General features: G+C 45.1%; 1 protein-coding gene across 1 annotated transcript; it reads left to right on the top strand.

Annotated features, from left to right (window-relative positions):
• The first annotated feature begins 31904 nt into the window (after positions 1 to 31904).
• Positions 31905 to 64226, top strand: Upb1 (beta-ureidopropionase 1). Its single transcript, XM_028773961.1, has 10 exons — positions 31905 to 32103; positions 37810 to 37981; positions 40017 to 40104; positions 48536 to 48630; positions 53012 to 53173; positions 54850 to 55019; positions 60366 to 60447; positions 61072 to 61114; positions 62250 to 62404; positions 63856 to 64226. Exons 1-10 carry the CDS (start codon positions 32000 to 32002, stop codon positions 63964 to 63966), a joined length of 1182 nt encoding a protein of 393 aa, XP_028629794.1. The 5' UTR covers positions 31905 to 31999; the 3' UTR covers positions 63967 to 64226.
• Positions 64227 to 72089: the final 7863 nt, after the last annotated feature.

The raw sequence follows: 72089 nt of genomic DNA, 5'->3' as shown, positions 1-72089 counted from the left end.
TAGCCTGTGGGATTATCTGTGGAAGAGGGTCTTGATTGCATTAATCAAAATGGGAAGACTTACCCACTGTGGGCGATACCATTCCCTATGCAAAGGATTTGGAACTATGAGAGTGGAGAAAGCCAGCTGAGTCTTAGCATGCAACTTTCAGCTCTCTACTCTTTGACTATAGATACAATGTAACCAGATGTCTTGAGCTTCTATGATTGCCTGCAAGGATGGATGATAACTTGGGACTATAACCCAGAATAAACTTTCCCCCCTGTACTGGCTGGTTTCATGTGTCAACTTGACACAAGCTGGAGTTATCAGTGAGAACAGAGCCTCCCTTGAGGAAATGCCTCCATGAGATCCAGCAGTAAGGCATTTTCTCAATTAGTGATCAAGGGTGGAGGGGCCCATTGTAGGTGGTGCCATCCATCCCTGGGCTGGTAGCTTTATAACAATATTAAGTAGACTGGAGGAAGCTCACAGGTCACACCTTGGGAACAATCACATTGATTTCCCACATCGAGTTCACTGGGGAAAAGGTATTACCTGACGTTGGAAGTTGAGTAAGCGAAGTGCTTTCAGTTCCACGGTTGCTTTGGTTTGTAAATCTGGTGGCAAGGATCCAGGCAGACTTTCCAGTTCTTGTATAAGAACACAAGCTGAGCAAGTCAGGGGAAGCAAGCTGGTAAGCAACATCCCTCCATGGCCTCTGTATCAGCTCCTGCTTCCTGACCTGCTTGAGTTCCAGTCCTGACTTCCTTTGGTGATGAACAGCAATGTGGAAGTATAAGCTGAATAAACCCTTTCCTCCCCAACTTGCTTCTTGGTCATGATGTTTTGTGCATGAATAGAAACCCTGACCAAGACACTCCCCTAAGTTTTTAAGGGTATTTTATCACAGCAACAAGAAAAGAAACTAAGACTGACTTTTGAAAGGATGTCTATTCTCCTAAAGACAGGGTCCAACTGAGATGCTCAGGTTACCTTGGACGGACTGCATCCCAGGTTGATCTTGAAATTATGATCATCCCACCTCAGTTTCTTGATTCTCCCAGAAATAGAAAGATGTTTTGAGCTCAAATTTGTAAAAAGTGATCTAAAAAGATTCAAAAGATGCTAGAATTATAAACAAATAACAAGTTTTTTTTTCACTTTAGTTTCAGTAGTTGGAAGTTACCTTAGCAGATGAAACTTAGGGTATGGTAACATTAAGAAAACTTTAAAACTTTTAGTGATGTCATTAAATATATGCTGTCTTTCAAGAAGGGTGTGTGTGTGTTTGCATGTGTGTACATGCTTATTTCAGGAGATTGAACCCACAGCTTGGAGCATGCCAGACAAGCACTCTGCCACTAAAGTACACTTCTAGGTTGGCATTCTTTCCTCCCTCTTCCCCAAAACAGAGTCTTCCCATGTAGCCCAGGCTGTACTATTCCTACTCCAGTTGACCAAATTCTGGGCTGCCACACCTGTAGTCATCCATATTTCTTGTCAATACCCATCAAAAGGAAGGCAGAGAGCGGTCTAAGGACAGATGGACGGGATTCTGAATTCCAAAATAACCTGTGATTGGTACTACAGCACCGTCCCTGTCAATGACTCAAAAACTATATGTGTCTTTGATCCTTGCAATTGACAACAAACTTTCACAGGCTTGAATCTTGCTGTATCATCGGTTTAGCAGAAGCCCTCTGTAGACATTTAGCATTTGGGTTGGGAAAATCTCTCAAGCCTGTTTAAAGTCCTGTCTCTAGCAGGATAACAATATGTCAGACCTCTGGAGTCAGCAGTGTAGCATGGAAGATAAACACCAATGAAGGAGCGGTACCGTCTTCAGTGACTTTCCACTGAACTACGGGAATATTTTTCAGTTGACTCTGACCTGATTGTAACCCAGAGGTCCTGACCACACCATCTCCTAAGATTCCATTCATTCCTGTCCCAAAAGGAGAACCTAGCAAAGTCTGCTCTGCGAATCTCAGTTACCTTCAGCATCTTGCAGCTCCATGGTGGCACAGGGTTTTATGCTGTCTGTGGTGCCAGATCGGTATTTGAGAAACGGGATCTACAACTCGCATTTATAATGGTCTCTCTTTCTCTGGTATTCATTGCATTAGGCATTTTAAAAATAGATCCTTTTTATTGATTTCTTAACCACCTCCACCCCAAGCAGGACATATTCACTGTCTTCATCCCTAGTATACAGATGGGAAACCCAAGTTCCAGAGTGACAGAACAGCTCGTCCTTGGCCAGGTATGAGGTGCAGGAACTGAACGCAAGTGTTTGAGTCTGTTTCCAAGCGCTAGGTTATACTAAATGCAAATACAGAGGCGGATATTCCAAACTCAAAGGCACCTTAGATATCACAGATTGCCCTCAGATTTTGCAGCTCAGCAAACATAGCCAATGTGATGATAGGAATTGTCCCTGTTGACTGAGCCAGGATCCCAAGGAATTCTTCAGACCAGGGCTCAATATCTTCTCTCCAGTGTTAGAATGCTTTTACTTTCTACACTGCCTTGAGAATGTTGAATTTTAGTGTCTGGTTTTTGTTGTTGTTGGTTGGTTGGTTGGTTAGTTGGTTGGTTTGGGGGGTTTTGTTCTGTTTTGTTTTTGTGTGTCTTACACTCTACTCTTTAAAGACTTTCTATCTGAGTAAACATAAAATTGTTTCTATTCATTTCCTACCATCTATTGACTCTCCAATCCTCTCCCCCATTTAAAATGCAGAATTTATGTCAAGAGTGTGCTCGTGGCTGGCGATATTTAAGGGCTCAGTTTGCAGAGTGCTTGCCCACCATGCACAACACAAATGGAGTGTAGTAGAGCCTACAATTCTAGCATTCAAGGGATAGACAGAAGGGTCAGAAGTTCAAAGTCATCGTTTGCTACATAGTGAGTTTGAGGCTAGCCTGGGATTTCGTGAGACCCTGCATTGAAATATCTAATTTACTTGTTTAGTTTTGGGGGTTTTTTTTGAGATGGTTTTGTGTGTGTGTGTGTGTGTAGCCCTGGCTGTCTTAGAACTAGCTCTGTAGACCAGGTTAGACTCAAACTCAGAGATCTGCCTGCTTCTGTCTTCCAGTGCTGGGATCATAGGCATACGCCACTGCACCCAGTGCTGTGAGCGTTTTAAGTTTACCATCAGAATGAGTATGGAGATATCTCATACAAGTCCTGCCTACACACACACACACACACACACGACTTCCTCCCATTAAACCATGCAGCACCAGAGAGGGATGTTTGTTACGAGTGATGAACTTTCGGGGACATATCTTTATCTTTCCAAGTCCAGAGTTTACATTAGAGTTCTCTCTTGGCTTTATATAGTTGATGTGTGTGGGCATGCATGCCTGCACCTGTGTGTGTGTCTGTGTCTGTGTGTGTCTGTGTGCATGCATGAGTGCATATTTGTGTGAGCATATATGTGCGTGTGTGTGTGTGTGTGTGTGTGCGCACAGGTGTGTTTCTTGTTCTTGTATCATGGGGGACAGTTTGACCACTCTAGGAATCTTGTCTCTTCTGTTTACCCTTTCCTTTCCCCTAAAATCCCCACTACCCACCAATTCATCTGAGCATTTTCCTGACTGTCTATAGTGGGGTGCGCAGTGTGTCACCTTTTTTGGTTGGCTTCATCACACTGTACTGTGCATTTAAGGTTCCTTCTTATCTTTTCATGGACGGATAGCTCATTTCTCCCCAAGACTGAATATTCTATCCAATGCCAGTTCATTTACTCATTTGCCTCCTAAAGGGCATCTTGATCTCTCTCAAGCTTTGGCATTTGTAAATGATGTTGCCGTACGCACACCCACATACAAGTGTCTATGTAAACATGAGATTTCTCCTCCTCCTCCCGGTCAACACTAAGGATCACAACTCCTGGAGCGCAAGTCAAGAGCGGATGAATCTCACAAAAGGATTGCCAAATGGTCTTCCAAGTGCCCGTACACAGTTTCTCTAACTCAGGAGGAGCAGGAATTCCTACAGTTCACCTCCTATTCAGCATCTCGGCTTGTCAGTGTTTTGGCTTTTAGCTGGTCTGCAAGGTACGAAAGGATACATAGTTACATAGTTACATAGTTACAAGGTACGGAGAGATACATAGTTACAGAGAGATACATAGTTACATAGTTACAAGGTACAGAGCGATACATAGTTACTGCTTCATTTCCCATTCCCTGCTGACAGGTGCCTGCCTGCCGTCTACCTGCGTGCTGTTTGGGGAAATCTACTTCAGTAATGTGCGGATGCTTCTGGTGTTTACTTCCAAGCTTACTTATTTGTTCATGGGTTTTAAATGTTCCCTCCGCTTCGCCTCTTGACTATGGCTGCTTATGGCCATGCCTGCTTTACTTCGTCAACTTTCTGACATAATGTTTTTATTAATCTTTAAGAATTTCACACGAGGTATTTTGATTATATTCACTCCTACTCTCCCAGAGACCTTCCTTTCTTTCTCCCTCCCAACTTTAAGTCCTCTTAAAAAAAAAAAAAAAGACAGTTCTCAACTCCTTTTTAGGAGCTTTAAAATATGGCGCAGGAATGAGGAGATGGCTCAGCAGTTAAGAGTCCATTTAGGACTGAGTTCAGTTGACAGAATCTGCCTCAAGTGGCCCACGATTACATGTAACTCCATCTCTAGAGGATCTGATACCCTCTTCTAGACTGGATGCACACTCCTGTATGTGTGTGTGTGTGTGTGTGTGTGTGTGTGTGTACTCCAGTTCCAGAGGATTCCTCTTCTGGCCTCCTTTGGGGACTGAGCATGCACATGGTACACAGACATACATATAGGCAAAACACACACATGAGATAAAAATAAATGAATCTTTTTTAAAAACTGTTTAAAGGCTTACTCTGATGACAAACTTGGTGGGTTTTTTTGTCTTGTTTTTGTTTATTAATTCTCTGGAAGATTAAGAAATTTCAAGTAGCTGGGCAGTGGTGGCGCACGCCTTTAATCCCAGCACTTGGGAGGCAGAGGCAGACGGATTTCTGAGTTCGAGGCCAGCCTGGTCTACAGAGTGAGTTCCAGGACAGCCAGGACTACACAGAGAAACCTTGTCTCGAAAAACCAAAAAGAAAAGAAGAAGAAGAAGAAGAAGAAGAAGAAGAAGAAGAAGAAGAAGAAGAAGTTGTTTCAAGTAGCATAAAAAGTTTTTTTTTTACCAACTCCCTGCCACCAGCCCATTGAACAAACACCAACCTCCAGCTGTGCTTTCTAATCATTAACCCTCAAGTAAGTGTTTCCTGATGTCTTCATGACACCCACTCCTACTTTCCCTAGGAGAAGATGAGCAGCCAAGGCTAGATATGCCCACTTAGCGCCGGCGTTTTGTTTCTTGGCCTTACTGTGAGTGAGCAGGTTCACTTTTATATCCCACCTGTGGTCAAGGACTAGGTCCCTATTCTTTCCTGGTAGTTCCCCCATGGTGACAGGGACCTACTAGCATTCCTTCTCCTTTGCACACCTAGATCAGCAAATTATTCTTTCTTTCTCTCTCCCTGACTCCCTCCCCTTCCTTTCCTTCTTTCCTCCTTCTCTCCCTCCCTTTCTTTCCTCTCTCCTTTCCTCTCTCCTTCTCCTCCCACCCCCTCTCCTCCTCCTCCCTTCCCTTCCCTCCTTCCCTCCCCTCCTCTCTCTCATCCCTTCCCTCTCTTCCCTCCCTCCCTCCTCCTTTTTCCCTCCCCTGCCTCCCCTTCCTTCCCTCCCTCCCCTCCTTCTCTCTCTCCCCTTCTTCCCTTCTCCCTTCCCTCCGCTCTCTCTCCTTCTCTTCCCATCTCTTCCCTCCCTTCCCTCCCTCCTCTCTTCCTCCTCCTCTCTTCCCTCTCCCTCTCTTTCCTCCTCTCCCCTTCTCCTCCCTCCCCTTTTCTTTCTTTCTCCCTCCCTCCCTCCTTTGGTTATTTTTCAGACAGTCTCACACCATTACCCTGGCTTGGTACTTATGGGACAGCCCAGGATGGCCTACCTCTGCCTCGCTCTCCTGAGTTCTGGGATTACAGATGCCAGTCACTGGTCCAGGCTTTCTCTTTCTTTGGTGCTGCATTATAGACGGGTAGTAGGCTGGGAACAGCTACATGGGGTGGAAAGTGTCTGGCCACTGCAGTCAAGTAAATCTTAGTTATCCATCCTGAGCCTCAAGTGAAGTCCCATTGGTGACTGTAAGATAAAGTATAGAAGGTAGAAAAGGGTAACTATAGCCTAGAACATAATACATACAATACACACCGTGTTCCCCCTTCTACATTTCCTTATAGCCGCAGTTCACAAATATGGCCCAGAGGCCTTCATTTTAAGAAGCTAATTCTCACCTTCCGTAATGACCCAGTCTGTGTCCCTCCTGCGATTACCAGCTTATTGAGAAATTATTCCCACTGTAGATCCTTTCAAAGAATGCTGCCTATCAGCCATTGAACTCCAGCTAGGAACTACTTTGGCCAGTTCCAGCATGCTCTCAAGTGCTAAATTTAGCACATAACTGGAAATCACCCTCACCTCGGCCATTAACTAGCTCCTTCCGAATATTTGTCTTCTTGTCTTCGAAGTGGAGTCATTAAATAACTGGCTCTGAGTCACACAGCTACTTACTGCATTAAGCATCACCGGCATAGATAAAATTCTTCCTGCTTGCAGAATGCTAAAATTTTAATCAAAGAAACAGGCCCACGAGCATTTGTGGCCAGGGTAGGATGGTATAGGAATTTCATGTCCTTTGTCCTTATTTCTATTTTCCAAGTTTCTCGAGTTGAGTGTGAATTCACTCTGTAGCCCAGGCTGGCCTTGAATTTTTGATCTATCTCAGCCTCTCAAGCAGTTGGAATTATAAGCGTATTCCATCATGCCAGACTTGATATGATTATCTCACTGATAGTCATTCCAAAAAAAAAGAATCAATATGTCAAATATCATGACAAGGTTGTTGTAGGAAAATCAGTTTGAAAAGGCTCTGCTAGTCTGTGGCCGTATCTCTCTGAACACCTCTGATCTTGTCTGAAAAGACTCTGCTGGAGGTAAAGAGAAATAGGAGGAAGCTCCTAGCTAATGTAGACAGGATGCAGTGTGGGAGGGCAGCCATGATGGACAGGGAGACCGAAGAAGGGACAGAACACAAGATGTTTCACAATCCAGAAGATGTCCGCAGAAAGAAAAAAATATTTCAGTTTTTCAATCTGGAAACTCAAAAAAGGGTATTGATAGGAAAAAACACGAATTCATTTTAAGATATCATTGTATAACAATTTCCTCTGAGTTAGCATTTTCCATCCTGAAGGAAAGCTGATTAAAACTCAGAAAGTAAACAACTCAGAAGCTTTAGGAAATCCCTGAAACTAATCAGATGTACTAGACCTCTCTCTCCCCTAGTTTATATAAGAAAAAAGGATTACTGAGAGAAATTCCCAGACCCACAGAGCTGCCTAGAAACCAGAGACTCCCTGAGCTGCCTGGAGGAGACACTCTCCAACATGTGGAGCTGCCTGCAAGATGGCAGTGTAATCCAAGTTTTAAACTTTCGTGGACTGTGAACCCATGCCAGAGTAAGCACTCAGTACCACAGCTGTCTTTAAGTCTTTTCTTCTCCTGTAAGTACACTGTACTCCTACAAATAGTCCCAATAAACTCATGGCTTCACCAAATGGGATTTTGATGGTATGCTTACTGCAGTCTTTGGTTCTCTCTCTGAGGTGAGTCGATACTTGTTCTCATCTTCCCAGAAATAGTGCCACACAGCACATGCATTGCTATCAAGACAAATGACTCTATTCCAGGAGACTATAATAGGTCTCAATATAATAAGATCCAAAATAAGGCTTTAAAATTTCTTATCAGCCAAGATTGAGTTATATATAGAGAAAGCACATGGGCTCTGAAGATGGCTGGATCAGTAAGATATCTGCTTCACCAGGATGAGAGCCTGAGTTCGAATCCTAAACATCCATGTAAAGGCCAGGCAAGGGTCTTGTGCACACGTGTAACCTCAGCATTGTGGGAGGAAAGGAGTGGAGATAGGCAGATGCCTGGAACTCACCACCCAGCCAGCTAAGAGAAATTGATGGACTCTAGGTGCTGTGTTTATAAAAAGATAAAGAGAAGAGGAATATGTTTTATGGATGTGTAGTCAGGTATGGGGGAAGGTGGTACCTCTGTGGGCCCATGCTGAGGCATCCCTTTTCCCTGAGGGACCAGCCACAGATTGTATAGTAGAGAATAGAGTTTATTCAGGGCATGGGGAGGGGAGTTGAGAGGGTAGTAGAGGCAGAGAAAGGAAGAGAGAGAGAGAGAAGGAGAGAGAGAGAGAGAGAGAGAGAGAGGAGAAGAAGAAGAAGAGAAGAAGAAGAAGAAGAAGAAGAAGAAGAAGAAGAAGAAGAAGAAGAAGAAGAGGCTGGCCATGAGCATGTGGATAGAGAGGGGGAAAAGGAATAGGGAGAGAGGGTTAGCAGGAGCAAGAAAGGAGCAAGAGAGCAAGAGAGAGAGGAGGGGTAAGAAGCCCCTTTTATAGTGAGTTAGGCATACCTGGCTGTTGCCACGTAACTGCAGCGTGGAGCTTAGACAGAGTGCTAACACTAGATTTAGTGGAAGACCTTGTCTGAAAACATGTGAAGAGTTATCAGAGAAGACAACTGATGTGTGCTTTTAACATTCACATCTACACACACACACACACACACACACACATATACACACGTACACACACACTTGTATTACACCCCCCATGGACATAGACCATATACAAAGAAGGAACTTAAAAAATTATCATACAAAAATCAATAGTTTTCTATATTCTAGTAGCAAACACACCAAGAGAGAAATCAGGAGAACATTCCATTTACAATAGCAAAACAAACAACCCTCTGGGATAAGTCTAACCAAGGAAATAAAGTGCCTTAGATCTTTTAAATGGGAAGTCTAAGATACTCTCTTAGTTGGGGTTTCATTGTTGTAAAGAGACACCGTGACCTAGGCAACTCTTATAAAGGACAACATTTCATTGGGGCTGGCTTACAAGTTCAGAGGTTCAGTCCATTATCATCATAGCGGTGGAAACACAGCGGCATCCAGACACACATGGTATTGAAGGAGCTCAGAGTTCTACGCCTTGATCTGAAGACAGGCATAAGAGAGAGAAGGCACTCTCTTCTGCACTGGGGAGAGCTTGAGCATTAGGTGCCTTCAGAGCCTGCCTACATGTTCAGTGATATGCTTCCTCCAACAAGGCCATGCCTGCTAATAGGGTCACTCCCCATGGGCCAAGCATTTTCAAACCACCACAAATATCAAAGAAAGAGACTGAAGACACTTGATGGTAGTAAAAACTCCCATAATCACAGACTAGAAAAGTCAATATTTTGAAAGTGCCTACATCACCAAGCAATCTACATATTCAGTGCAATCCCCATCAAAATTCCAATGGCTTTCTTAATAGAAAAGTAGCGGGGGGGGGGGGGACCTTAAAGTATACTTAGAAGCATAAAACACCCAAATATCCAAAGCAGGTCCTGAGCAAAGAGAATAATGTTGGAAGGTCTACCAGAACTATAGTAACAAAATCAGCATGGCACTCACAGAAAAGCATCCAGAATGGCCAGTGACGTAGAATAGGGCACCTAGATATAATCCTACATAGCGACAGTTGCTTGGTTACTACAAAGATGCCAAGGATGGACGTTGGAGAAAAGACATCTTCAGTCATAAAGGATATCCACATGCAGAAGAATAAAAGTAGGTCATCATCTGTGGTGGTTTGAATATGCTTGGCCTAGGGAGTGGCACTATTAGGAGGTGTGGCCTTGTTGGAGTGGGTGTGGCCTTGTTGGAGGAGGTGCAGCCTTCTTAGAGTGGGTGTGGCCTTGTTAGAGTAGGTGTGGCCTTATAAGAGTGGGTGTGGCCTTGTTGGAGGAGGTGTGGCCTTGGTGGTGGAAGTGTGTCACTGTGGGGCCACAGCTTTGGGAACGTCCTAGCCATGTGGGAGACAGTCTTCTGTTTGCCTTCGCAACAAGAGGTTGTACTCTCAGCTCCTCCAGCACTATGCCTGCCTGAACACTACCATGCTTCCCGCCTTGATGATAATGGACTGAACTTCTAGAACTGTAAGCCAGCCCCAATTAAACGTTGTTCTTTTTAAGAGTTACCTTGGTCATGGTGTCTCTTCACAACAGTAAAACCCAAGCTAAGACACCATCCTGCACCTTGTAGAAAAAAAAATCAGCTCCAAATGGATCAAAGGGCTTAATGGTAAAACCTGAAACCTTGAAAATAGAGGGGAAATTGGGAGAAATGTTTCAAGACATAGGCATCATGGAGAATGTCTTCCGAAGGACTCTAGTCACTCAGGAAAGAAGACAAATGGGACCCCAGGAAAGTAAAAAGCTTCTGCACAGCAAAGGAAAAGAGTTATGCAAGAGACAGCCTACAGAATGGAAGGGAATCTTTGCTAGCTGTGCCTCTGATAGGGCTAATATCTGCAATATATAAAGAGCTAAAATCCTAAAGAAGAATCCAGACAACCCGGATGAAGTACAAATGACCATCAGAGACACACAAACTCAAACTTTGAGGTTTTATCTCACTCGTTAGAAGCAAGTCACAGTAAATGCTGTTGAGAAAAGACACAAAGGGGAAGCCTCCTATGCTGTTGGAGGGCTATTAATTAGCCCAACCACTAGGAACATCAGTATGGAGGGGCCTGGGGGGAATACCCCAGTCAGAAAAGCTTTGCCACGTAAGCACTACAGCACTCACACAGAAGTCATCATGGCGGCATACACTTATAATCTCAACAGAGGGAGGCAGACAGGAGGCTCCCTAGGGTTCCCTGGTCAGCTACCCTAACTTATTCTGCATGCCCCCGGTCCCAGTGAGCCCCTACCTAGAAAAAAATTAAGAAAGAGGATTCCTGAGAAATGATACCGGAGGTTGATATCCAGCCTCTGCACACACATGGAAACATACATGTACAACTGACACAAATCTTTCTGTACATGGATGAACACACACACACACACACACACAATTCCCCCCCCCCCAGAAAAATTCCTAAGAATAAATCTGCTCTATGGTCCAGTTATACCATGCTCTGATATTTACCCCAGGAATCCCAAGTCAATGTATCACAGAGATGTATGCAAGGGGGTGACTTAAAGGTACTGCCAATATGACCATTCTATTATTAGGGAAGGTTTTTATTGGACAGACAGACAGACAGACAGTATAACTAGAAGCATCTGGAAGAAACCAGAGTATAGAAACCAGAGCATAGAGAAAGGAAAGCAGAGTGGACATAGCAGATTCAACATGGTCAGGGATGTTTGAGAGAGAGAGAGAAAGAGAGAGAGACAGAGAGAGAGACAGACAGACAGACAGACAGACAGACAGAGAGAAGAGAGCACGAATAGGAGTAACTGTGGGGCAGCACTGGGTCCAAAGAGAGGGCAGGACCTGAGAAGAGCCAGGGTAGAGGCTTTGGAATGTGTAACCAGTACTTGAGGATAGGGAACTGAGGGAACTTGGAAGCCACATGGGCTGTGATATAAAACCTCAAGTGTATGTCAACAGTGTCATATGTCCCTTCTACCAGGTGGGAAATGGCTTTACGGGCTCTGGAGGAATGCTGGCTTTTATCTAAGTGCCAGAAATTATTCTAGGGACAGAGTCAGTGGGCCTGCCCTCGTGTGTGTGTGTGTGTGTGTGTGTGTGTGTGTGTGTGTGTGTAGTGGGCTACCCCTTAGACCTTACAAGAGATTCTTGCCCATAGATGTTTCCTGCAGCACTATTTACGATAGGTGACTTATGGGACCAATCTAGGTGTCCACTAAAGAATGGATTTTTTTAAAAAAAAATGTGTTATAATGACACAATGGAAAATTTTCATCCGAAAGAAGAACGACATTATGTCATTTGCAGGAAAATGGATATGACTAGAGATAATCACATTAAGCAAATTAAGTCAGTCTCAGAAAGACAAATATTACACGTTTTCTCTCTTTTGTGGGGCCTGGATTTTTTTTTTTCTCTACACTTTGACCAACTGTGAGTCTCAGTATTCATTGCTATCTCTTGTAAAGACAAGCAGCTCTGATGAGGGCTGAGAGCTACATTAATTTATGGGCATAAAGATAAGTATTTAGAGGACAGTTTAATACTATGCCCCCTTAGGGAAATAACAGTAGAGGAGCTAATGACCTACCCAGCTTTGAGTTCTTGGCCCAGTTACCAATACTTAAAAGACATGTCTTAAATACTATCAGAAAGTGGTTGATAACTGTGATAGTTTGTATATGCTCAGCCCAGGGAGTGGCACTATTAGAAGGTGTGGCCTTGTTGGAGTGGGTGTGTCACTGTGGGCCTAGGTTTTAAGATCCTCATCCTAGCTGCCTGGAAGTCAGTATTCTGCTAGCAGCCTTCAGATGAAGATGTAGAACTCTCAGCTCCTCCTGCACCATGCCTGCCTGGATGCTGCCATGCTCCCACCTTGATGATAATGGACTGAACCTCTGAACCTATAAGCCAGCTCCGACTAAATGTCATTCTTTATAAGAGTTGCCTTGGTCATGGTGCCTCTTCACAGCAATGGAAACCCTAGCTGAGACAAGTATGTTATAGGTTAGGTCAAAAATCAATATTATTTCCTTCCCCTCATACAAAGTCTAGGGAATGAAGGCTTTTGTGTATTTGCCGCCAGGGCCTTTGTTCACTCACTGATACTTGAACGCAGTAGCTTTTACCTTTTCTTCCCTTGAATTCTACTCACCCACCACCTGAATACTGCACAGGTTTACATATATCTGACTCTTACACTGAATCCACAGAGTTGGAAGACCGCAGACTTGAGTTACCAAAAAGAGAGTGCTGCTGGTCCTGCCAAGTACATCAATCAATGTACACTTACATGAAAGAATCATCTTTCGTTCTGTAAGCTCTTTTCTCTCCCTCCCTCCCCTCTCTCTCCCTCCTTCCCTGGACTAAGTACCATAATATTCCTTCCTTTGATTGGATAATTCAGACGTGGGCCTTACTTATTCTTTTGATGTTTACAAGTTGATGCAATCATTTTTTTCTGAGGACTATAGTAGCGGAGTCTCTAGAACAGTGTGGGTCTGCTTCTTGTACATTATTCCCTGAGACCCTCTGTCTGCTTGTGATCTGGATGGAGTGGGTGCTTTACAGTGGTTGCCTTCTGCTTCATCCTGGCCTTTCCTTCTCGCACCAGCCTTCCTGTGTTTACTAAACATCCTCCTGGCTCACAACTGTTCTCCTACATCTGGACATTTATGGCATTTTTGGTAATACTATCTCATAACACCATGAACACTGGTACCATTAATAAACATAAACCATGTGTTGTGTCTATCATTCTCATCCCCTGCGAGGGCTGTCAATTCCAGACCTGGGTGACACACTCTAGTCCTTTCTAAGCCTGACACTATAGGTCTTTCACTGCAGCTGGCGCATAGGAGGAGCTGAAGAAGTAGAAGCGATTATTATCGTAATTATGGGAACAAGCGTCATACATGGTGGTGATATTTGGCCTCGGTTGCCCGATTCACGAAGTACGCGTTTATATACATAACAACCAAGGAATTGAACAAGTTATGAATGGTTATAAGACCCTTGTGAGACAAACAGAACTGCTTGCTACAGGCTGATGAAACTAATGTCACTGGATCTATGCAGCTACAGGACATAATTAACTGAGATAGAACTGTGTTTCCCAGAGGCCCAGTAGATGCATGTATGGTACCATCTACAGCTGGATGAATTCTTGTTGGCTAATGAGTGTGGAGGCTGATTTTGGAAGAGAACATGGCTTTGGACACAGGCCAAAAATCTACAACCCCCGCCCTTAAATCAGAGGAACTTGGAATTATGAATATACTATTATGCTGGGAGGCAGTAGCTTCTCTAGAATACATAAAGCCCTGGGATCAATCTTGAATATTGCATTGCTACCATAACCACAGTTCACTAGAAGAGGCACTGGTGATGACTAATTTTTAATTCGTAGGGAGCCTTGAAGCTTGGAGCTGTAGTACTCACACAGACCTGAAGGTGAAGCTCAAGGGCCCTGGGCTTTAACTGTGGCTCCTAGGAAGTAATCTGAGCTATAAACTCTAGCAAGAGATAACAGGGCCAATGACCAGAGTGACACCCAACATCTGGACTCCAGTCTTTGCCAATTGGAAGTCTTTGCCAAAGGAGGCTGTTTACTAGCGGAAGGAGACTTGGGTCTCTAGAACTGAGACCAGTTAAAGTGAGTGAACGTAGAGAGAGGTTGGATGTTTCAAACGGAGATGTCTCCTATTTGAGACAGGCTTTAGGGTGCTGGTTTCTGTGGACGGTGAAGTACAGAGCGTAAGTTTGTTTGGCTCTTAATATCTTCTCGGCACTTGGTCATCCGCGTCTCTTGACTTCTGGGTCTTAGATATCAGCTGTCTATCTTTTATTGTTTTGTGAGTTATTTGTAGTTATTTGAAATAGATTCTCCATCAGGCATTTTTTGTTTGTTTGTTTGTTTTGTGGTTTGCGTTGCAGTACTACACATAAATCATGGCTTTTCTAGGTCAAGGAAGTATCTCATAGTTGGCTTTCTTCTACAATACTCCCACCAAGTGGCCACTGGGACGGTGCCTGCACGTAATGAAGGATTGAGAAAGAAAACATTCCTGCTAGCATCCTAACTCATCTTCTCCCCAATGCCCCAAGATAGAGTTTCCCTGTAGCCTTGACTGTCCTGGTACTCACTATGTAGACCAAATTCACATAGATCTGCCTGCCTCTGCCTCCCAACTGCTGGGGTTAAGGGCATACGCTCCCACTGCCCAGCCCTAAAACTCATCTGTTGACACAGTCTGTTGGAAATAATTGTCGTAGTTTCTATCCATTTGTGTATGGCCCCTTCTCTAGAAATCAAGGTCAAGCGGTATGACCCTTTCCTAGTTCCTTTGCTTTGTTTTGCTATATGAATGCTCCCTTAGTTCTCAACCCTTGTTATTAGATATCCCCACCAACTGCTTCTCGTTTTCCTTTCCATCTACATAAGACAATATATATGCGATATATCTCACCTAGAGATAGATGCATGTTCCATCAGCATAGAACAGAATAAGACAATCTCCTCTTTTTGTGTTCTAGACACTATAAGACAATCTAAGACTATATTGGCTTTTTTAACAGTCATAGTCTTCACTGCTGTTAAGCTTATGTCTACGTGAATCTCCCTGTCATATAGTATTAATCTTTTTAAAGATTTATTTATTTTATGTATGTGAGCACACTGTCACTGTCTTGAGAAGACACACCAGAAGAGGGTATCAGATCCCTATTACAGATGGCTGTGAGCTACCATGTGGTTGCTGGGAATTGAACTCAGGACCTCTGGAAGAGCAGTCAGTGCTCTTAACCGCCAAGCCATCGCTCTAGCCCATATATAGTAGTATTTAACCAGTTACATACTTATGCAATGGTTTGGGGGAGGGGAGTGAATGGACTGGCTAGTTACCATATTGATATTCTTGAATTTGAGATCCGAATGATCAGCATAGGGGTTTGGATCCCTGATGATACACAAGCCTTAGTTTTCGAGGCCATATTGTAGACAACTGAATGGTGTCTCAACCACAGGCTGGCTTTCAGCTTGGGCTGTTCAAGCTTTATGCTATTTCATGGTCTCAGACTGCAGCCTTCTTCCAAATGCTCCATCTTTCAAGTAACTTGTTTTGCCACTGGAAGACTTGGCATAAAGATTATAGATGATTTGGCGTAAAGCCATTACCGGCCCTAGGGGAAAAAATAAGCACGAATATCTGTATGTCAAAGACAGTATGCTTATAAGTACCCGTGGGCAAATTCCATCCAGATACCTTTTTGTTAATTAAAATAGCAGATCATTACACTGTGTGGATTATACAATACCGTTAAACACAATGTGTTTGGTTCTTTTAAATCAAAGAAAGTACTCCTATTTTTTTTTTCCAAGAAGAAATAAAGATAGAGAAACATAGTGACTTGTCCACAGTTACAGAGTGAGAAGGGGTTCCAAGGGGCCCAACCCCTCGGATACAGTACAGTCTTTCTATCCCTGTTTTCCCAATAAAATAAGAATCAGTTCTTGACCTAAGATATTAGTATCCAACGTTCTCCTCTTAGTTGTTGGTAAAATGTTGCTCTTGCTAATCACACACTCCCTTAATCATAGCATCATAGATGTTATGATTATGCTAATGTTTTAAATGTAGAATTCATGAGATATCAAATAATTCACACACACACACACACACACCCCGCCGCAATGTAGAAGTTAGATGTAATAGCAAATCCCTGGTTAAAACCTGTTCATGGACCCAGTCCAGTGTTCTTTCTCTTCAACTGCTTCTCAAAATGCAAACAGCTTTTTAAGATGATCAGTTCTCAAACTACAAGTGGATAGCTGTGCTACCTGTAGCAAGATGGGCTTTAATAATAATAATAATAATAATAATAATAATAATCTCAGTTGTAAATTCTCTATAACTGAGAAGCATTGTGGTTAAGAAGCTTCCCAAACTCATAATCTAAGGAAATGTGACCCAGGAGGCCAGTCAGAGAGAGATGATCCATGTTTACTTCTGAGGAAAGAGTTGGTCATGTGTAACAGCACAAGGGTGTGGCTCCTTGTTGAGGCTACCCAAGGACCCAGACCCATTCTGTACTAGGTATCAAGTGTACAAAGATGGTGAGGAGCCTTGTCGAAGCCAAACAATTATAAGACTTCTGGAGCTAAGGGTAGTCTTTTGATAAAGCAGACGTCTAAGCTATTGAGTTAATATAATGCAACAAAGGAATCAGAAGGTGATGAGGATATACTGATACGGTGTTCAACTCCACAGTAATTTCCGGAGCATCAGTTATATGCAAAGCTCTGTAGATTCAAAGACATGCTATATCTCTAGCTGGAAGAAACACAGCACACTTGCTGTTAACTGAGCACAGGGCTGAGGTACCACAGAACTTGAAGAAAAAAAAAAACCCTGAAAGATTCGGGGAGGCTTTACTGTAGAGAAGACACTGGACTCTAGGTTGGAATATGGATTAATTGGGTGAACAAGGGCAGCCATTTGGAGAGCTCATGCCACCAGACGTAATTTGACAATAGCGGGGTCCCCAGGAAGCCCACATAAGGACAATACTAACAATAGTGAAATAAGTCCTATCAAGGAAACAACTTTCATTCTAATGCAAGGAATATGGGTTTGAAACAAGCCAGGAACAGGGGCACGCATAGTTGGGCAGAAATTGAATCCGTCTAAATCTTTTTCAGCATGACTGTAATATGAAATAGTGACTCCTATAGTTTCAGTTCCAGTCGGTGTCTGTGTTAAACTTGGGAGTCTGATAAATACGCCAGCATGAGATGAGCCAAATGAGAGACGCCATCTCCTGTTTAACGGGTCAGTCTGGAACCGAGGTCAGAAGCAAGTTAAAGCAAGGAAACTGTGAGAGATAGTCCAAATACTACAGGAGATAATGAGAATCTGGGCAAAGACAGGAGGCGTCGGGATACGTAAGGGACACACGATGGTTGGTATGTTAATTTGATACTCTCTAGGACTGTCAGGGAAAAGAGTCTTAGTGAAGAATTTTCTCCATTGGGTTGGTCCATTGGCATCGCCTGGGAGGGGTCTTTTTAAATCCGGTTGAGGTGCTAAGGCCAATGGGTGGCAGCGTTTCATGGGCGGGAACCCAGACTGGATAAAAATGTAAGAGTGAGATTCTCAAGAGCATGGAGCCTTCACGGATGCATTGTTTGAGTAGTCTGATAGCCAAAGATAGGGAAATGAGGCAGGCTTGTTACCGTCACAGCCCGCTGTTGTAGTAGCATGAGGCAGAGCTGACCCACATTGCTCCCACAGAAAGAGAGGGGATGTTCACGCTCAGCTGCCTTCCTCCCTTGTATGCAGCCCAAACCCCAGGCCTGGAAATCATACTGCCTTCCTTTTAGGGTGAGCCTCCCTCCACCCCAAATTAACCTAATCTAGATAATCTCTTACGGGAGTGCCCGCAGGCTTGTCTCCTAGGTGATCCTAGATCCTGTTAAATTGATCATCATTATTACAGTCTGTGGTGGTCTGAATGAAAATGGTCCCCCTAGGCCGATGGGGAGTGACACTTTAGAAGGTGTGGCCTTGTTGGTGTGGGTGTGGCCTTGTTGAAGTGGGTGTGGCCTTCTGGGTGGGCGTGGCCTTGTTGGAGGAAGTGTATCGTTAGGGTTGGGCTTTGAGGTTTCAGATGCTCAAGTCAGGCCTAGTGTCACTCTCCCTGCTGCCTGAATTAAATGCCGAGCTCTCCGCTACCTCTGCAGCACCCTGTTTGCCTGCACACCACCATGCCTCCCACCATGTCGATAATGGACTAAATCTCCGAACTATAAGCCCGCCCCAATTTAAATGTTTTCCTTTGTAAGAGTGGTCATGGTATCTCTTCACAGGAATAGAAACCTAAACTACGACATCATCATAGCAGGCCAGAGAATAATTCATCTGAGTTCTGATGAATTATTCTGATGAGTATCTGAGAATAGTTCATCTGAGACATTATGGCTTGGCAATGAAGCCTCTTCTAGTAGGCCTTCAGAGTTTGTTTTTTTTTTTTTTTCCATGCTGAAAATGACTGGCTGCTTTTGCCAATCAATGTGGCATTATTTTCTTCGGTTCAAAGGAGGTTTCAGTGGGGTTTATGCTCACGTATCCAGGAAATAGAACACCGGGCAGAGTTCTTGGTCCAGTTAACTCCCTGAAGAGAAAAACTTTGAGGCATCCATAATTGTCATTTCAGGAGTGGTCAAAGCAGATGTTCTGGGATACACGTTTCAGAGGGAACAGCTATTATCAATCAGGGATATCCAAGGATGTATATCCTACAAAAACCTGCTTCTCCTCAAAGACAGAAAAACCAGCCCTTTCCCATTCTGTTTTATTACCTCTTTGAGAATTTTTTTCCCCTCCTTAATCTTTAAAGATGATGGGCAAAGTTTAGTCCGTTGCGTAGCTGCTTGGTACAATCTGGAAACTGTCCAGATGATTCCTAGGGAGACATAAAAATCTCACTAAGGGCTACATTTGGGCCCAATTCCTCCCTCAAAGTACCAGAGAAAAACAAGAGCAGTTTAGGTAGGCTAAACCTGACTGCTTCTCCAATGGAAGTGGTCGTGGGGTGATTTGTCTGAAATTGTAAATGGCTTTGCTTGCTTGCCGAGACCAAGCCACACCCTACTTTAACTTGCACCATATTGTACAAAATAGAGTTAATCTTTATAAGGTAGCTGATTCATTGTTTTAGATCTTGATTCTCAGCCTTTGGGGGTTGTATATCAGATATCCTGATATCAGATACTTATCAGATCAGGATTCTTAACAGTAGCAAACATTACAATTAATAAAGTAACAACAAAATAATTTTATGGCTGGCCGGTCACCACAACGTGAGGAACTCTGTTAGAAGGCATTCGGAAGGTTGGGAACCATTGGTCTAGGAAATTCTATTTTACAAGCAGTTTATACTCCATTTTGAGGAAGAAGGGTGGCTACAGACTGTGTATGGACCAAGGAACTATACCATTTGTCAGGCAGCCCCGTCCAGCAGACCGATAAATTACTTGTTTTGGGAACTAGAAAGGTAGCCACCCAGTAAGTTTATTGGGGCATTAAAACTAAATAAATAAAAAGTGTATTGGGGAATTAAATATTGGCGTGGGGGCACATGAAAGGCTTCCCAGGGAAACCACACCCAAGAATTTATTGGATACACCAGATCAAGGACAAAATATGTTTATTGTCTGCCCCCCTTAAAGAGATGACGGCTTAACCAACTTATCACCTGATACCCGAAAGTCTGAGACAAGGGCCCAAGACTCACTGACTCAATTTGTTCCCCTGCTGTTGCTACAGCTTACTTGACAGCTTGCCCATCCACCTGTTGGCCCATCTGGACCCGGACCTGCCCCACTGTTTCCTGTTCTTGACTCATTTCCTGCTCTGGACCCAGTTTGACCTTTCACCCCACAGTTGAGTTATGCAGCTTTGTTCTCTGGCTTTGATTCCCCCCTACCCCCCAGCAGCTCCCTCCTGGGAGCTGGGTCATTATTTTATCTATACAGACTCTTTCTCAGCCCACTTCTGAAACCACTGAGAGCTGTTACAGCCTCTTGAACGTGAATTTATTCAGTAACACACACACACACATACACACACACACGTAGAGAGATGTATTTATTGTGTGCTGTTGCTCTGGGAGTTAGTACTTAATGATAAAGATCAGAATAAAGAACCGGCATTTGTTTCTGCGGAGAGGCAAAAAAGCAGACAGATTATTATGACAAATTGCTGTCATGGAAACTGCTAAACTTTGTGGATTGATTGTTACACACTAAATCCTGACATTGTGGAAATAGATGAACGTGTTGGTCTGCGTCTGGCAGACACTGGTCATATTCAGCCTTCAGTGGGTATCCTGATAAGTGAAAGCCTTTTCCTTAGAATTTTCCAGTATCTCTGAGTAATACCTCACTAAAGGAGGCTGAGGCAGGAAAAGATGGGGTAACGGAATAGATGTCATGAAAACAGGGGGGACTAGTATTTGGAGAAGGAGGAGCCAGGAGCAAGAATGGGGAGAGAAAGTAGCACAGGCTGGCTCAACTGTCTCTCCATCTGCCACCTGCTGCAATGGCCGTCCTGGAGGCTTACACAGATAGATGAGCCCAATTTCTTCCCCTTTATTCATGGGGTTCCTGCTTAGCTCTTCCTTCCAAGAGACTCTAATTCACACCCTCTGACTGTCAGCTACCTATGGCCTCTTTCCTTTCTCCTCCTCTGCAGCCTGATTTTTCAAGTGTCTCCTTGCGGCCGCTTCCTGGACTAGATCTTAAATAGACGCTCTCTGAATGTTACATAGTTACCCAGGATCTGACCATAGCTGTTTTTAATCCCTGTTCGAGTTAGTTAGCTTCCTGTTCCTCTGACAAATACCTAGGGGGGAAAACCACCAAAACAAAGCAAACAACAACAAAAAACAACTCAAGGAGGGCAGAGGTTTGTTGCATCTCAGTTTTAGAGATTTCTAATCGTCATGTCTGGGCCGGTTGCTTTAGGTCTCAGACAAGCCTGACTGTCTAGTTCCCTCTGGGCTAAATGTAGGTTCTATACACGTGATGGCTATTCTTGGCTGTCAACTTGACAACATCTGGAATTAACTAAGACCGAATGGCTAGACATGCCTGTGAGTATTGGCTTTAATTCTTTGAAGGTCTAGTAGAATTTGGGGATGACTCCATCTGGCCCTTGGTTTTATTGTTTGTTTGGTGGGTTGTTTGGTCGATGGTTGGTTGGTTGGTTTGGAGACTTAATTACTGTTTCTGTTTCACGGGGTGTTATGAGTCTGTCTAAATAGCGAATTTGATCTCCATTTAAATGTGGTAGGTCGTATATATCAAGAAATTCATCTATTTCTTTGGTGTTTTTCCACTTAGCCAGAGTACTGATTTTTAAAGTATGTCCTTGTTGTTAGATGTGGGTGGCATATTCCTGGACAGATCATGCCAAGCCAACACAGTGCTCACGGGAGAGGTCTTTAGTGACAGAGGCACCCTGAAAGAGGGTGAGGGGAAGAATTGAGAAAGAGAGAGAGAGCTATGGGTCTGGGTCCAAGTCTTTTATCAGGGCCGTGACATAGGTAAGGCAGGTAACACAGGTAACACATGTGCAAGGGGTGTGTGACGGGTGCCATGGCAACAGACGGGGGTCATCACCTAGAGATGACATCATCGCTGGGTTCAGAAGCTGGGTGTAAACAGCTTCTGGCTGTCCAGGAACGGTTCTGATGCTAACACTTACGATTCTCTGAATGTCCTCGGTGTCACTTGTAATGTCCCCCTTTTGATTTCTAATCTTATTTCAGTCCTTTCTCTTTTTAGTTACTATGACTAAGGGATATATCACTTTTATTGAGTTTCTTAGGGAAACACTCCTTCCCTTCATTTATTCTTTGTATCTGTTGTTTCTGTTTCATTGATCTCAGGCTCTATTTTTTGATTATTTCTTGGTGTCCACTGGTTTAGGGTGTCATTTCTTCTTGTTGTGGTAGAGCTTTCGGGTGTATCAGGAAGCCATTAGTATGAGATCACTCCAGCTTTTGAATGTATGCATTTGTACTCTGAACTTGCCTCTTAGGCCTGTCTCCCTTGCTTCCCACAGATTTGTGGTGTCTTCCTTTTCATCCAATTCTACAAGGACTTTAATGTCCTTTCGGGTTTCCCTCTTGACACATTTTTTTCAATGTGAGTCGTTCTGTTTCCGTAACTTTGTATAGTGTCTGCTGTTGTTGGTCTCGGCTTTAATCTGTGGTGATCGCAGAGGGTGCAGGTGGCTATTTCAAATCTCTTGTGTATGTTGAGAGTTGCTTTGTGTCTTAGTGCGTGGTTACTTTTGGAGAACGTTCTGTGAGCTGCTGAGAAGAACACTTGGTGTTTGAGTGAAAAGGTCTTTAGATATCTACAAGATCCATTTGATTTATGATGTCGTTTAACTCCAGCATTTTTCTGCTTAGATTTTTTTTGGAGGAAGCGATCTGGATGACCTGCCTATTGGCGAGGGTTCCACTGTCTGTGTGTAAGTGTCAACATGTGAATTTAGCCATATCAGTGTTTCTTTTATGAACTTGGGTGCCTTTGAGTTTGGTGCATTGTTGTTAAATATTGGAGTGTCCTCTTAATGGATTTTCCCTTTCATGAGTATGTAGTGTCCATCTCTATCAATTCTGATTAGTTTTGGTTTATACTCTGTCTTGTCAGATGTTAAAACGGCTATACCTGCTTGCTTGTTAGGTCCATTTGCTGGAATACCTTTTTCTGTCCTTTTACCCTGAACTGATATCTATCCTTAATGGTAAGCTGTGTATTTTGGATGCAGCAGAAAGGTGGGTCCTGTTTTCTAATCCAGTCTGTTAGTCTGTGTCTTTTTATTAGGGAATAGAGACCATTAATATTGAGAGCATTTATTGATTCCCATTATGGTCTTGTTATGATGTGGGGTTTTGTACCTCTTTTTGATTAACTACGTTCGGATTATTAATTCCTTGTGTCTTCTTGGGGATGGTTAACCTCTTCAGACTAAAATTTTCCTTCGAATGCCTTCTGTAGAGCTGGATTGGCAGACAGATATTGCTTAAATTTGGTTTTACTGTGGGTTGTTTTTCTTTCTCCGTAATTGGGATTGATAGTTTTGCTGGTTATAGTAGCTGGGATTGATAGTTTTGCTGGTTATAGTAGCCTAGGCTAGCATCTGTGGTCTCTTAGAGTTTGTAGAACACCAGTCAAAGACTTTCTTGCTTTTAGAGTCTCCATTGAGAAGTCAGGTGTGAATTGTTTTGTATTGTTTTTCTCTTGATGCTTTGAATATTCCTTCATCTATGCATTTAGTATTTTGATTATTATGTGTCATGGAGAATTTCCTTTCTAGTCCTACTTGGTGTTCTGTATTCTTCCTGTGTATCAATAAGCATCTCCTTCTATAGGCTGATGTCTTTTTTTTCCTATGGTTTTGCTAAAAATATTTCCTGTGCCTTTAGCCTGGGTTTCTTTCCCTTCTTCTATCCCCACTATACATGTGTGGTCCCAGATTTCCTGGATGTTTTTTGCATGGAGGTTTTTAGATTTGACATTTTCTTTGGCCAAGATATCCATTTCTTCTACCCTGTGATTCTCTCTCCAACATCTTGTACTCTTTGGTGAAGCTTACCTCTGAGGTTTTGTTAGACATCCTACATTTTCCTTTCCTTTTATTTCTGATTCCGCCCCCCCCCCCTTTGGTGATTCTACTTGTTAAATTCTGCTTTCATGTTCTGAATTGTTTTCATTATTTTACTCAACTGTGTTTTCACAGACTTCATTAAAGGATTTATTCCTCTCCTCCCTCAGGTCCTTAGACATATTCATAATTGCTATTTTGAAGTCCTTGTCTTGTGCTTCAGTTACATTTGCATTTCTTGGGCCCTTCTGCAATAGGCCTACTGACATCTGGTGGAGGAGTATATATTGACTTGACTGGTCATTGTGTTTTTGCCTTGGGATCTAGGCGTCTGTAGTTACAATGTTTGAGATATTTCTTGGCATCATTAGGTCTCATCTTTGCTTGAGTGAGTGTTCTACTCTCTGGTTGCTGTTGCCATCTCTGGATCATAGGCAAGTGTGGTGGCTGAGGTGGCCCTGGTGGAGAGTGCTTCTGTGGGTATGTGGGTGGCAATAGAAATGGAGACAGTCAAGGAGTAATGCCTGAGAGGGTCTGTGGGAAAGAGGCAGGGGGACTGAGTTTGTACCTAGAGAGAGACCTCAGGAAGTGGAGGTGTGGTGAGGGGAGAGACTCCTGAAAGCAATAGGAGAAAGAATAATTCTGAAGAGACAAGGATGCAAGGGCCAACGGGACCCTGGGTCACACTGAGAAGTGAAGTCCCCAGTGAATGGAGTTGGAGTAGAGGAGGGGCTCCCAGAACTTGATTTCTTGATGACGGCCATTCTGTCTGGGGTGAGCAGAAATCTCAGAACAGTTTTAATTCCCATGTTCCCTATCAGTAAGGATGTACAACACTTTTTCAATGTTTATTCCCCATTTGTATTCCTTCTTTTTTTCTTTCTTTCTTTCTTTCTTTCTTTCTTTCTTTCTTTCTTTTTTTTTTTTTTGATACAGGGTTTCTCTGTATAGCCCTGGCTGTCCTGGAACTCACTCTGTAGACCAGGCTGGCCTCGAACTCAGAAATCTGCCTGCCTCTGCCTCCCAAGTGCTGGGATTAAAGGCATGTGTCACCACCGCCCGGCTGTATTCCTTCTTTTGAAAACCATCCGTTCATTTTAATTTGCCCATTTATGGAATTGATGATTTTGTTTTGATGTTTAATCTCTGTGCTTCTTAGGTATGCTAGATGGCAGATCCCTGTGTGATATACAACTGATATAATTTTTCTTCCCCTCTGCAGGTTGTCTCCATTCTCCAGCGGTTATTTTCGTTGTCGTGCAGAAGCTTTTAAGTTTCATCTGATGCCACTTGTCAGTTCTGGGGATTGTTTCTTGAAATAGCAGAGGGTTTTTTTTTTTTTGGGTTTTGTTTTGTTTTGATTTCATTAAGTTCTTGGTTAAACTTGTATCTTGACGGTTTCACGTGCGTTTCCTTCTAGAACTGTCAAGATTTCGGGTATTTCTATAAAGCTTGGTACTTTTGGAATTGATGTTTGTGCAGGGTTAGAGATAGGGATTTTTTTTCAGTCCTGTACAAATGAACATTCAGTTTTCCCAGTACCGTTACTGGAAGAGGCCGTCTACCACCAACGTATATTTTTGACACCCTTGTAAAAATTTAAATATCTATAGTTGTGTGGATTTCTGTTAATACCACCCAGTTTTTGGTCACTATGGCTCTGTAGTCTAATTTGAGGTCAGATATTAATACGAGCAGTAATGCTTTTTCTGCTTGGGATTGCGCTGTGCTTCTACATGAATTTTCAACTGTTTCTTTTTTTCTAGTTCTGTGAAAAATGGCACTGGAATGTGTGTGCGACTGTATAGTGTATGTGTACACACATGTGACATCTATGAAGGGACAGAGGCCAGAGAAGGATGTCAGGTGTTCAACACTGCTGTTCTCCACTGACTTCCACACGTATCATGTGGCATGCATGTACGTACTCAAACATATAAGCACACACAAATAAATAAGAACAAATAATAAGCATATTAATAACAAGCATATTAATTAAGAATTAATTAATTAATTAATTAATTGGAAGTTGGTTCTCACCTTCCACAGGATAGGTGTGGGGGATAGAACCCCCAGGTGTCAGTTGGGTTGTCGAGCTTGGTGGCAGATGCCCTTACCACTACGCCATCTCACCGGCTCTGTCATGAGAATTTGATAGAGACGGTGATGAATCTGTAAATTACTTTCAGCAACATAGCCATTTCAGAATCTTAATTCTGCCAGTCTATACGCAAGGGATGCCTTTCTTTTAGCATCTTCTCTGATTTCTTTCTTTAAAGCTTTGAAGGTTTCAATGAAGAAGTATTTCTCCTCCTTGGTTAAGTTTATTGTAGGTATTTTCTTGTTTATTTTGGGGGATAGCTTTTAGGTTTTACAATCATGTGGAATCTAAACAATGTTTAAGCAAGAAATATATAAAGGGAATGCGTATTTTGTTGACCAAGAAACCCAGCTACTTTTTGTGGACTATATATTCGACTGCCAGGACCCTCAGATTAAAAAAAAAAAACCTATGTGAGATAAAGCAGGTTCTATAGATTGAGTACACGTGACATCTTCCTTAAAGATAGGTTCTTTAAGCTGAGAAAAATAAACCTCATGATAGGGATTAGGGGAGGATCTGGTAGCACAAGGGTCACCAGGCTATTAACCACCTCCACTCCCAGGCTTCTGAGCAGAAAACAAGTTAAACAATTCGCTATTGAAGACACAACCCTGCATGTTTACTCCTGGTTTCCTTAGTGTTTATCTGTGAGCACAGGGTCCTCTGTGCCTCCCACAGCTTTTTATTAAACTAATATAATCCAGGCAGCCTGGAGTAGACTTAACAATAACAGCACCAATGAGGCTGAGGCAGGAGGATTGCCAATTTGAATTCAACCTGACCTACATAGCAAGTTCTAAACCAATTCCAGTGAGCTTGCCTCTAAAAGCAAACAAACAAAACAATGTAAACAAGTCATTTCTACTTAATATTTTTACTGAGTCATGTAAACCTTGTAAAATATTTAGGTTCGTGTCTTTTAAAATTCAAGATCTCTCACTCATTTCTCAGACGGCTTTGATAGCCACGTTAATGACTTAGAAGCATGAGCATATATGTTGACTTGATATATAACATGTGTACATAAAATGATTTTCTGATTTTATCATTTACTGGTTTTTCAAAAGAGTCCTTCTGTCTTTCACTTATCAACCTAATCATTTTCTTCATAACATAAGCAATCCTTAGTCCTTCATTTCTAAATCCTGGTTGAAAGGAGGAAAATCTAAATCTAAGCCAAGACTATCAAGAAGGGTGCAAAGGCCTAATGACAACAAACAGGTGAAGGTGAACCATCTTGTTAGAAGCTTAACTTCCTGATGTTAAGAAGTAATCCACAGGGACAGGAGAGATGGCTCAGCAGTTAAGAGCACTAGTTGTTCTTACAGAGGACCAGAGTTTAATTCCCAGCACCCACATGGGCCCCTGACGACTGCCTGTAACTCCAGTTCCAGAGGATCCGACTCCCTCTTCTGGCTTCTAAAGGTACTGCATGCATTTGATACATTGTTGCAAGATATTCAATCATACTGTGAACTCCGAGATTGTGTTATTTGCTGAAAAAAACAAAACCCTCTCTTTAGGTATGGTGTGGCTCAGCCCTTAGCACACACCTTTAATCCCTCTGGATGGAATATAGACATGCCCTTTAACGCCAAAGGTAAAGTTAGTTTGTAGAAGGAAGCATCACGTTTCAAAGTTTTGTCTAATTGAGTGGCAGACAGTATAATGAATCAGAGAAAGATTTGACAGACTAAGGAATGCCCAACTTTGATGAGAAGAGAGAGGGAAGGGAAGCTATTTGAGGAGCAATGCAGAGAGAGGAAGGAGGGAGGCAGTTTTACTGGGACAGATGTACAGAGACAGGCTGCAGAGAGAGAACAAGCTAGACACGGGTGAAGAGAGAATGAGCCAAAGAAGGGGAAGGAGCCAGAAGATTAGAACAAATTGCCAAAGTTAGTTTGAGGCCAAGCAGAGACATTCAGGAGAAGCAGAGAGAAGCCAGATTACATTAGTCAGCTTGGAGAGGAGTTTGAGCCAGAACAGCTGAGTTGAACCAGCCAGCCAGAGTTCAGAAAGAACAAGAAAGGGTGAGTGAGCTTATTCAGCAGTAAGTCTCAGAGGCTGAAAACATTCAAAGCCTAGATTGTACGGAGTCTAGAAGCTTCCAGGACTAGGCCTAGGTTAGCCTAGGTTGGCAGACTAAGACAGTAAGCCTCAGAGAGGACAATTAGAACAGGAGAGTAAAATCTACTTTTATAATGCATGGCCATACATGCAGGCAAAGTACTCATATGCATAAAATAAAAAACCAATGAAAATAAAAAAGCAATAAAGAGACAGAATAGGGAAGAGCTATCTACTGAATTACTCTTGCTAACTTGTGTTTGTTTGTTTATATTTTTGAGAATGTATCTCTATGCAGCCCAGGCTAGCCTCCAAGTATTAAGCATCTCACCCCAGCCTCCTCCTACTTGCAAGGTTTACAAGGCTGGACCACTACGGCTCCATCTGGTTTTAATCTGTTTTCTAATCAGATGTAACCCTTCAAGTAGGGTAAAGAGTATTTTCCATGCCTATCCAAATCCAGGAAAGCTTCCTTTGACCTTTCTAAAGTTTTCCTTTCATGTTTTAATTCATGGCAGGTTTCATTCCTTTTAGAAAGAGTGTTTGCTTAAAGCCACCCCCAGTTAGCAATCAGGTTCCCTAGGGGTGAGTCTGTGGACTACTAGGGGGTTTCCCATGCCTCTAGGCAGTGGTTCTCAACCTATGGGTCCTGACCCCTTTGAGGGGGGGTTGTCCAAATGACCCTCTCACAAAGGTTGCATATCAGATATCCTGCCTGCCAGATATTTGCAGCGAGATTCCTAACAGTGGCAACGTTACATTTATGAAGTAGCAACAGGAATCATTTTATGGTTGAGGGTCACCACAATGTAAGGAACTATTTATTAAAGGGTTCGGAAGCATCCGTAAGGTTGTCATCTATGGGACTAGGTGACGTTTCTACGCCATCTGGAACACAAAGATTTCTTAGCCATTCACTAACAAAGTCACAGTCTTGGGTGAGTCGGGAAATGTCAGGCAACTCCAAAACAAAGTCAGCGGATCAGATGGAGGCCTCGGGTGTTCAGTCAGTGTCGTTGCTGCGGACAGGTATTTCTCTTTAACAAGGCAGATTTTAGCTTTGCAGGTGAGGCTGGAAGAAAAGCCATTAAAAACTGGTCGGGAATAAACAGAGAAGCTACTGTTGAGGGACGCTGAGCCGCCTTCTTTGATGTGAGCGACTTTGTACTTTTGAGAGGGTTGGTTTTTTTTTCAGCCTTCTTGTCCCCAACTTCAAATCCTATTTTGTCTTGTTAAGTAGTTGCCAATAACAGATATGTACATTTGTTTCTTAGTAAGCGGTCACGGTCATCTGCAGGAGAGGGGTATTGGCTGTGATAGACCATGGGGTCCTTACCGGAGACCGCTATTAAGATAAAGCAGGAAGCCGAGCGGTGGTGGTGCACGCCTTTAATCCCAGCACTTGGGAGGCAGAGGCAGGCAGATTTCTGAGTTCGAGGCCAGCCTGGTCTACAGAGTGAGTTCCAGGACAGCCAGGACTACACAGAGAAACCTTGTCTCGAAAAACAAAAAAAAAAAAAAAAAAGAAAGAAAGAAAGAAAAGAAAAAAAAAGATAAAGCAGGAATCTTGACTTCACGGGTGAAGCCGAAGTTTCTCAATGAGGCAAAGGCTGAGTTTAAGACAGACAAGGCTTTAACATTTGCCGCTCTGCAAGAGGACCAGAGTCTGGGTCTCAGCATCCGTATTCAGTAGCTCAGAAAGGCCTGTGACTCCAGATCCATGAGTTCTGGTACCCTTTTCTAGACTCTGAGGCCACCTTCACATGTGACATCATGAACACATAAACACACATACATATACATTTTTTAAAAAAATAAAAATGAATTTCTTCGACAAAAAGAAAAGGTTTTAGTACAGATTTTAAGCCCCATGGTGGAGCAGGCAGGCTCTCACATGACACATTCATATGCATTAACACACGCACGCGTGTGCACACACACACTGGCACAGGGCACCTGAAACATGCACATTTCGTCTCAAGAAGAGTATGCTCTCTGAGTGTGGTAGGGAATATCTTTAATCCCAACACTTGGAGAGAAAAGCAGGTGGGTCTGTGAGTTTAGGGTCAATCTGATATATGTAGAAAGTTCCAGGCCAATCAGAAATGCATAGGGAGATCCAGTTTTTTTTTAAAAAAAAAAAAAAAAGGAAAGGGAAGGGAAGGAAAGGAAGGAAGGAAGGAAAGATACAGTTAGGTGTCTTTACAATAGCCCTGTGTTCAGTTTTCCTGGTCTCTAAAGTTACATTGTTTAAAAGGAAGATAGATATCCGTGTAAGGTTGGTTCTAGGACCCCGGGGAGATCCCGAATCCTGGAACATGAGTCCCTTCTTTAACATAGTGTAGCATTTGCAGATAGCCTACGCCATCTACTTTAAGCAGTCTCTAGATTATTTATGATACCTATGTCAAATGTGGCACAAGCTAACGCCATCTGAGAGGAGGAAACCCCAATGAAGAAAATGCCTCCATAAGAAGGGGCTATCGAGAAGCCTGTAGGATATTTTCTTAATGAATGGTTGATGGGGGAGGGCCAAGCCCACCATGGGTGGAGCCACCACTAGGCTGATGAATTGTTGATGGGGGAGGGCCAAGCCCACCATGGGTGGAGCCACCCCTAGGCTGGTAGTCATAGGTTCTATAAGAAAGCAGGCTGAGCAAGCCATAGGGAGCAAACCAGTAAGCAGCACCCCTCCATGGCCTCTGCATCAGCTCCTGCCTCCAGGTTCCTGCCCTCAATGATGAATTGTTCTATGGAACTGTGAGTGAAATAAACCCTTTCCTCCCCAGGTCGCTTTTGGTAATGGTGCTTCACCACAGCAATAGTACTCTCAGAAAGAGTGAGATTAATCCAATGTAAATGCTATATAAGCAACCGACACATTGGATTATTTAGGGAATAATGTGGAGAGGAAAGATATGTTTTCAAAATGGGCACACCTTGGAGGAAACTTTTTGATCAAGGTTGGTTGAACATGCAGCATCGAGACCTACACACAGAGAATGCCAACTGTCTCTCTGTCTTTATCTCTACTGTCTTTGTGTTGTGCTTTATGAAGCCTCCCACACAAATCGCTCAGCTTCTAGAAAAAGAAGACACTAGAAACTGTCAGAGAACATCAAAGCGGTGATATAAATATCTTTAGCCACACCTTCTAGCTCTGGGGCCTGAAGCAAGGAGGCGAGCGCTCTCCACCACTGAACTAAATGCCATCAAAGATGTCTAGTCATCACCACATTCCAATTTCACAGATAAAGCAATAAATGACCCCCAACCCCAGTAGCAGGTTAGCTCCCCAGGCCACAGGACCAAATCAGGGTCTGGGAGTGCTTCCCTGCCTCTCCAGCTCCCAAGTATATGGCATCTGTGGGTTACAGGGAACAGCAAGAGGGTCTTCCTCTACTCTGCAGCTGGCAAAGCGCACATATGGGCATGCGTACCGCAAAAGGCAGAGAGATCCGGAAGTGGCATCGGAGTACAGAGAGCACCCTGCTCGGGATCCCATTCCCAAGCAATACTGATTCCAGGGAAACCAGGCTTGCTTCGCCTGACTCCTGTGATCTGTGGCTCAAAGGAAGCCTAAGGCCTGGCGTTGCCATAGTGCCAGGACTCTGGACTGGCCCCAGAAATAACTCAGATGCCAAAGTATTGCTCTTTGCCCATCAGCAGCCCCGTGTAGTCGTGGGTCGGCGAGGCTTGCTGCACTGTTCTGCTGACCAAGACCAAGGTGAAGTTACATCAGCCCATCAAAGATCAAAAGAAGAGGGAGGAAGAAGAGTCACACCTGGGTCAGAGAAAGCCTCCAGGGGTGACCTACAAACAATCCAGTCTGGTCACCAGATGAAGAGCCAATAGAAAGGGTCTGCTAAGAGTGTCCTAAGCATGGATTGGCTGCCCTCAGAGGCGTGAGGAGGGTGTTGTCTGCATATGAACCCTCCTCACAGAGTACCAAATCCAGTGCTTCTGGAGAACTGCCAGGCTGCTGCCTCCTTCTCCCCATACTAGAGGCAGAGGGCAGGCCATTCCAGAGGGACATCAGACCCTGCAACTAGCCTCTGGCCATGGCGGGACCTGAGTGGCAGTCTCTGGAGCAATGCCTGGAAAAGCATCTGCCTCCTGACGATTTGGGCGAGGTGAAGCGAATACTCTACGGCAAGCAGACTAGGTCAGACACCCAGAAGCTGAGTTTGGGGCTTTTGGAGTCACTCATATGTGGGCTGGCGGAGCAAGGGGGAGGGTTTCTCGGATGCGGATGACTTTGTGGGGACAATGACAAAGAATTCTGTGGGCTCACAGAGGCCACATATCAGGAGCGATGAGGGTCTTAGGGAGTGACTCTTATAAACCATACTTATATCACCCCAGATTCCCCCCTCGCCGCTTCCCTGTCCCCCGTCACCGCCCACCTTGTGTTGAACAAAATAAGACCGAAAATGAGTTTGTCTCTTAAAGCTACCTCCGGGGCCACTCCAACACTCCTCCCCTCCCTAACCTGCTGGTTTAGACTCAGAGCCCAGCTTCCTCCCTGGGGATCAGTCCAATGCCTGCAGATAGGGCCCCCTGAACCATCCATCCTAGCAGCTTGCAGTTTAAGGAATACTGGATCAAACTAACTAAGGAAGCTTCCAGACTTTCCAGACAAGAGAACTGGTAGCTTGACTTTTCCCACTCTGGGCAAGCTCACCAGATTTTTAAATTTAATTTAATTTAATTTAATTTTTTTTTAATTTGGAGAATCACAGAGCAGGGCAGAATTGTAACGGAGGGTACAATGCTAACCGGGGCTAACCTGTGCTAACCTGGGGTTTGGTTCCCAATGGCTGAACAAGTTCCTTTGCCCATTTCCCACCAGTTGGGCATCTGGTATAACAGAGCTGGAGAAAAATACCCCTCCCCCTTGGTCTTTATTTTCCGATCTTTTTTTTTTTTTTGGAGCAATCGGAAAGTTGTCTTTAAATGAACTGTGTCTTTGTTCTTTGCTCAAACCCTGAAAGGGTTTTTCTAGGCCGCTAGAACAAGATGTGAACTCTGACTTTGCTAAACCTCTGTCCAGTTTTTGCTTATATTGGCCTGTATATCCGACATTCTCCAATGCAGCTTGTTTGCTTTCTGGACCACACACCGGTGAGCTGGTGTTATAGATCATTGGTCAGCCAAAGATCATTGATTCAATCACTGGTTCCTGGCAACCTTAGGGCTCCTGCAGGGAGGCCCAATTCACTAAATCTACTGCAGCAAGTAGATGGTAGAAGAACTTCACTGGCATTTTGTCATTCCCCCACCCCCCCCAAAAAAACCCTCTTCATAATCTGTGAGGGGCTGGATGACTCTAAAATGCTGTCATTTCTTGCTGTGGGTGGGTGACGTAGCTTAGCCACCTGCTGGGCTCGCCAGAGGCCTAGGTTTCCACAACCCCATGTAAATGCCCCCAAACAGCAGCAACATGTTAGTCACATGGGAAGTGTTAGGATTGAGACTCTCAAAGAAGTTTAAAAAAAAAAAAAAGAAGCAAGGGTCATCTTAGCCCAATTTCTAGGGATGGTAACTGTTCTAAGGGTAGAGTGAACGTGTTATCCCGGGATAGAATGATTTTGTTGACATCAGAGGTAAAATCAAGGGGCATTATGAAGAAAGAAATGTTTCTCACAGGAAGTAACTGGTGCATATTCTAGGTAAGACTGAGGAGAGGTCAGGGACTACCATGAGAGGGATTATATTAGCATTTGGAGACTTACAGAGCAGGGCAGAATTGTAATGGAGGGTACAATCCTAACCAGGGCTAACCTGTGCTAACCTGGGACTGCCGAGACCTAACTGTGGGGTTCGGCTCCCAATAGCTAAACAAGTCTCCCATTCTTCTCTTAGGTTCTGTTCCCTGATGCGCTTTTCACGTTTTATGTCTTAAGGTGTGAACCTTCATGCGTGATTAATTCTTACGATTGGGTGAGCTTTGGCTGGGAATAGAAGTTTCAACTGAAGATAGGAAATTATTCTGTCTTTAAAATACTTTTTTTTAAAAAACCCTCCTGTTCATTCTTCAGAGGCCCGGCTTGTACGTGGCTAGCTCTCCAAATCTTCCTAGCCTCAGATTTCTTGCTGTGTCCAATATACACTGACAATGTTTATTAAATGTTTGCTAAGCAAGAAAGCATGGGAATATGCATTGTCTGCCTACACTGGACAGACGAGATCCGCAGAGAACAGAACCAAGAAGCATTCATTAAATTCATTAATCCCTTAAAGCATTTGTTGCTCACTCTTTCTGTTTGTTTGTTTGTTTGTTTTATTTTGTTTTGTTTTTTGAGACAAGATTTCTCTGTGCCCTGGCTATCCTGGAACTGCCTCTGTAGACCAGGCTGGCCTTGAACTCACAGAGATCACCTGCCTCTGCTTCCCAAGTGCTGGGATTAAAGACTTGTGCCACCCCCGAACCCCTGGCTTGTTCATTTATTTTTGCCTAGGACATTAGAGGGACTATTTGTAGCACATGATTCCTTTCCTTGTATGTGTGTGATGATGTTATTGTAATTACTATTATTTTGCTGGTGGTACTGAGACCCAAACTCAGGATCTCCTGTATGTTAGGCACAGTTATATAATGTGCTACAGTTATGTACCACAGTTATATATAACTAGGCTAACATGACAATTAGGATGTCACAAGGTAACAGGAACTTTTCAGGGCCACCATCGTCATAGGGGACTGAAGTAACCTATGCAGTCCCTCGCTGATCGAAAAGTCATTGTGTCCACCTGCCTCTAGGTTGTCAAGTGAAGCAGGCAGGATGAAGAGGAAATCCAGGAAGCTGCCATTGCATTGGTGACTTCTGCATCTCTTTGGAAGGAGGCACAGAGGGCCGTCTTTGAGGTTTGGAACTGGAGCTTGAAGAAGACTTGTTTTTCATTTTCTTCCCCCTGTGCTGTGATTTCAAACCCATGATTTCTCACCCCACAAACCCATTTCCTTTGGATCCAGTTTAACAACTTAAAGTTCTCACCAGAGGAAGAGAGATGAAGTTTCCAGCCCGAGGGATAGCCGAGAAAGAAGAAGCCTAGAGCCCTTAGGATAGGTCTGTCTCCATGCTAGTAAGGAGGGGGACCCAGGACTGTGTGTTGGAGCCAGGATGAGTGGCCACAAACCTTCCTCTTCGAAGCTGGGGGTGAGGAAAGCAGAGCTGAGACTCTTCAGAGGAGTGAACTCAAGTACGACAGCGGTTCTCAACCTGTGGATCCTGGCTCCTACATCAGGTCTCCTGCAGATCAGCCCTTTACATTACGATAACAGTAGCATAAATAACAGTTGGTTGGGCTCAGCACAACATGAGGAACTGTATTGAAGGGACACAACATGAGGAAGGTTGAGAACCACGGAACTACAGGGACTGAGAGCTGTATGCATCGTGAGACACCTGAGTAAATTTGAGGCTCATTTTCTGGGTTCTGTTCCTTCCTGGGCTATGGCTCCATTAAGTACCTGTCACTTCCTTTTTGTCTTTTTTTGTTCGTCTGTTCGTTTGTTTTATATTATTTTATTGTTAGCTTTGATATCAGCAAGTGGGTTGCTCTTCAGGAAAATGTATTTTCTTAACTGGCTCTGAAGATTCAGAGAGACATCGGTAGGTTTAGAGTCTGGAGGGGTCCCCTTTTTGGACTTATAAATAGTAACTTCTTGTGGATGTGTGGCCAAGAGGGACACTTATTATCCGGGACTTTTTTTTTTTTAAAGATTTATTTATTTGTTATATATGAATACACTGTAGCTGTCTTCAGACACACCAGAAGAGGGCATCAGATCTCATTACAGATGGTTGTGAGCCACCATGTGGTTGCTGGGATTTGAACTCAGGACCTCTGGAAGTGCAGTCAGTGCTCTTAACCACTGAGCCATCTCTCCAGCCCATATCCGTGACTTTAATAGTGCTAATGCCACTTGTAGGGGGTCCACACTCACAGCTAGTCACACCTCTGAGAGGTTAGGATTTCAGTCTTTCAAATGGTAGTGGTGGAGGGACACACATATTCATCTGCAGTATCCCAGACTCCTCGAAACCAAAGCCTTGCCCGGAGCGAGCATAGAGTTGGAACTCCTGAATTCAGGCAGCATAAGGAATGAGGATTTACAATGTGGAATAACAGGATGGCAGAGAGAGATCTTACAGGTGGCAACCATAAAAAGAGATTCGGGAAAATAGATCAGAAAGATGCAAAACCACCCAGCCAAAAGACAGGTGGCCTGGAGGTTGGAGCAGCCTGGCCCAACTCCCCTCAGGCACAAGAGAATGAGTGTCTGCAGAGAGCTGAGAATTCTCAAGTGCAGTCGTAGTGCAGGAGGTGAGGGTAACCCTGAACTCAGAATTCTGGGAGGAAGGGGGGGATTAGAACAATGGCTGGTCCTGAATGACAGCAGACAGCTACAGGGTGTGATAGAGATGCCCACCAGGCAGCCTGGCTTGCTGTGCCTTCCATCTTCCTGGACTGAGTCCACAGGATGCTCTGGAAGGGCAGCCTGACTCCCAAGACCATAACCTTTGGGAAACCGACACACAAAGCCTTTCTCATTTTTTTCTCCCTGTGTCGTCTCCAGAAGTCCTAAGTGTGTAGCTCCTGGGAAGATGTGAGACTGTTCTCACCAGGAAAGATTTCCTAGGAACTAGACCCACAGAGCCCACCCCCTACCCCACTAGGAAGACTCTCTGAGGCATCACCATGAGGGGAGGCCAGGTGTGGGCACAGCAGCTATTTCTAATCCACCAGAGGAAAAGGAACTTTGACTACTTGAAAAGCAGGCTGATTGTCAGGGGTGGAACCCAGCTCACAGCTGTCATAGAAGCTCTTGGCAGGGGGTGGAGACAGGGGGCTCGGACTGACAGGGCTGTGATTTTTGAAAGAAATGTCTTTAAGAGAGTGACTTAAAGTAGGAGAGAAATATTATTATTAGGTAATGCCTGTCAGGTTATTTTTTTTTGATGTGTTCTTGGTATTTCATAATCACTTTGCCTTTAGATGGTAAGCCCTTCCTGGCCCTGGGTTATGAACTATGCCCCCAGGGGTTTCACCCCAGCCTTGGACATGCAATGGGCATCCGGAGGTATTTGCTGCCTGACCCTTGGTCTCTGTAATAGAAAGTAAATAATGCTCTAGCAGTTAGTGACAGACCACAAAGGTGGGTAAACATTTACACTTGCACCCTTGCAAACCCACCCAGTACCCACCCAGCACCGGGCATGAAACTATATAAGAATAAATCTCAGGGCGGACTACCTGAAACTCAGCTTCCTGAGGGATGAATGGATACAGAGCCTCACTTTTTCTAGTCGTTCCTGGGCTCCATTCAGCCTATCTCCTGAGCCCCCTAGCCCTTCTCTGTTAGTACAGGCTGGCCCAAACTCTCGGATCCACACAGCCCTCTGATCCTGGTTCAAAAACATTTTTTAGAGCCAATTCTTTCCTGTCTGTGCTGGCCATTGGAACTTCAGTCTTTGCCCTGATCCTCTGTAACTCCAAACCCCCAGCCTGTTGATTTGGAATACTGCCTGCCTTTGCCAGACCTAGTCAGACCTCCTCCTCCGTGTTGGATCCTGCCAGTTTAGTATCTGTGAAATGTCCGTTCACGTGCCAACCTCACGGCTCTGCAGTCTCTGGGTCGTGTACTGGCAGCTTTCCAAATGAGATGCCGTACAATTCTTTTTAATCTGATAAACAACTACAAAGAGGTAGGGGGACTTTTCTTTTCAGCGTAGGGTCTGACCCAGGGCTCCACACATAGTCTGTTCCCCCCCCCCCGCCCCCCGCCGCCACACACACACACAGTGGCGGGGTTTCAGTATATCGGAGTCTTTGAAATATCTTTCTCTTCTCTGCTGTCTTTCAGGAATCTCGATCTGCCCAGAGAGGCTTTAAAAACCGCCTCGGAAAGAAACTTTGAACTGAAGGGATACGCCTTTGGGGCAGCCAAGGAGCAGCAGAGATGCCCCCAGATCGTGCGCGTGGGGCTCGTTCAGAACAGAATCCCACTCTCCACTTCCGCCCCTGTGGCAGAACAGGTACAGTCTTTTTTTCTTTTTTCTTTTTTTCTTTTTTAAACAATACACACATCAATGGGGCTCTGGCTTGTCCCAGTGTGCAGTCACTGGCTGGCTGAACGGTAGCCCAGGTACCTGAAGGGCATCTGGGTCCTTCATCTCTGCCCTCTCTTCTTCCTTCCTGTCTTGTCAGCCCTTGCTCATCCTCCCACCCACCCTTCAGGTTCTTCTGCTACTCCCGATCTGAAACTGTCATTTACCAACTGAGAAAGTGCCCCACTGATAGCTCAAAGCTCTCTCCAAAGGAGGCATCTAGGCAAAAGGTCACCACCTGCCAACATGCACTGACTCGGTATCATACCTGTGTTTTTCTGCTTGTCATAAAACCGGGAGCTCACTATGCCCTCGAGTGTTTACTAATGTGGGGCTCTGATGTTTGCTAAGAGTTAACACAGGTTGTGCGAATGCGGTAGACAATTCCTTTATCGTAGAGTTAATCAGCGTGGTCACATCTTACAGTTCTCTGAAAGACTTCGTCACAGATGTGGGTGGTGTATTGATACAGCTCTTCACAGCTGTACAGTTTTCCTGGAACTTCGATGGCGTTGTCTATAGAGGTACACCTCAGCACACTTGATGAATCTTAAGCGTTTTGCAGGAAACCTCAGGTCGCTTGGATTCCAGGCCAGACTGGTCCTATGCTTCTATATACATGAAAGAAGAGTAAAAAGAAAACACACACACACACACTCACACACACACATGATCATGTGTGTGCTGGTAGTTACTGGAGAAACAGCCCAGAGAACTCAGCCTGCTAGGCGAGTACTATTGGACTGAGTCCTATCCCCAATCCTGTTAAAAGATGACAGGGACAAGGAAGCGAGTTATTGACAGAGCATTCGCGTGGTATATGTGAGTCTATGGGTTTGATCCCAATGCAGGCACACACACTACACACAAACATACACACACACAAACATACAGACACAAACAGACACACATACACACACACACACACATACACACACACAGACACACACACAGACACACACACGCTCCCAGTGTGACTCTCAGCTCACTTTTCTCCCTGGACTTGTTGCCCGTGAACAAATCTGCCATCTACATTGTCAGGCTACAGGGACAGGGACAGTCTCACCCCCACTGTACTTAGAAGGATGCTTTGCGTGTTGATGGTGCTGAGCAAACCTAGGTTCCTAGGCCTCTTGGGAAGAAACTGTGAGCCTAAGAACGAACGAACGTGCTCTTCACTGTTTCAGCCTGGCTCAGCCCCCACCCCCAGCTTTTATCTTATTTTATATTTTATTTATTTTGAACAAACAGGTCTGATTGTCCTCTGGAAGCCAGTCCCTGTGCTGAGCACACAAATGACAAGAAGCCTGCAGGGTCCTCTGAGTGACAGACAACAGGGAAACCATAGTATCACATTAGGGACAGTACTGCTATTGGGGTGTTTACAAACAGCTGAGAGCATTTCTAGAGGGGCGAGGTGGGATGGGGCGACACCTTCTAGAATATTAGAGAGCAGAAGGCGACACACAGACTCCTGATCCAGAACACATCCCAGCACATTGAAGGTTTAAACCAGCCAGAAAGCCAGCTCTTACAGGACAGCGGAAGTGGTCTCGGAAGACTAAAACCCTGAAAGCAGGATGGCTGGGGAGTGGGTGTGTGCCTGTACATGGACACACACTGCCCTGCATACTGGAAGTACAGCCATACTCGTTCACACTGTTCAGCAACACCATGAGAAAGGTGTTTATCCCAGGAGGGTAGGAAATAGTACGAAGGATAAAGAGTGGGGCGGGGCTCAAGTCCGTATCTGCGGGAGCCCAGAGCTGCTTTTCTTCCATCTATCTGCAGGTTTTCACCTGATGGCTATAAAAAACACTAAACCGCCCCTTCCTCCTCCTTTTTCCTCTCCCCAACTTTTTTTTTTTTTTTTACACATGGTCAGGTGGGAGTTTCGCCTTTCCATCTGCACCGGGGTGCGTAGTAGTAAGTATATTCTAATACTTGCTTTTTAAATTGCCAGGTCTCTGCCCTCCACAAACGCATAGAGGAAATTGCTGAGGTAGCGGCAATGTGTGGCGTCAACATCATCTGTTTTCAGGAAGCGTGGAGTGAGTCTCTGTCATGATTCTTTCTCAGCCTCCTGGAATCCACTATGTATTCTCTCCAGAGTATCTGCTGCCTGGGGTTTTGTTTTTCTTTTAATCTTCTTTCTTTCTTCTATCAAAATTTGTTTTTGTTTTTTTGTTTTTTGTTTGTTTGTTTTTTGAGACAGGGTTTCTCTTTGTAGCCCTGTCTGTCCTGGAACTCGCTCGGTAGACCAAGCTGGTCTCAGTTTCACAGAGGTCCACCTGCCTCTGCCTGCCTCCCTAGTGCTGGGATTAAAGGCGTGTGCTGCCACCTCCACCACCACTGGACATCAAAATGTTTTAAAGACAATAGCTGGCTAAGTACCTTGGCTAGCCTGGAACTTGCAACAATCCCCCTGCCTCTGCCTCTCAAGTACTGAAATTACAAGCCCCTGCCAGGATGGCTGGCCTAGACAATGTATCTTACAACGCCAGAAACCAAGGAGCCTGTGTCTCCCTATCCTTCACTTCTCTCTACCATGTGGACCCAGGTAAGATCAGCAGTAGCCAGGAGTGAGCCTTGTTTCGTTTGGCACTGAAAAGTCAAACCCTGGGCCTTGCACATGGTGAGTATTACCCTCCCCACTAAACATCACACACACCCCTTTCTCTGGCTGCCCTCCTTGGAGAAAACTGAGTTTTCTGTTGTAAACATTATTGTTTTCTGTTTTATACATTGTTGGTACCACGGATCTTTTCTTCATATTATTTGTTATGTTTTAACTATCAGGGCCATAAAACGAGTCCCTGGTCTGATAGCAAAAATAGTAAGTCAGTGTTCTCTGCCTGGTGGTGGTGGGGCGCTCACCTTTAATCCCAGCACTCGGGAGACAGAGGCAGGCAGATCTCTGTGAGTTCGAGGGCAGCCTGCTCTACAGAACAAGTTGCAGGATAGCCAGGGCTACACAGAGAATCTCTGTTTCAAAAAAACAAAACAAAACAAAACCAAAGTAAGTGTTCTCCAAGGGACAATGCTTTGAATACACAGTGGATTCTTTCAGAATTTTCTTTCTTTCTTTCTTTCTTTTTTTTCTGTAGCTGCTTCTTTTTTTTTAATGTGCACTTTATTTAAGATTGATTGATTTATATGAGTACACTGTAGCTGTCCTCAGACACACCAAAAGAGGGCATTGGAGCCCATTACAGATGGTTGTGAGCCACCATGTGGTTGCTGGGAATTGAACTCAGGACCTCTGGAAGAACAGTCCGTGCTCTTAACCGCTGAGCCGTCTCTCCGGCCCCTGTAGCTGCTTTTTTTTTTTTTAAGGTTCTGCTATTTTATTTTATTTTATTTTATTTTAATTTTATTTATTTATTTTTTGAGACAGGGTTTCTCTGTGTAGTCCTGGCTGTCCTGGAACTCACTCTGTAGACCAGGCTGGCCTCGAACTCAGAAATCCGCCTGCCTCTGCCTCCCAAGTGCTGGGATTATAGGCGTGCGCCACCACCACCCAGCCTGTAGCTCCTTCTTAAGCTACAGCTTTTCAGACATGTATTTGTGATGTGTATGTATATGTACATACATCCTGTGGAGGTCAGAGGACAACCTGTAGGAATCGGCTCTGTCCCTTCAGCCTGTGGGACCTGCAGGTTGAACTTAGGCTGCCAGGCAATCTCTTTTGTCCACAGAGTCATCTTGCAGGTCTCTTGATTTTTCAGTGTTCCGTCTTCTGTGAATCTTCACCACAACAAACAGAACCATCCTCCTCACGCACGCACACCTTCCCCAGCCTAGCCCCACTCAGCCCCTGCCAAGCCATGTTCCTGAATCCCTGTTTTCCCTACAATTTGCTTTGTCTTCTAATACAAGCTCTGTCCTAGACTTTCGATCAGTGTCTTAATTCTCTTAACCTGTAGAGACACATTAAGCAGTCTACAAGAGTCCATTTCAGAGAGAATCCACCAGGCTTCCGATTGCTTTGGTCTGAATTAGTTGCTCCTCTCTGCTGGCCACTCAGAGAGAGCGGAGGAGGGGCCATCTCAGAGAGAATCCACTAGGCTTCCGATTGCTTTGGTCTACCCGGGGATCTTCATTCTGAAGAAACATCCCCTTTCTCTTCTCTCTCCTTCAACTGGTAAAACAGAGTTCCCTGAGATGGAATGTGTTCGAGGTTAGCCTCTCGATACCGCTGTGTATGAAAATTTGTGTCTACAACTTATGTGGTAGTTTGCATAAACATCAAAGTCTAGGTTAGAAATTGTTTCTCTTCAGAAGTTTGAATTGTTTCTTCCACCTCTAGTGTTGAGTGCTTTTTGAAGACCCATTTATTATCTTTGATTTGTTTGTTCTTACTCGGGAAGGTTGTAGGTCTTTTGGTTCTGCTAACATCGCTATGATTTTGTGAGGTTCTTCCGTTGTGTGTACCTTACTCTAAATGCTTACAGGAGTCTTTCAGTATAGATTACTTAGATCTTCCTATGTTTTCTTTACATTCTTTTATTCTTTGCCAAAAACAAACAAACAAACAAACAAACAAAAATCAAATTTGGAATCTTAAAGAATTTTGTTTTGTTTTGTTTGTTGAAACAGAGTCTCTCTTTGTAACTCAAGCTGTCCAGAAACTTTGTAGACCAGGCTGGGCCTCAAAATCACAGAAGGTCCACTTGCCTCTGCCTCCTCAGTGCTGGAATTAAAGACATGCTCCACCACGCCAGCTAGTTTAGTGTTTTAAATGAACTTTATTCTAGAATCAAGCTTTGCGTCTTCCCATAGAAGAAAGTGTTGAGATGAGAAGCAGAAACATTTGGTTTTGGGGACAGGTCTGTGTGAAGTGGAAACAAAGGAGGAAGGGCAGGCGAAGCAACCATTTCATCAAGGCAAAACAGTGACTGAGTGAGTAGCATCAGGATGCTTCTGCATGCTTCTGGTTTTGGAGAGGCTTGAAGCAGAGGGAATGATACTGAAATTGGTCTTCTGGGAAAATTGACTGCCATCTCTTTCCAAAACAAGGTGCTAAGCAACAAAGTTGCTACATGGTATCCAACTTTAGTTTGGGTGACACCATTTTGAGGGTTAGCCTGATCGGCTGGGCCTAGACCAAAACAACGCCGTCTTACAATTTTTATTAACATTTCTCTGTCCCATCCATATCCTTACTTCCTGATACTCCGTTGGAATCTGTCTGTAGCCTAGTTCCAGAATTTTCCCTTTTCTTTCTACTTTTCTATGTTGTCCTTTTTTACTCTTCACCCTGTACACCTTATATTTCTTCTTACCCCACTTTCTCATCCTTAATATAGACCTGCATTCAAGCAAGTCTTACTAGGGACCCCATGAGGGAGTCACTATTATGCTGTCTCGAAGTCTCTTCTGCCAAAGAAAACGAGTCGGTTACTCTTAAATCTAGCCTCAGGCAAGTTCATAGAAGGACAGAAACCAGCCACATTCTCTGCTAAAATATCCCAGGTTCACCAGTTGTTGGTATTGTTCTCCTCTAACACCTCTCGAGCTGAGCCCACGTCCATGGTCCATGGTCCATGTTGCTCTCAGCTCTGACTGCCAAGTTCCTACTGAGATAGCTCGTTAAGCTCACAGTCATTTATTTAGTCCAAAGATTCAAATCCTTCCACATTCCTTCAAAAAAAAAAAAAAAAGGCATCTGTAGGTAATTCCTCTAGGCTCCGCCCAACACCTACCTAGCAACAGTTTGCTTAGGCACGAGCTGACCTGCCAGAGTAAGGACTGCTCGCTCATTCTCTCTTTCTTTCACTCTCTCTCTCTCTCTTGCTCACTCGCTCTCATGCTCTCTCTCTTGCTCTCTCTCTTTCTCTCTTGCTCACTTGTTCTCTCGCTCTCTTGCTCTGTCTCACTCTCTTGCGCTCTCTCTCTCTCTCTCTCTCTCTCTCTCTCTCTCTCTCTCTCTCTCTCTCTTTCCCCTTGGCCCACTTGCTGAGATGCTTCCTCCCCTCCTGCCCCATTATACCACAGCAGCCCACTCCTAGTACCAACCACTATATTAATTTTTCCCCACCACTCTAATAAGCACCATGACCAAAAGCAACTTTGAGAGGGAAGGATTTATTACATCTTCTAAGTTAGAGTCCATCCTGGAGGAAAGCCAGGGCAGGAACCTGGAGACAGGAACTGAAGCAGAGACCATGAAGGAATCCTTACTGGCTTGCTCTCCATGACTTGTTCTCATACAATTCATAACTGCCTGCCCAGGACTCTCCTGTGGGCTGGGTCCTCCCATATCCATCATTAATCAAGATAATGTCTACACAGACTTCCCTACAGGCAATCTGATGGAGAGGCATTTTCTCAATTAAGGTTCTTCTCGACAGATAAACTCTAGCTTGTGTTAATTGACAAAGGTCCAACCAAGACAATAGCTGAGCCTGAAGTTCAAGTTTGCTAGTTTTTTCTGGCCAGTAAGCTTCAAGAATCTGCTTGTCTCCATCTCTACCTTTCCAATACACCCAGTTTTTTTATGCGGGTCCTAGGAATCCAAACTCAGGTTTTCATGCTTGCATGACATGCACTTTACCCATGAGCCACCACTTTACCCATAAGCCACCATGTTACCCATGAGCCACCATGTTACCCATGAGCCATTGCTTTACCCATGAGTCACCATGTTACCCATGAGCCATCATGTTACCCATGAGCCACTATGTTACCCATGAGCCACCACTTTACCCATGAGCTATCTCCCCAGCCTTCATTCTTTCCTTTCCATTGTCATATTCTGAGTTTATGGGAGTTCTTTTACTCTGGAAGTCCTTGTTCCATCATACCTTGGTCTTGTCTCATATGTGGACTCACTTCTCTCACCTCCAATGTTAACACTTTGTCCCCTTGCATGCTCCTTACTTACTCTAAGCCACCCCCTCTTTCATACATCAGCCTATGTTTTAAAGATTGAGGATTAAAGAATTGATACTCAACTACAAGTGTCTTGGGGAGGCTTCTCCTCTGAGTGCTATTTAGGATGCTCTGGCATAGGTAATTCCAACATTCCTAATCTCCTGATTATTTCCAGCAGACTGGTCAGGTTCTCTAGAAAAAGAGTCTACCCTCCTGTCAAGACAAGAAAGAGGACAAAGGTCATGATGGCCATTATAGTATTTCTCCCTATTCTTGCTACATTTATGTTTTTCCTCTTCTTTGGCTCTTGTCTGCAGCTTCTATTAGATTATAAGCTCCATGATGCCATTGCTTACAAGTCGTTGGTTTTTTGGTTTTTGGTTTTTTGCCCCCCTTCCTTTCCTTATCTATAATGGCTGCAATAACTGATGTACAGAAAACACTAAGACATCTGGTAGATGATGTAACCAACTCTTTGGTTTGTTTCCAGAACTCATGCTCAGCCATCAGTGCCTGGCCCAAGCGCTTTCTCCTTTGTGAGACCCTGGAGACCCCACTCCTACCCAGGGCAATTTTAGTACTTGGACCTCCTACATAGCATGGCCATCTGGGGTGATTTGAAGGAGAAATGCCCCCATAGGTTCAGTTATTTGAGTACTCGGTCCCCAGTTGTTGATGCTGTTTGGGGAGGCAAGGGAACAACCTTAGAATGCCAATGAGAAGATACAACCTTAATGGAGAAAGTAGGTCACTGGGAGATAGCTTTGAGCTATTACAGCCTAGCCCCACTTCCTCTTCTTCCTTTTCCTTCTTCTCTTCTTCCTCTCTCTCTTCCCTTTCTCTCTCTCTCTCTCTCTCTCTCTCTCTCTCTCTCTCTCTCTCTCTCCTGTTTCTATGTGTGGTTGAGATCAGAGATGTCATCTCTAAGCTTCCTGTTCTTCTTGCCTACTGCCATGCCTCTCCTGCCCTTATAGACCCTCCCTCTGTAACTGTAAGACAAGATAAACTCCCTTGTAAGTTGCTTTTGGTCATGATATTTTCGTCACAGCAATAGCAAGGCAACTAATACACAGTCCAAGATCATAAGCTATCTGTTTCTCTGTGTAACCCAGGCTGGCCTAAACTCAGCATGAGTTAGCCTTACCCTCTGAGTCCTGGGATTTTAATTGCATAACACTCTGTCAGATATCAACGTGTTTTTCTCTAGGCCAGCAGTTCCTAAGAACAGAGTAATGTCTATCATGAGACCGACTCAGTGTTAGGTCTGAGAATGTGGGACCCCTTCCCCCTCCAGTTGAAGAAAAGTTACTGGGATTTTGCAGTCTCTGGCTTCCTCTGATCTCCATGCTGTATCTTCTTTTGGCAAATTTATTTGTGTTGGGATATTTATGTACACAGGAAAAGAAGCCTTTCAAAGGGAAACAGAAATTTGGAATCCTTAACAACTTGAAATGAAATCAGCATGGGAAATGTTGTTCTCTGGGGACACTTAAGTCACTTCTTAGATTCTGGAAGCTGAGAATTAATGGTCATTAGGGATTATTTTTGTTATCAGCAGCTCTTCTTGCTGGATTCCTTAAAATAGATTTTCTTGTCTGGACCGAAAGGACTTTAGGGAGTCTTGAACCTGGAACCAAGACTTCCTGGACTTTGTTGGCAACATCTTCTGCCAATAGATCAGGGTGGATGACAGTGTTATTGATATCATGCTAACCCTTAGGACCAGGCTTACTGAGACCAGGACGAATGTAAACTTGTGACTTCTCTTTCTCTGATGAGCAGGAAGGGGGATCACAGCGGCTTTGCAAGGTGTGAGAGTTGAGTTGCCTATTCTCTCATTGGCTGTTGCCATGATTCCTAAATAGGCCCCAAACTCCATACTGATGCTAGTCAAACACAACCAGATTACGTCATGAGGTGATGTGTTTCTTGAAAATAGATCGGTCTGGAACCAGAAGAGCACTAGTAAAAACATCTGGAAACATCTGTTCAGCTAGTCAATTCAAAACAAAAGGAGGTGGGTTCATACAAGACAGGGAGTGAAAGACTGCTGAATGGGTCAGTCAACATATGCATACCTCAAGAAAAACCAAACAAATAACAGCAATAATAAACCAGTGAGCCCAGGAGAAAACAACCAGGGTGATGGGCAGGGAGTGTGAGCAACGAAGAGAGGATGAACCCAGAAATCCCTGGAAATATGCAGCAGGATACCCCATATGACTAGTAGCGAAGAACATGTTTATCTCTGCAGTACTGAATCAGAATCTAACTAAGCCTTGAGTATGCTAGAGAGGTGCCCTACCAGGAGCTGCTTCCAGGTCAAGGAAAGCATGATGAGGTATCCATTTGCTTAGCACAGGGATAGATATAAAGATAACTGCTTTGCTACAGTATTTCACATATGCCCAGTGTGATGGTTTTTGTATATGCTTGGCCCAGAGAGCGGCACTATTAGAAGGTGTGGCCTAGTTGGAGTAGGTGTGTCAATGTGAGTGTAGGCTTTAAGACCCTCATCCTAGCTGCCTGGAAGCGAGTCTTCCACTAGCAGCCTTCAGATGAAGACGTAGAACTCTCAGCTCCTCCTGCACCATGCCTGCCTGGATGCTGTCATGTTCCCACCTAGATGATAATAGACTGAACCTCTGAACCTCTAAGCCAGCCCCAATTAAATGTTGTCCTTGTGAGAGTTGCTTTGGTCATGGTGTCTCTTCACAGCACTAAAACCCTAAGCCACCCAGGGTAGTATAACAACGTTATACATAGCTGAGAGCCCCAGAGTCCACTCCTAGTGTGATCCCTCTGACCCACTGTCTTAGTTAGGATTCCTGTTGCCATGAACAGACACCATGACCACAGCAACTCTTATAAAGGAAGACATGTCATTGGAGCTGGCTTACAGTTCAGAGATTCAGTCCATTACCATCATGGCGGGAAGAATGGCGACATGCAGGCAGACACGGTGCTGGAGGGGTAGCTGAGAGTTGTACATCTTGATCCTCAGGTAGCAGAAATGAACTGTGAACCTGGACTTAAGCCTGGGAGACCTCAAAGCTCACCCCCACACTGACACATTTCCCCCAACAAGGCCATACCTATTCCAAAAAGACCATACTTTCTATTGGTGCCACTCCCTGTGGGCCAAGCATTCAAGCACAGTCTATGGGGGGCCATTCCTATTCAAGCCACCACATCCGTGTACAGAGAAGTGCTGTTGTGAACACCACATGTATGGAAGTGACACACATTCTATACTGTTCCTATATGTGTTGGGAAGGAAGAAAATACGAACCAGTGACTTTAGGGTTAGGGACATGATTCAATGATACAGCACTCTCCAAAATGCATAAGGCTCCGGGTTTAAGCCTTAGCACTGAAAACTCTGGTGGTATAGCTAGAGTGGTTGAGTTTGAATTCAGTACAACATACATGAACATTTCTGAAAAAGCCTCCCTGTCCCCAGAGAAAAAAAGATCCCAGTAGTGACTTGCTCTGGGCTAAGGATACCCACCAGGGGTCATGTGATTCATTCCTAACCTTTTTCTCTCTCCCTCTTTCTCCCTCTTTTCTCCCTCTCCCTCCCCGCGCCCCCCCCCCCCCCAACAGATATGCCCTTTGCTTTTTGTACACGAGAGAAACTTCCTTGGACAGAATTTGCTGAGTCAGCAGAGGACGGGCTCACCACCAGGTTCTGTCAGAAGGTGAGGTTAACTGTGCTCCGGGGTGGTGACTGGCAAACCCATACAGATTGCAGAGCACAGCCACAGCTGTCTGATGTGCCTCTTCAGCGTGGAAAATATTTACCAGATAAGATTAGATAGGACTTGGATACTTTCGTTCTTGTCGGGTTTACTTTCATTTAAGTTTATAGTTTCAGAGCAACAAGGGCCCTTCCTGGCTTTGCTGGTGACAGGCTGCAGCCTGGAGAGGGATGGTTTGGGGTGACTTCATGGAAAATCTGGCAAAGGGCAGAGCTACCACTCCGGGATGAGGGCCATTTATCTTCTCTAGACCTTTGCCCTTCCCACTTGCCGGAATTCAGCGAAAGTTTCAACACACGGTCTGTCTCATAGTGTAGAGATTGGTTTTTATTTTTTGCTAATTAGAGCCTTGTAATATATGAGATCTGATCCCAATTATGTAAACTGTCCAGAATACTCAAATCTCTGGAGACAGGAGAAAAAGAAGTCAGGGCAAGAGGGTTAGGAAAGAAGAGAAGCATTGGCTAATGGGTACAGGGAATCCTTTGTGGGTGGTAAGAATGTATCAAAATTAGTTTGCTAATGGGTGCAGGGAATCCTTTGCGGGTGGTAAGAATGTATCAAAATTAGCTCGTTGTAACTATTGCACAACTCTAGAAATATACTGAACACCAGCAGCATAGACATCACCTTAAAGGAAAAGATTCTGGATGGGCAGTGGTGGCTTATGCCTTTTATCCCAGCACTCAGGAGGCAGAGGCAGGCGGATCTCTGAGTTCGAGGCCAGCCTGGTCTAAAAGTTCCAGGTCAGCCAGGGCTACACAGAGAAACCCTGTCTTAAAAAAGCAAAAACAAAACAAACAAACAAAAAAAGAATGGTCTGTTCCTTGTGAATTATATTTTAGTACAGCTGTTATGAGAAAAACCCATACTAGTTAAGAAATTGGGAATGGTAGTGTGTTTTTATTCTCAGCCCTAACTGCTTTCTGTTCTCATTCAGACTTTGTACTATGCTTAAGGGGGTCTGGGGCAGAGTCATAATCATAGTGATGTTTTAAAAAAGATTTATCTATTTAATTTATATGAGTACCCTGTCATTGTCTTCAGACACACCAGAAGAGGGCATCAGATTCTGTTACAGATGGTTGTGAGCCTCCATGCGGTTGCTGGGAATTGAACTCAGGACCTCTGGAAGAGCAGACAGTCCTCTTAACCACTGAACTGTCTTTCTAGCCCTGTGATTTTTATCAGTACAAAATTGTGACTCTCAACATCTGTTCTGTCAACCCATGAGGGGTGGGGAGGTGCAGGGGATCTCATCGAGTTATAGATCCATTGCTGTGGTCAAAGGAAGAGGACTGGGTGAAGACTGTTTCCCCTTGGTAAGCCTAGGTTAGGGCTAGAGGGAGAGTGTAGGTAGATCTGGTGCCAGAGAACACTTGTCAACATCAAGAGGGACCAGGGGCTGTCATTAAGGCTGCAGGTAATGATGGCTTAGGTGGTACCAAGGACATGTAACCATCTGAAATTACACACTCCATCAACAGGTTCTGATGTTCATATTGGAGACAGAAAGAATTCAGTGCCTGTCATGGCCTGATTGTGTTCTCCAAGACTGAATGGTTAGAAAATTAATCTGCTATATGTGTATTGGGAGGAGAGGTGTATTATGTAGGTAGATGGGTCATGAAGATTTAGCTCTTGTGTGTAACGGGAGATATTTAGAATACAGCACTTGGTCTGGCTTGGTCCCAGGCAGCTGCTATATTCCCCGTTGCTCAGGCTCTGGACTGTGGCTCTGGCTATCTAAAAACACTGGCTCTGGCACCCATGAGATGCCAGTGTGGTGGTGGCTGGCTCTGCCAAGCCACCACGCTGTCCACAGTGCCTAGCTGAGCCCAGAACATTCCCGCTATGCCTGTGGTACCCGGTAGAATGAAGATTCTTAATGCTTAAAGATTATCCAGTAGATTTATATATCTGGAAACACTCAATTAACAAGATGCTCACACATTTAGAACTGTTACCCAATATCTAACCTTTTGATAAGTAGCTACCCAGGACTGCTCTCCCACCATCCGTCCTGTCCTCCTCCATGGTTGCTTATCTCCTGCTTTCTGTCTCCTCCCCTTCCTCTTCCTGCCTCCCTTTCATACTGCCCAATCACTGAGCTCCACTGTGAATACAATGTAGCAGTAGCAGGAAGTTATCCTGCTACACTTGTGGGTGGATTTGCATCAGTATCTCCAAAGTGGTTTTTCCCGTCTTTTAATAAAAGCAAGTTCAGTCTCTTCCTACTCTCTCACCCTCCACTAGGACAGTTTAGCACAGTGGCACAGTAGTTGCTGGCTGCTGCATGTTTGGCCTTGGATCTGGATCTCCAAGGAAAAAAATCTGTTCTCTATGAGTTACCCGATCTCCGTTATCCTGTTGTAAGAGCACAAAACAGACCAAGAGGCAAGGTATCTTACTATAGCTGAGAAGAACAATGATAATTCATTGTGAATCTTTTTTAGATGGGCTCTTATTCGACATTTAGTAGCCTGGAACTCCCTAAATATGTCTCCCAATCTAGTCTCAAACTCGTAACTTTGTCACCCCAGCCTGCTAAGTCCTAGAATGACAGGTATGAACTACCCTACCTGACTCGATTTTACTTATTTTTTTAAAAAAATCTTTCATTTATTCTTTAACAGTTTAATACATGTATATAATATATCTTGATCCTATGCACCTCAAGCTCCTCCCATTCCAAGGACACACCCCCAACATGGCCCCTCCAACCTTTGTGTCCTCTCCTTGGTTTTGGTAATTCAAGAGTATAATTCATTTTTTTTAATCCCATGAAGAATATCATGCTTTTGCCTGTACAGTTCAACTCCATGAAATGTGTCCTCGCTGCTGTGAGTCAGACAGTCAAAACCTTGCAATGGGGAAATCTAAAACACTGTATCCATTAGAGATTCTCCAAGTGTCTCTCCCTCCCTGCCCCTGAGAAGAAAATCTAAAACACTGTATCCATTGGAGAGTCTCCTAGCACCTCTCCCTTCCAGCCTCTGAGAAGCAAATTCGACAGTCTATGCTGTGAAGTTCATTACTCTAGGATTCCTTTATAGGTGAAAACCATATATTTCATTTTAATGAAGTAACATCATTAGCATAGAGCCCTCAGGGTTCATCAGTCTCGTAGCATATGATAGGAATTCCTAACATGACATGGGTGGATAATGTCTCAAAATGTCGTACATCACATTTTGTTCAGCCCTTCATCTGCTGATGGACAGAGAAGCTGTTTCTACTTCTTGGCTCTTAGTGATACAAATAGTGTGTCTCTGAATATGGATTCATCATTACACAGATCTGTCTCACTGAGTGCCTACTGTCTTAGAGTTTTTCTGCTGTGAACAGACACCATGACCAAGGCAAGTCTTATAAAGGACAACATGTAATTGGGGCTGGCTTACAGGTTCAGAAATTCAGTCCGTTATCACCAAGGTAGGAACGTGGCAGCATCCAGGCAGGCATGGTACAGGAGGAGCTCATCTGAAGGCCTGCTAAGGATAAAACTGTCATTCTCAGGCAGTGAGGAGGAGAGTCTCAAAACGCAACCCCACAGTGATACATTTCCTCCAACAAGGCCACACCCACTCCAACAGGGCCACACCTTCTAATAGTGCCATTCCCTGGGCTACAAACCATCGCAGCCTACTTTTTCGGTCTTTGAAGTGTGTATGTACAAGTGGTGTGTCACAATTCCCTGTCTGACATTAAGGAGCATCCATATAATTTCCTAGAGTGCCTGTATCACTTTATATTCTCATCCCAGCATTGAACAGGAGTGATTATTCATATTCTTGCATTTCACATTCTCTTTCTCTCTCCTTGGTCTTACTATGTAGTCCTGGCTGGCCTAGAACTCACTGTGTAGATCAGTCTCTCCTCCTGAATGCCAGAATTAAAGATGTACACCATCACATCTGGCTATTGATTATCCTTATGTAAACAGCTGTAGGCATCAAAACAACATTGGCATTTAGTACTTAAAAAATATATATATATTGCTTGGGGCTGATGAGATGGCTCAGTGGTTAAGAGCACTGCCTGTTCTTCCAGAGGTCCTGAGTTCAATTCCCAGCAACCACATGGTGGCTCACAACCATCTGTAATGGGATCTGATACCCTCTTCTGGTGTGTCTGAAGACAACTACAGTGTACTCACAGACATAAAATAAATAATTCTTTTTTTTTTATTAAAGTAATTGCTTTGAGTAATAGCTGGTAACTAAGTCTACATATTTAGGAACATCATTAAATTCTCCAATAAAAAAAAAGAGTAACAATTTACTTGAAAGAGGCGTTTGATGGTTTTTCAATTCCCCAGCTGGCAAAGAAGCACAACATGGTGGTGGTATCTCCAATCTTGGAACGTGATAGAGAGCATGGGGGAGTTCTGTGGAACACAGCTGTAGTGATCTCCAACTCGGGACAGGTCATGGGAAAGACCAGAAAGAATCACATCCCCAGAGTGGGTGACTTCAATGAGGTAAGTGCCAGCCTGGACTTGGTGGGCTTTTCTCAGGGCAAAGTTCTGTATCGGAGGCTGTGAAGTGTGATGCTCGCTGCAGGGGAGTGGCGTTGTCGTCTTCAGAGGGTTGGATAGCGTTGTCCTGCATCACACAGACAGATGAGATATCTGAGTCAGAAATCCTTTTAGCGGCATGGGGTTTAGAGATGCTTTGTATGTGTGGGGTAACTTGGCTTTCTGCAATATATTCCCTCGAGATAATTGGCGAGTAAACTAACATGCCAATAAACAGTACACAAATGTGAAATTACTCCCATGAGCCCTTGTGGAGGGGCTTATGAAGGGACTCTGAGCTCCTAGGCAACCATGATTATAATCCTAGTTTTAGTAGATGATAGTCTTTGTGACTTACGTGGTATCTAAGTTGGCTTGTGTTCAGGTAGGTGTCTTTGAATGTGTCTGTTTGTGTACAGTGGTGGTTAAGCAGGACTTCTTAGACTCACTGGAGCTAGGAATTCTGGGAGAGGGAGTTGTTCTGATTGGTAAATGCCAATTCACAAGGGGTGGGATGCCAATGAAGGCCATTTGAAGGAGGAAAAATGAACTCTACGTAATATCAGGATACTAAATCTGGATTTGAACTTGACTTTTCAAGAGGACCAATAGTTCAGGATGTGCTGTCCCTGATCCTTAGCTCCCACACCTCATCCTTGCTTTGGGGGTTTAGGCTGCTCTTGGGCTGGACAACAAGGTGAGTCACCATCTACAGGGGCTACAGGGAGACAGAAGAGCTGCTGTTTCTAAGAAACAGCTGGAGGTGCGGTGGGACAGACACGATCCTCACTTTACCTGTTTACTCCAGGGTTAATCATTAGCTCCCTGCTGATATCGCTGGTCTAAGTACAGCAGGATCTGCTCAGGGGCCACTCTGTGTACATATCCTGGTTGCTGTCTAACTCAGCCAATTTTGAAATTCATGAGAGAAACCCGAGAGCTCTAGGAGCAGGTCTGTTTGCCACCCACCTCACCCTCTACCCTCCCCTCAACTATATTCATCCTTATCAAGACCTTGAAGTGGTACCCTCAGGGATCAAGCAGGGAAGAAGGGATGGGTGAATAAAGTTCTCATTTGCTCACCCTGCAAGGGATCCTTAACCCGAGGCGGGATGCTCAATCCTCTACGTGGAGGGTATGTGTTCAACTCTCAGATTCACTCTTAGTCAGTTGGTCAAGTCCCAAACAAATTCAAGTGACACTCAGTTTCCAAAAACGAGTCTTTGCTCTCAGTGAGTCTGGGTCTTTTTCACCTCTAGCATTCTGCATAAGGATGTGTGGTTGCTAAGGACTCTTCCTAACATTGACCTAATAACCCCAACCTTTCCTCGTGTGTCGTGATTGAAACCTTACCATAGGTTAGCCTGGAAGCCACGTGATAGACCACAAAGCAGACTGTGGATCAAATATTTAGGCCATTGTGCTTTCCCCTTGGGGTTGCTTTGTTATTATGTCTGGGTTTTGCGTGTGCCCTCAACACACCAAAATTCCGGACCTTAAAATACAGTCACACCCAAATGTTAATTTTAGATCACCGGTGATATTCACTTCTGCTGAATCTAAGGAAAGCAGAAGTGTTTCCACTCTGAGGCACCAACAACAGAGCTCTTTGTGGTTTGTTTTCTTTTTTTTTTTTCCAGTCCACTTACTACATGGAGGGAAACCTGGGCCACCCCGTGTTCCAGACCCAGTTTGGCAGGATTGCAGTGAACATTTGCTATGGGCGGCACCACCCCCTCAACTGGCTCATGTACAGCATCAACGGGGCTGAAATCATCTTCAACCCATCGGCCACCATTGGAGAACTCAGGTCTCTTGGTGGGAAAGCTACGGGGGTCTTTCTAGGGCTCATCCACTGCCTCGAGCCTAGAGTCAATCTGTGAGATTCTGGCATGGGTTTGGAAAACTATAGGAAGCAGGTACCATCACCAGGATGTCTAGATTGCAGCTTGTGATAGCACAGTTAACCTTTTTTTTTTTCCAGTGGGGGAATACGCCCAATATGACCATTACAAAATCTGATCTCCCCAAAGAATCGTTCTACCATTGGCAGCAACCTTTGTTGGGATTCTGAACACAGGAACAAAGACAGTACTCTCAGCCTTCTGCATGACGGTCAGAAGCTCAAAGTCTGACTTCTTAGTGGAGTACAACAGGTGCCTGACCAGTATGAACTTCCGGACAGAGGTCTTCAGTCTTGAGCCTCAATTCTGCCATGCCGAGTAGGAAGGGCAGTCCTCCAAAGGACCTAGGAAGTAGCTCCACCCAGAGGAACAGGGGATAGTCCAGGAGATGTATTTAACCAATGAAAAGTTTCCCTTGTATAATATGTAACAGGAAGTGTTTGAGCATCAGCCTCATCTCTAATACAGGTTAAACTGCTTTGTTGTGGTGTTGCTTGGGGCTGGAGCAGGTGAGCACTTGGGTGGGATTTGCAGGGCAGGGAGTCAGCTGAGATAAACCCCACATAGCTAAGCGAATGTGGGCATAGCTATGCAAACATGGGGTATCTTTTCCACATTGGCTAAGCACTTGGGAGGGTTGCAAGTCTATTTGTCAGTTTTCTCGTTGATGTGACTAAATTGCTAACAAGACTCAAAGGAAGGAGAATTTATTTTGGCTCACAGTTTAAAGGGATGAGCCATGGGGAGGTAGGAGGCGCGTGAGGTGACTGGTCGGTCACATTGCATCTGCAGTCAGGAAGCAAAGAGAGAGAGTGTCGGTGCTCACCTGCTTTTCTCGTTTCCCAGTTTTTATTTAATCCAGGCCCCAGGTTTGATGCTGAACTGTCTTGGGGTTTAGGATGGGTCTTCTTTTCCTCTTTGAAACATCTATAGAGATGCTCTCATAGACTCAACCAGAGGTGGTCTTGGAGATAATTCTAAATCATTGTCAAGCTGATAATGAAGATTAGCCACCACCGTAAGCCCATTCATTATACTTGACACATGAACACGTGGCTTTAAAAAAAAAAGATTTATTTATTTTTATTTATATGAATACATTGCAGCTGTCTTCAGACACACCAGAAAAGGGCATCAGATCCCATTATAAATGGTTGTGAACTGCCATGTGATTGCTGGGAATTGAACTCAAGACCTCTGGAAGAGCACTTAGTGCTCTTAACCGCTGAGCCATCTCTCCAGTCCAAACACATGGCTTTTAACTCCTAACATTTGACTACTGGTCCTCAGGCCTCAGGCCTGTCTCATAACACAGTCTTCTGTTGTTGTCCTGACAGTTCCGACATTGTTCAGAAATCCAGTCTGAGACTCAAGGAAATTTGTGAACCTGTTGGGAGTGGAGGGGGTCAATTCTAACATACAGTGACAGAGAACAAACATTCTTGTTTTAAATAGGAACATAACAAGGAGAGATCAGGCCAAGCAAGACTGGGGTCCAGCACAAAAAACACCAAGTCTCAAAGCTCCATGTCTGGCTTCTGGGGCTCTTGATGGCATCACCTGGGCTCCTACAGTCTTGAGTAGCCCCACCCCTTTATTTCTACTGCAGGCACACCAGGTCCTCTCCCTCTTGGGCCAGCATATTTCCATGCCTACAGACTACTTCACTTGATGTCCCATAGTCCCCACCCACATCTCCACTGTCTCCATAGCAACTTAGGCTTTGTAGCTCCATCCATTGGCCTTTAAAGATGCCATTGCAAGGACTCCGACCCTGCTACATACACACTGCATGGCTTCAGTGGCTTTCTGGAATCTTGATGTAAGCCACTGTGACCCTGTAACTCTTGTATTTGCATATTGTACCATGGAAACAATGCTGCCAGATGCGGTTGCTAGCTTGAGATGAAGTCTGCCCCTCTTTCCACTATAGCCACAGTGGCCTCTATGTGTCTGGTGGCTGAACCTGGGGAAACTCTCCCTGAGGTAGTGGCTTCCCAGCATAGAACCCTTTGGAGGGCATTCTCAATTCAGCTTCTTCTCTTTCAAATAAATTTGATTCTTACACGCTGGATTCTGTCGTCCCCCACCCCCAAGACACCTGTCTCCTTTCTTCCATCCTTTTTCTCCTTTTCTTTGAGTGTAAATGTTGCCAAAGCTGTGTAATATCTTGGACTTTCCTTTGTCCAGACAAATCAGTCTTTGCTTTTGAATTCAGCTTCATTCAAGGTCCCAGCTAAAGTATATTTGGCATAAATGTAGCCTCATTCTTTGCCCACGATCTAAAATGAATGGTGCCTCCCCTCCTTCCTGGGAGTCTGTATTCTCTTCCAGAAACATCATCAACAGTATCTTAAAGCACCCAAATTTATATCAGCATTCAGGTCTTTGAAACTCTGAGCAAAATGACCCATTAACTCTCTTTACAGCATCCTTTGACATCTCTGGTCCACAGCGCCAAATCTCAGTGTTCCTTCCAATTCCCTATGAACCGTATGGCCAGGTTTCTCAAAGAGAAGACCTCCCAATATCAATGTTCTGAATAGTTACTTTTCTTGTTACTGGGGACCACAAGTCAGGCAAGAAGTAATTCAAATGAAGTATGGTTTATTTTGAAGGCACAGGATTTTGTGGTCCAGCCAGTCATGGCAGATGAATCATAGCGGTAGGAGTGTGAGGGCTGCCTGGAGGAGGAGGCAGAGGGAGATTAATGCCCTTGTTCAATTAGCTCTCTCCTCTCTCCTCCCTCCTTTTAATTCAGTCTAGGACTCCAGCTCAGGGGCACAGCACTGCCCAAGTTTGGGGATAAGGGTGGAACACTCCTCAGTTAAGTCTCTCTGGGAATTCCCTCATATATGTTCTCAGAAGTGTCTCTCCTAGGTGATTCCAAATTATTACAAGTTTGCAAAGCTTTAGGAATTTACATGCCAACATCGCAACCCAGAACAGACTTCCTCCAAAGCGTGAGGATGGGTAAAGCAGGAAATGCTGGCTTCTGTTCTGTGGCTATGATGTCTGTGTTCTGTCCCAATAGGGTTGGGGTCATGGGAAAAGCTCTCCGCTCTCAATGGATTTTTATTCAGTTTCATGTAAATGTCAGAGGCAACTTTTAATTTACTTTCACTTTGAAGCACTGATCCTCGTTTCTTGAGTAACATCCCTCCGCAGTCAGGATTTTCATAGCAGGCTCCTGGGAGACCTAGAATGTAATTCTCCAGTCACTTGTTAAGTGCATATGGAGGAGGTGTGGTCTGGGTCTAAGAGAGGTACTTTTAAGTAGAAGGAGAAAGATCAAACTTTGGATTTCCCCTGGGGGGTTTCTACTCAGAAAATACGGATCATGTTGCTTTGAATGCAAGTAACTGTCTGTTGTCAGTCAAAAGGCAAGGTAGTCATTACTCATTCATCCACTAGGTCTTAGTGGAACCTTGGGACTACCTCATGTGGTGTCCCTCTTCTACCGCTGTGTATGTGATTTAAGAAGGGGATGGAAAGGTAGCTTAGAGGGTAAAGGTGCCTGCTCCCAAATCTGGCAACCTGAGTTTAATCCTCAGGACCCACAGGGTAGAAGGAGAGATCCAACTTCCTATAAGGTGTTCTCTCATCTCCAGATGCATACACAGAGATAGATAGATAGATAGATAGATAGATAGATAGATAGATAGATACATAGATACATAGATACATAGATACATAGATAGATGGAGGGATAGATTGGTAGATAGATGGATATAGATAGGTAGATAGACATAGATGATAGATAGATAGATAGATAGATAGATAGATAGATAGATAGATAATAGACCGATAGATAATAGATGGATAGATGGATAGGTAGGTAGATAGGTAGATAGATAGATAGATTAGATAGACAGAATATAATTTTAAAAATTTAGAATACATTTAGGGAACTCCATCTTTCCCTCAGGCTTCCTAGAGGAACCTGAAGTTTACTTGCCAGGCATACAGGTGTGAGCTGGCTTCTGGGCAAACCCAGACAGGTGCCTCATGTTCTGTACGCAAAGGATCTCCTCGGCCTCTTTATCTTCAGCTTTTCTTAGTTGCAATGAAGCAAACAGAAGCAACCCATGTAATACAGGATAGGTCCTCCTGAGCTATCTAAGACAGAAAACAAAAGGTTGGCAAGCTGTCTGGCTTGTCCACACCTGGCTCAGCCAGTAGCAGCTTCCTAGGGAAAGCCAGCTAAAGATAGAATCCATGGGGCCATAGTCTACTGGGGTTCAGACAGCCCTGTATCAAACCTTCATCCCAAGTCTCTCTCCTTCAAAACATCAGTCAAATGAGATGGTACAGCTCAGATGCTCATGGAGAAGAAGAAGTCCCACACGGTTGTAGTTTTATAACTGTGGTGGAACTGAAGGCTGATAAGTATCAGATTGGAGCTAAGGGTTTAGGGAACTAGTGCATGGCCTGTGGGGGATGGGTTTGGGGATGGTGACACAACATGGGGCTTTGCACAACACTGCACTTTAAAAAGAAGCATCATCAATCACTTGTACAAATAATCATATATTAGTTTAAGAAAATTTCCCAGAGTCCCCACCAGCCTAATAAACTAAGCGCTATTATTTTTCCATCTTCTTATGACTATCCTTGCCCAGGGCACCACCCCCGTACCCCCAAAGTCACAGAGTTCTGACCACACAGAGCGGGGACGTAGCTCACATCTTCCCATTGCTCATAGATTTTTATCGCCATGCTACGTCACCTTCACTATGAGTCATTTTACTGTCACTAACCGGTAGAAGAAAGTAGTAGATAGGTTGAGATTTATTTAACCCTGACATTTCTGTGGCTGCCAGCTTCTGTATTGTGAATACTGTCATGCCGCCACAAACATCTCACACGCAACCCTGTGACATCTATGACGTCACTTCCTTAGGCTCCAATTCTGAAGCATAATTAACTGTTCATTCCATGAAGCGCACTGCTCTCCCAGAGACCACTCCAGCATTCCATGCTCATCACACCCCTGAAAGTTGGAAGGTTGGGCAATTCTTGGCCAAGGAAGGAAAAGACGATCATTTTCAGGAAGGCTGCCGTAGACATAAGGAGTTGCGGGCCAGTGTAACTTGGGCTGATTTCGAACTCAGAGACCTCTTGCCTCAGCTTCCTAAGTGCTAGGTTGGTACCATGGCAGCTCTGCTCACAGCCGGGCTGCATCTGAGAGCCAAGCCTCTGCAGAGTGGCTGAGGAGTCAACAGCATGTTTTGTTCTTACCATCTTCACAGTGAGTCCATGTGGCCAATCGAAGCCAGAAACGCAGCCATCGCCAACCACTGCTTCACCTGTGCCCTCAACCGTGTGGGTCAGGTACGTGTCTGAGGTACTGCTTAAGGAAAGGGACCACTGGCTGCTGGCCTCTGAGGGGACGTGTCACCTGCCTTCTTGTTCTTTCTGCATACATGCCACAAATTTTAGGGTCTCAAGAGAGAAAATGGCTTAGTCTGGTCGTCTTCTTCTTCTTCTTCTCCTTCTCCTCCTCCTCCTCCTCCTCCTTCTTCTTCTTGGACCTCTCCCCTTGCCTTTCCTCTCCTCTTGGCTCTCCCTTCCCCTTTATTCTCCTCCCTTCCTCTCCTCTCTGCTCTCTTATCCAAGGTAGGTATCATTTCACAGGTAGGCTGACCTCACATACATTGCCCAGTCCTGAGAATTGTGGGTACCTACTGTCTCCCTGCTCCAGGATTATAAACCCAAATACAAAATCCAAGTCTTGCCTTACCTGTCGCATTCCTTGCTGGCTTCCTAAGGCCCCTCACTGGCCCACTGAGCGTTGAACAAACCCCTTGCTGATCGCCCACTGAGTGCAGACCCCAGCCTCTCATCTCTGTTTTCTGCTTGGGCTCCTTGCTGATCTTGGCCTGGCTGAGTGATCTGGAATGACTGTCCTGGTGCTGCCACCTAGAGGCTCATCTCAGCTTTGCACTTAATTCACAGGAACGCTACCCCAATGAGTTTACTTCTGGAGATGGAAAGAAAGGTATGATCGTGAACGGTCCTGGTGCTGGGCTTCATCGTCCCCCATTCCACCTACTTCCTCTGGGCAGGGTCGGCTCCATAGCCTGTCCCCTTTCCTTGGGCACCAAGGAAGGGAACACTTACTCTCCTCTGTGTCCTTGCATGTACTGTGGGAGTCTGTGGCTGGGGTGTGGATGCATCATCTGGGAATGGACTGGGCTTTCTACCACCCCAGGACTATGTGAAACTGGACCATGAAGATATGGGGAACCCCTCTGTGAGGTGTCTAGAAGGGACAGAGGGACTGACACATGTGTCCTCATCTTTTTTTCTTCCTTCCCCACCTATCCAAACCATACTGATGATGTCCCCAGAGTCAGCACAGATTGTCATAGGTCCTGGGGTCATCAGGTGGTTGTGATCTGAAGGCAGCAACTAACTAACACACCTCTGCTAGAATTCCTCCACGCTGAGGTCCTGCCTCTCTAGCCAAGAACGTGAGAGGGAAGAACCGCTTTGCTCACAGGGGTGTTCCTGACTGGATGGGTCCCCCTCAGAAAGATCCAGAAGGGTGAACAGATGCCACCATCTGAACTCCCAGATGGCACCTCACACTTGCAGAACTTCCAATCCCATATGCATCCTGATGGCAGACAGACAGACAGATGTGGGAAAGGAGGTTCTGGGCCTGTCTTAGAGGGTCCACCTCACTCAGCTGTGGTGGCCTTTAGCAGCCTGTCAAGGGCGTAGCCATGCAGAAGAGCCTTAAGTCTATCAGCTCCAGGAAAAGAAGGACAGATCATGCAGCTCACCGGGCAGACCCACCACAGGAAGCAGGACACACAGACCATCCCTAGAGACAGAGACTCTCCTTGGGTTTGGGCAGCTTCTGTTGAATGTGAAAGGCTAGTCCACCTAAAGCGTGCCATCTAGACATGCTCTCAGGGGTAGGGGAAGAGTGACTGACATGAAAGCAAAGCTCAGCGTCCCCCCACCCCCAGGACCTTTAAGCCTGAGGGAGGGAGATTGGAAGATGGCAGACATGGAGGGCGGTTATGAATACTTTCTTCTGAGTATCCTGCCGTGAGCCTGCCTGCCCTTCTTCAGAGCCCACCCTGTGTACAACCTCATAGCTACTTCCCTTTGCCCCCTAAAAGCTCACCACGACCTCGGCTACTTCTATGGTTCGAGCTATGTGGCAGCTCCCGACGGCAGCCGGACCCCCGGCCTCTCCCGTAATCAGGATGGGCTGCTGGTCGCTGAGCTCAACCTTAATCTCTGCCAGCAGATTAATGATTTCTGGACTTTCAAGGTGGGTACCCGTGTCCCCTTCCATCACCCCAATACCCTGCTTCTCCGTCTCCAGCCAATCTGCAGTGGTGGGAACTTCAGTGACCAGGTTTGCTCCAAAGGGGAGTTGGGAAAAGGCGCCAACTCCCCTACTCAGCAAGAGCACTAAGACTCCTCTAGCTGTGGAGTGGAAGTACTGGGTAGCACGGTGCACCAGCAGAAGGTCTCAATAAATTCTCCCTTCATTTGATTTAGATTCTAGGCGTCTTTGCCCAGATTAATCTCAATTTCATTTGTCTAGAGAATACAGCGGGTTGGCTTCTGTAACCTGTTTTTTTTCTTTCCAGGCATTTGCAGTTGTCACAAGATAAATGTGCGTGTCTGGCTCAGCCCGCGGCCAGGCTCCACAGTCTAGGCATTGAAACAATAGTGGGAATCGGGTCACATGGGAAAACTGGAGCTTTGCCTGGCTCCGACTCCACCCTCCTCAGTTCCTTTGGTGCAAGCATCTTCTGTCCCTAGGACTTAAGAACAGTCTCATAAGCTGCCTGTGGGGTCAGCAGTCCAGGAGTGCAGGTGCTTGCCACACTGAGATGAGACAGTGGTAGCCAAGGCCAGGACCCCTGCAAGGGCTCCTGACTGCAGACAAAGAAGACATATGTTCCACTCTGTGCAACTGAATGGCTTTGCTCTAAGTCACCAGAGAGAGCCATGGTGTGGGCTCTAAACTCTAGTCCCCAACTTTATCTGAGTGTGAGTTCTTGGTCATATTCCAGAGGCCCAGATTCTTATTGGATAAACAAGATTTTGCCTGTGAGAAGGTCTCCTGATTTCCCTGTCATCTTCTTGGGGTTAAAGCAGGATTCCCTCTCAGTTAGAAGTTAGAGCCAAGAACTCAGCCAGCTCTTTCGCCATGCATCTCCGGGAGCAACAAGCAGAGTGGTTTCTCTTTAGACCCTTTCTCAAACCAAAAGCCTTCCCTGTGGTGATGGGTGTGTGCTCATTTCCAGACCGTTGGGAGGGGCTGGCACAGGGGAGGGTGTGAGGGAGAGCCTACCTGGGACTGGGCAGCTTTGATAGAGCGTCCAGCTTTCCAGCCCAGGTCTCCATCTGTGTCTATAAGAAGATGCTACATGGAACAGGCGGAGTTCCAGTTTCAAACCTCTGCTCCGAGCTGGTTTACACTCCTCTTCTCCATCTTGCCCTAAGCCTGACCTGAGCTGAGAAGTGAAGGTCAACTGGGACGGACTGTACGAACCGTCATGCACTCTGCAACTTCACTGGAATCCGTGTTGAGATCACAACATGGTCGTTCTTTGTCTTATTACCGTCTCAAATAGTCCTGTCAATCAGCATGGTGGATGCATTTCTGTCCCGTGACTGCCCCCTAGTGGCCAGAGGTGGTGGCGAGTAAGGAACAGATTGTTTTAAATCTTTCCAAGTTTCCCATGTTTCATTTTTTTTTTTTTTCAGATGACAGGCCGACTTGAGATGTATGCCCGAGAACTTACCGAAGCTGTCAAACCCAACTACAGTCCCAATATTGTGAAGGAAGACCTGGTTCTAGCCCCTAGCTTGGGTTAGGTTTGGGGACATCTCCGGCCCCAGTGGATAGCGTTTTAAAATGTACACAAGGCGGGATTATCAATACCCAGGCAGGAGGAGGGTAGAATAGGCAAGTGTGTGTGTGTGTGTGTGTGTGTGTGTGTGTGTGTGTGTGTGTGTTAATTGCTAATGATGAATATGAGATTTTTCTTCTGGGGACTTGGAAATGTTTGGGGATTCAAAAGATGATTCCATGACACTGAAATTTTATTAAATGTAACTGCATGGTATACTTCAAACGTGTTTTGTTGTTTTGTGTAGTGCAGATTCTATCCCAGGCTACGATGCTGTAGGATCATATTAAGGCCATTGAAAGGAGCTGGCCCGGAGGAGAATGGGATGTGGTACCACCTGGGGATGGGCAGCTTTGATAGACTTCCCAGCTTTCTACCCTAGTCTCCATCTGTGTCTATCATGAGATGCCACGTGGACCAGGCAGACCTTCAGCTGGGCTCCAGTTCCGACTCTTCCCTGCTTCTACCTGGTGTCGTGTTCCTCAGCCGATCCCATCTCAAGGTTCCAACAGCGCCCCGAGGGCCAATTTGGGAAACTGTGTACTAGCAGGAAGACAGAGCAGATGAGAGTCGCAGAGACCATAGCATGACTGTGAGCAGGTAGACTCTTTACAGGATGAGCTGAGTCAACTTAGCTATGGCCCAATTATTCAGGCAGGCACAAATCTCGGTGTTTTAGTTAGAATTTTACTGCTGTGAACAGACTCCATTACCAAGACAAAATTATAAGGACGATATTTAATTGGGGCAGGTTCAGAGGTTCAGTCCATTATCATCAAGGTGGGAACATGGCAGCATCCAGGCAGAAATGGTGCAGGAGGAGCTGAGAGTTCTACACCTTCATCTGAAGGCTGCCAGGAGAATACCGGCTTCCAAGCCGCAAGGAGTAAGGTCTTAAAGCCCACGCCCAGAGTGACACACCTACTCCAACAAGGCCACGCCCACTCTGACAAGGCCACGCCTTCTAATAGCGCTACTCCCTGGGCCAAGCATATACAAACCATCACACTAGGTGATCCAAAGATTTTTTGATGTGGGAGGCATGGTCCCATTTTCTTTCCCAAGGTGGCCTTGAACTCAAGATCGAAGTATCACCCTGCCGTAACCTTCTCAGTAACTAGGACTACAGGTATGTGCCACCAGGCCTAGTACCTTGCAAAGGTATCTTACAAATGAGATCAAAGTTTACAGCCTGTTGAACGACTGACCATGCCATAAAACTAAGATGAGCCTCACTCAGTCTGTTTACAGTGCTAAAGAGCATCTTTGAGCCTTCCGTGGGGAGGAAGGAATTCTGAGTAGATAGCAGTTCCAGCTCCCTGGCAAGAAATTCAGCCAGCCTCCTTGACATCTCTCCCTGGAGCTATGAGACTGACCTAGCCAGCCCGGCTCCCCACTCCCCTCACATGCTCACAACATCCCCTAACATGCCCCCTGTGAGTTCTGCCTCTGGTTAGGTCGAACTGATACAGGCTTTTATGCCACAATTGATCCCAAAGGAACAGAAGCTTAAGGGATGAGTTTTCCTCTTTGGATCTGGGTTTCTGGAATTCTATCCATTTGATTTGGTTTAAAGACATCAATGATTGTTTCCTATGGTGAATCCAGAAGTGGTTGCCCGTGGCAGGATGGATGCCACCATTAACATCTACATGTGGGGCAGATCACAGCCAGTGCCCAAGTGCACCAGCCTGCCCTTCCTGATGGCCTTCCCTGTGGGTCTCAGGCTTGTGTGACCAAGCTTCCTGTCATCCTGTCAGAAAGTTCCTTGTACTAATCTCTTGGTGTCGTTTACTTCTGCCCATCCTTTTTGTGATTCTCACTTTGGTGGTCGATCCCTGACGTATGCATCAGGACACTCAGTTTTCTGCCTATGCATTTGTATAATGGAGCCACCTGGCCATCCTGCTTTATGTTTCAGGATGATGGCGAGAGAGACTAGATGTCCCATAAAGCCCTTTGGCAGTTGTCAGTGCGGTGCCTAGGAGGGCTGTCCTTCGTACCAACCACATAGACAGAGGGGTAGCCCTAGGGTAGAGTGCAGGGCCTCAAACTATAGTTGACCAGAGGGTCAGAAATGGGAGATGGTACTTCATAGGTCCACCCTTCTTGTTCCTATCAGAGAAGGTGGGCTTGCTGCCCAGCAACTAAATTCCATAAACAATCCTATGTCACTGATACGTGTCCCTGGATAGCACCTTGCATGGCAAAGTCCAGTGGAATTGCTTGGTCATGTTTATACTGTCATCCTTAATCCTTCTGTGCTGTAGAAACAGTGGCCCTCACATCCCAGTATATATTAGATCCATCATGGTGATGTGGCCAACTTTCTGGTACAGCCCTTCAGCATCCTACTATACCAGTGTGCCTAATATAGACGTTCAGAGCTGAGACACCAGACATTATTTGATTATCCACTCCTGTCATTATCTGAGAAAGAATGGCCATGGCAGGAAGGCAGACCCTGCAGAGGTGGTTGGTGGGGGCTGGTCTCCTGCCTGGAACATGTAGGTACTCAGTAAACGTTTTTTTGAGTGAGCCTGGGGAGGGAGATTTTACATGGCAACAGCTGATGTCACAGGGCAGATGCTCAGGCAAGAACTTCATTGGTCCAGGGTCCATCAGCGGTAGTTTGCAGGTGCCTGTGCCATCTTGGATGAAGTCTTCTGACCTCTCCCTATTCCCACCTTACTATCATAAGTAGCTGAGGCTCTGGATGTGAGGGCAATCTGGCTGCCTCATCTCTCACCTCACTGGTCACCAGGGTTGGTTCGGCTGATGTGGCTGGCTAGGCTAGTGTCCCTTTCTTCCCTCACTACTCCATGTGCATCCCTCCCAAAGCTGCATGCTCAGTCAAAGAGGACGACCTTCCCTTAATAGGAGAGGACTCATCTTCAGTCAAGGGTGTAAGAGAAGCTGAGCGTCCCTGCTAGACCCTCCAAGCAAGCTCTCAAGATCGCTGAGGCTCTAGCAAGCAGCTTTCAGATTCCCCTATTTTGATGCTGAAGTATCAGACCGATGATGGTCCTGTTTGTGTTAAACGTATGCCACACTACTGAGATAAGCTCTTGTCCGACAACTTAATTGTTGGCATCTGCAGTAGAGTTAGGTTGACCAAAATTGCACTGAACAAACAACAGAACAGCATCCCCCAAAGGAGATGGTATGCTACAAGAAGTCCTTATGGTACTGAGACTGAACTAGCATCCTTTCTCATCTGGATTTTCTGGGGAGTGTGATGCTGGGTTGAGGTATATCTCCATGGCAACGCGCTTGTCTCTCATCTGCGAGGCTGCTTTTACCTTTGCCATTTGTTTCTTTTTGTTGTATATAAAGACTTGTTTGGGGGGGCTGGAGAGATGCCCCCTGCATCCCCTTGGGCTTCCTGCATCCCAGCCAACTGGAATTTTAGCCCCCAAACAAGTCTTTTTTTTTTAAGATTTATTTATTTTTATGACTATGAGTACTCTCTCTGACAGAAGAGGGCATAAGATCACATTATAGATAGCTACAAGCCAACATTTGGTTGCTGGAAATTGAACTCAGGACCTCTGAAAGAGGAACCAGTGCCCTTAATCACTGAGCCATCTCTCCAGCCCCCAAAACAAGTCTTTATGTACAACAAGGAGAAACAAATGGCAAAGGTAAAGGGAGCCTCAACCCAGCATCACACTCCCCAGAAACCTACAGATGAGAAAGGACACTAGTCCTGTTTTTTACAAAGCACTGTTCCACATTGTTAAAATCTTTTACAGAGGACTCCTTCAAGCATTCCACTTGAAATGTATTTGTCCTGTAAATAAGCAAAGACCTTGAAGGGCGGGACACTTTGACTCCTCAATTGACAGCTGGTCTTCCCTGGCATCCTAGCAGCCTTGCGCAAGCAGGTATAGTCAGCCAAACAGCCAATCAGATTCCCCATATGCTGGCACAGAAGGCTTGAGAAAACTATCAGGTAGTCGTAGCTGCTTTCTGAGGAAGCTCAACTCGGCCCTTGAAGGTAACGCTCCAGTCTCAACTGTACCATGTATGCTGTACTTTTTGCCATTTCCAGTCTCGCTGAACTCTAGATGTCCTTGAAGCCTGACCAGAAGTAGTTCGTTTCCCCCTGGTGACCTAGCAAGACTCTTGTGACTGGTAAAGAAGGGACAAATACCAAGATTGGCATAAACACAGCCCACCCTTTGCGTGAGAGTCTACTGCAGTTGGTGCGAACACCCCTTTCCTGGCAATGAGTGACATCCTTTGCCTCTTCCCCCACCTCCTGGCTTTAGCTTGTTTTGAGTGGCCTTATTTTGAGTGCTGCTTATTACTGCCGATACAGAAGCTTCCACTCTCTCCATCAGTAAGACCTATGGCCAGTTTTTTCGTGACTTCACCTCTGCCACTGTCACAGCTGCCTGCAGCTCCCACAGTTCTGTAGCCCCTTGGTTCTACCTCTTCAGTGGCTCTGGGCTACTTTATTCATATTAGTATCTCCATCGGAGGGGTAACCGCAGTTGGAGTGCTTGATGAGACACTTTACGCATGCGCTTGGTGGAACACATCCCGCATGCGCATGGTGAGACACATCACGCATGCGCTTGGTGGGACACAAGCATGTGGTGAAGAAAGCAAAAAGCTCATCCATGAGCTCTAGGTGTTAATTCTCCGCCGCCACTAACTGGTCATGTGACTCTTGCTTTGAGAGGAACCGTTCCTTCCTTGCACGATGGAGCAGATCAATGGTATGGCTGGGGTGCTGACTCGGCTTTAGGACTGAGTAAGGAATAGTAAGGAGGCTCTGAGGAGCCATGGGAAAGGGAGAGGGAGGTGGGGGAGCTAAAAGCTCAGAGGAAGGAAGGACATGCTGGGCTAATGGGGTAATTGGATAACCCTCAGAGCTAGGGGCTGCCAGGCTGGGGCCAGCTGTTACAGACACAGATAGCACTAGCAAAACAGGGCGCTAGTACAGGAAGCAGCTTGCTGAGCGGAGGGGAGGGGGAAGGGGGCAGCAAGAGCCAGTGGAGAGGAATGGAGGGAAGTCCTGAGAGGACATGGAGGACGGGCCCTTAGGAAGCCTGTTAACTAAGGTGACCCGTAGGGACCCTGAATCCCTTTCTGTACCAGAGCCTATGGACTTTCTTGGCTTCAAGGGTGTCCTGGCCACCAAAGACTTGTAGACACCATGCCTGCCCAGCGGGGATGACTCCAAATGGAGCTTCTGTTTGACGTGCCTGGGAAAATATCGCTGGACTCTTGTAAATGATAATTTTGGATGCACGGTTCAGAGAGTCCCTCTACTTCAAATGCATGCCAGGTCTGTGCTGGGCACAGAGCAAAACATGTTTGGGAGAGAGGCCAAGAAGGAACAGCTAAGGGTAGTGAAACCATTACATTCTTCAGGACAGAGAAGTAGAGAAGGCTTTCCTGGACATTATTGTTGCTTATTACATGGGTTAAAAAAAAAGTCTGTAGTGGGAACTGGAAATAAATCAGAAACTCATCCCCAGAGAAAGGTCTCAACTGAGAACCTGAGATTGATTCTATGTGGCTGTCCTCAGTTTCCACAGGATACCGTGGGCCTGGATTTGACATTGTCTTTATTTGTCTTTAAATCAGGCTCTTCTGGTCATGCCAGTTGAACATTAAAAGTGAACACAAGCCATGCAGTGGTGGCGCACGCCTTTAATCTCAGTGCTTGAGAGGCAGAGGCAGGTGGATTTCTGAGCTCGAGGCCAGCCTGGTCTACAGAGTGAGTTTCAGGACAGCCAGGGCTATACAGAGAAACCCTGTCTCGAAAAACAAAAACAAAACAAAAAAATGAATACAAAATGAAAACATGACTGGTCCTAGGTATAGCTTAAGATAAGGTTTTTGGTATAGCTATGAGGGAGAGCACAGCCAGAGGCATCTAGAAGATTCCAGATTGAACCAAGCCATAATTATTACATGGGTTAAAAAAAAAGTCTTGCCCAGGGAGGGCAAGAGAGGAGGAAGCCAAAGGAGGAATCAGCCAAGAGAAGGGCCTGGAACAAAGAGGACATATAGCCAAAATGGCCGGCTGATACAGGAATCAGAGAAGCTGGGGGAAGGGATGCTAAGGGCTGGAGAGGTTTAGGGTAGGAGGTGTGGTATGTCAGCCAGGATGACTCTGTAACAGGTCCTTATGATGCTCAGAGCCTGGTGAACAGCATCTGATATGTTAGTAGGCACTTCCGGTTAGCCATTTGTCACAGGTTTCATTAAGATCTAACCATAAGCCCCCGATCTCATGCTGCTGTGCTGTCTAACTACTGCTTCTGTCTTGGGTACTAAGTTCTTTTGCTTCTGTCTTCTATGTGCTTCGTAAACTCCCTTGTTTGAAACTGAAAGTACTAGTCGTTACAGATGATTCACTGGACCATGCGAATCACCTGTTTTAGAGATTTCTCCGAAAGGGCAGGGAGAGAACTAGGAATGAACAGATGCAAAATTCATCGTGATGTCAGAATAGCAGGAATTTTAGAAGCACAACAAAGGAAATGAGAAACAAACATCCCAGAGCCAAAGGACGTGAGTTTTCAGTATGAAAGGGATACAGAGTAGCCAAGATGATAGGCTTCTCATAGTGACAGTGTCGTTTCCGAATGCTGAGACAAAGAAATTTTGCAGGGTCCTGCACAGAGTCTGGGGTCAGAATGGCTTAGGTCTCCTCCACAGCCGCTCTGGAGGCTCCAAGCCCATGGGCTGTGCTGGAAGATAATGGCCACACTCTTCTGAGGCAGGATAGCTTCTCACCTGGAACTGGACTTGTAACCAAACATCAGCTACCCTCAGACAGGCAAGATTTTGAAGGACAGGGTCTTATATATCCTCTCAGGAAGCTCCAACAGCCCATATGCCATCAAGGAGAAGGAAGGGGCCAGAGCACACTATGAGAAGACGTGGAGTCCAGGAAGCAGATAAACTTTACAGGAAGGAGGCAAGGGAATTCCCCTGGTGATGTTGATTTTTGTGTTTAATGAAGTGTGGTGTGATGTGGCGGGAGGGAGCACCTCAGCGGGCCCTGCCAAGGTGTTTCCCCTCCCCGCCCCTCCCCCCAGGGGGAATCACCACCATGTGACAGGCCTAGTACAAAAGTAAGTTTATTAAGGGAAGAGAGCCAGGGAGTGGAGCAGAACCCAGAAAGGGGTAGAGGCAGAGAAAGGGGGACAGAAAAGGACAGAGAGGGGAGAGAGGAAGAGGGGAAGAGGTCAGCCATGGTCACGTGGGATGGGGGTTAAGGGTGGGGTGGAGAGTAGATGGAGAGAAGCCTGCTCCTTCAAGTAAGGAGTGAGGCTTGTACCTGGCTGTTGCTAGGTAACCATTGGGCGGAGCCTAGAGGAATACTAACAATGATGGTGGTGGGAGAGTCCAGCTTGGCAGCCTCATAGCAGGTCCTTAGGGTAGGAGCACAGAACTAAGACAATACTAGGAGCAACACATTAATAACGGGCAGAGATCAGGTGATTGGAGGAACTGCTGATAAGACCCTAGAAACATAAATGCGTGGGAAAACAAGATAATCAAAACAAAAACACGGCGGAGAGGAAAAACCGTGGTAGTTACAGCCCCGCTTCCCCCACATCGCACCTTTTATTATTAGGAGAACAGAAATACTAACAGCAAGCTAAGATGGCTCAGTTGGTGAAATGCTTGCCCCAGAAACATGAAGTCCTGGGTTGTGACTTTCATTACCTATGCAGGAAAGCTGGCTGGGACAGCATGTGCCTGTAATCCCATAGCTGAAGAGGTAGAGACAGAAGAATTTCCGGGACTTTCACAGCCAGCCACTTGGCAAGGGTAGTGGGGGACCCTGTCTCAAAAGTGAAGGTGGAGAGGGTAGGAGAATTGGCTCAGCTCTTAAGGGTGCTTGCAGGTCCTGGCACGCGTGTAGAGGAAAGGTTGGTTCTTGTCAACCTTTTCACGGTTGGGAGGATCAAAGTAAGGTTTTCACCTTTGCCTGGCAAGTACTTTTAAACACGGAGCTATTTCATGAGCCATGTTCTTCATTTTAAGGAGAATTGTAGGAATGGTGTTGTTTTGAAGTGTTATAGATGTCAAATCCATTGAAGATTAAAACCACCA

This window comes from Grammomys surdaster, unplaced genomic scaffold (assembly GCF_004785775.1).
Source record: "Grammomys surdaster isolate TR1022 unplaced genomic scaffold, NIH_TR_1.0 237, whole genome shotgun sequence".
Lineage (NCBI taxonomy): Eukaryota > Metazoa > Chordata > Mammalia > Rodentia > Muridae > Grammomys > Grammomys surdaster.
The sequence above is the reverse complement of the archived record's forward strand: the minus strand, read 5'-3'. Positions and strand labels throughout refer to the sequence as shown.

Coding starts and splice junctions, on each gene's coding strand:
- Upb1 (XM_028773961.1), top strand. CDS start 32,000: ATGGCGGGACCTGAGTGGCAGTCTCTGGAGCAATGCCTGGAAAAGCAT. Junction 60,448..61,071: donor CCCTCAACCGTGTGGGTCAG/GTACGTGTCTGA, acceptor CTTAATTCACAG/GAACGCTACCCCAATGAGTT. Junction 61,115..62,249: donor TTCTGGAGATGGAAAGAAAG/GTATGATCGTGA, acceptor GCCCCCTAAAAG/CTCACCACGACCTCGGCTAC.